Genomic DNA, 72,089 nt, shown 5'->3' with positions numbered 1-72,089 from the left:
TTGTATTGAGCAGTGGTGCCCTGGAGAAGAGGTGCTGGCTATCCACTCTATCTATTCCTCTTATTATCTTGTACACCTCTATCATGTCTCCTCTCATCCTCCTTCTCTTCAAAGAGTAAAGCCCTATCTCCCTTAATCTCTGATCATAATGCATACTCTCTAAACCAGGCAGCATCCTGGTAAATCTCCTCTGTACCCTTTCCAATGCTTCCACCTCCTTCCTGTAGTGAGGAAGGGATAAGGGACAAAGGTGAGTCACTGGTGCCTTAAAACCAGTCGCGTCAGGCAGATGAGGCTCATCAGCCGTGGGTGGCAGCTCATCAAGGAGAAGGAAAATTCCGATCTCAAATTTCCACTGCATTGTGGCTATACTGACTCATGGAGAAGACTTCAGGAGTAAATCTTGAGGAAAAATCTGGAGCTGAAGTCCATAAGGCAGTTCCATGTTGAGTTCAACACTGACTGGCAACTCCTGGTGCCAAGCTGTATCAGTCTCTGCCGTTCCTTTGGATTCATCAGCCGCGCAGAGAGGGGGAGCTTGCTACATGGGCAACAGCTCGCTCCCCGTATTGTACTGCCCTGGCTTGTGTATGACAAAGATAGCTAAGACACACCATCCATGGTTGACCCCGACCAACAGAGGGTATCGAGGCTCAATTTACCAGGGACGCTTCACCAGTCCAACCTGGAGAGAGTCAAGAGTCATAGAACACTACAATACAGAGACAGGCCCTTCAGACCACCAATCTGTGTTGAACTATTAACCTGCCTAATCTCATCCACCTGCATCCAGACCATACCCCTCCCATCCATGTACCTATCCAAATTTCTGTTAAAAACTGAAACCAAACTCACATCCACTGGCAGTTCATTCCACACTCTCACTGTCCTCTCAGTCAAGAAGTTCCCCATTATGTTCCCATTAAACATTTTACTTTTAACCTTTAATCCATGGCCTCTAGTTCTAGCCTTTCCCAACCCAACAACAGGATCCAAGAAGTTCTGCAGATGCTGGAAATCTTGAGTACACACTGAAAATGCTGGGAGAACTCAGCAATCAACTCACCCTGAAATGATGTTGCCTGATTTGCTGAGTTCCTCTAGCACAGGGGTTCTTGGCCTTTTCCATTCCATGAACCCCTTTGTTAATCCAGTGAAGCCTATGGACCCCTTCACAGAATAATGTATTTAAAAATAGACAATAAAATACATAGGATTACAAAATAAACCAGTTATATTGAAATATAGTTATCAAAGTATTAAAAAAACAAATTTCTGATATAGTTATATATGTGGTTCTTTGTTAATACATTAAGTAACAAGATAGAAGCTCCCACTACCGATTAAATGCTCCCAATTGCAGGCATCTCAAATAGCCTCTGACAGCCAAGTCCAGCTCCTGACATTCACATGTGGCTTAACTACTGAGCCTGACAGAGCCGTTTCTACTGACAGGAGGAGAGGCAGAAGTGGGTTACTGGCGCTTTAAATCCAGTCGCTTCCAGTAGACAGGGTTCATCACCCGTGGCTGGCAGCGCACCTTGGAGAAGGAAAGCTGCCATCTCAAACCTCTGCTGCCATGCGGCTATACCCACTCACGGGGAAGGCTTCCGGAGTAAACGTCAAGGGAAGGGTCCAGAGCTAGGACAGTCCTACATTGAGTTCATCAGATGCGTGGAGAGGGGGAGCGTGCTACGCGGACAACAGCTTGCTCTCCATATCGTACTACCCTGGCTTACGTATCTAGACAGCGAGGACACAACATCCATGGTTGACACTGACCGACGGGGGTCTCTCAAATATCAAGATTTTTGGACCCCCCAGTACATGTGACAATAATAATAAACCAATGTCTAATGTTTTCACAATGTTTCTCACAGGCAAGAGATTTATTTATTTAGTGGTACAGCATGGAGTAAGCCTTACCGGCCCTTCAAGCTCTGCCAGCCCAACAACCCCACAATCACGATTAACGCTAACCTAATCACAGCACAATTTACAATCACCAATTAACATTTACTATCGATTTGTAATCCAGGGAGAGGAAAGCGCAGAATCAAAAATCGCTGTGATGGTTGTACGTTCTAGTATCAATTGTTTGGCGACAATAAAGTGTAAAGTATCCTGGATTGTGGGAGGAAACCAGGAAACCCTGGGAAAACCCACGCATTCCACAGGGAGGACGTACAGAGACTCCTTACTCAACAGCGCCAGGACTGAACTCTGAACTCCAGAACGCCACAAGATGTAATAGCGTAACGCTAGCCACCGTGACTTGCACGCGTGATTGTTGTTTATTAAATAACGTCCTTTTTTTGTCATTCAGAATGAAAGCTTACTACTCTGATTTTTCTCTGATGTAGTCTGTATTTTCGAGAGTACTATTCCCCCCACCACCCCCCAACTAGGATTTCCACTACTTAATTTTAACAACTCAAAATTAAGCCTGGGAGGGGCAAAGAAAACAAACAGGTTGTTAACTTTGCAATAAAAAGGGTCTTTGGGCAGCCCTATTTCTATTGACTGCTTCAGAGATTAATGGTTGATGTCAGAATGGCTCTAAACCCCAGCTGAGTTGTGAGAGGTTCCATGTATGGCCCAGTATGTGGGAAATAAAACTATGATGCCAAAAACAAAACGTACAAGTTATAAAGCTGAACTTGGTGTCCGCCATCATTAATCCTTCCACTGCCACTGTCAAAAAGTTCAAAGTTCAAGGTAAATTCATTGTTAAAGTGCATATACAGTACGTCACCATATACAACCCCAGATTCCTTTTTTTTTGCGGCCATACAAGCTCCTGGGACTTGATCTAAACATCAAGAAAACCCAAGTCCTGCACCAACCTGCTCCAGATCAAACTCCTAACCCTCCAACCATCCAAGTTGACTATGTCCCTCTGGAGACCAAAGATCATTTCCCATACCTTGGCAGCTTTCTTTCTTCAAGAGCCAACCTTGACCTTGAAATAAATCACAGCTGTGTGAAAGAGAGTTTTTGAAGATCAGGATATCAAGACTAACACTGAGCTTCTGGTCTATAAAGCTATAGTCCTCCCTTCCTTGCTATATGGAGTGGAGTCATGGACAGCATACAGCAGGCACATAAAATCCCTGGAAACTTACATCGAAGATGCCTCAGAAAGATTCTGAGTTAGCTGGAAGAACAGGCGTACTAACTCCAGCATCCTGGAGGAAGCTAACATTAAAACCATAGCCACAATCATGACTCAACACTGATTGTGATGGGTCAGCCACATTATCGATGTGCCTGACTCCTGCTTCCCTAAACAACTCCTGTTCAGCCAACTCAAGGATGCGAAGCGCACTCCTGGAGGGCAGAGAAAGCGGGTCAAGGAGACAATCAAGACCCAGCTGAGGAAGTGCCACAGCAACCTGAGTGGATGGGAGAAATTAATACAGGGTAGGGGAAGCTGGAGAAGGACTGTGGATGAGGGGACTGCACAGCTCGAAGAATATCTCCACCGTCCCACTGAGACTAAGCACCTTCAACGTAAGGAGAGACTGGGAAAGGCCCAACCAGTTACATCCATCACCACCTCAATGACCTACACCTGCCAACACTGCAATAGAACTTGTGGATCACAGATCGGCCTCTTCAGTCATCTCAAGACCCACGAGTGACCAGATCAACCACCAGGAGAAGAATCATACTCGACCACGAATGATCACTCATGATGATGATGACGACTGGGGGGTGTTGTTGAACAGAGGGAGTGAGGGGTACAGGTACAGGGTGTCCCGGGGGGTGTTGTTGAACAGAGGGAGTGAGGGGTACAGGTACAGGGTGTCCCGGGGGGTGTTGTTGAACAGAGGGAGTGAGGGGTACAGGTACAAGGTGTCCTGGGGAGTGTTGTAGAACAGAGGGAGTGAGGGGTACAGGTACAGGGTGTTGTAGGGGGTGTTGTAGAACAGAGGGAGCGGAGGGTACAGGTACAGGGTGTCCTGGGGGGTGTTTTGTAGAACAGAGGGAGTGAGGGGTACAGGTACAGGGTGTCGTGGGGGGTGTTGTAGAACAGAGGGAGCGGAGGGTACAGGTACAGGGTGTCCTGGGGGGTGTTGTAGAACAGAGGGAGTGAGGGGTACAGGTACAGGGTGTCCCGGGAGGTGTTGTTGAACAGAGGGAGTGAGGGGTACAGGGTGTCATGGGGAGTGTTGTAGAACAGAGTTAGTGAGGGGTACAGGTACAGGGTGTCCCGGGGAGTGTTGTAGAACAGAGGGAGTGAGGGGTACAGGTACAGGGTGTCCCGGGGAGTGTTGTAGAACAGAGGGAGTGAGGGGTACAGGTACAGGGTGTCCCGGGGGGTGTTGTTGAACAGAGGGAGTGAGGGGTACAGGTACAGGGTGTCCTGGGGAGTGTTGTTGAACAGAAGGAGTGGGGGAGTACAGGTACAGGGTGTCCTGGGGGGTGTTGTTGAACAGAGGGAGTGAGGGGTACAGGGTGTCCCGGGGGGTGTTGTTGAACAGAGGGAGTGAGGGGTACAGGTACAGGGTGTCCTGGGGAGGGTTGTTGAACAGAGGGAGTGGGGGGGTACAGGTACATGGTGTCCCGGGGGGTTTTGTTGAACAGAGGGAGTGGGGGAGTACAGGTACAGAGTGTCCTGGGGGGTGTTTTAGAACAGAGGGAGCTAGGTGTGCAAGTTCAAATACCCTGCCCCTGGCACTCCTTCTCTGCCACCTGTCCCACACCCCTCCTGTGGCACTCCACCCTCACCATTCCCAATATCTTTTTCTCCTGCCAGATTTACAAACTCACTCTCTGCTCCGTGTTGACAAATACAGTACCGTGCAAAAGTCTTAGGCACCCTGGCTATTTATACATACCTAAGACTTTTGCACAGTACTGTACATATAGAATAAGTAGCACATTAAAGGCAAGTAAAATATGGTGAGGTTATGTTTATGCTACATTGTCCATTCAGGAATTGATGTCGGATGGGAAGAAACTGTTTCTAAAATGATGAGTGTGTACAGCACCTCACTGATTTACTCTGCCCAAGTGGTAGTGGGCACGTCCTTCCCCACTACTGGTCATATCTACAGGAGGTACTGCCTTAGTCCATCATCTTCCCGCTACTTACTGACACTGAGTGCACCCAACCAGTCAATATTTCTCACTCATGTACACCTCTCCAACTATTCACCCCACATTCCCACCCCCTCCCTCCAAATTTTAGCTCTCATCCACACACTAGGGACATTCAAGAACCTGCTCGACCCTGGGACACACAAATCAAGGAGTCTATTTAGCGGAAAGTGGAGCAAAAAGGGAAATGTTCAGACCGCAATTTTTGTGGTTCTTTTCTACTTACAAGCTTCAAATTCTCCTGGCAAGAGTGCTGAAGGTGTCTTGTAAGCAGCTATCCATTTTTCGCAGGGACAAAGTCACTTCGGCGTAAGAGAGAGTACTGTATCCAGGACAAGGAAAACTGGCTGTTGAGTTAACGGGTGATCCACGTTAATGATTGCAAATGTGAATTACGGCCCAGATGTAAAAGACATCAGGTGCATTTCAGCACTCTGAGCCTGCAATCATTATTTCTTAATTTATGCATATTTTCAGTATTATTTCGGAGATGGCTACAAGGGCAAGTGCGACTATAGGGGCTTGCTGTGCCCCTCGGAGGCATTACTTCAGTCACAGACTCTCTCCAGCATTTGAACCGTACTCCTCTGGCAATAAATTCAGCATGGTAAAAAGTTACTAACAGCCTCCAACACCAGCGTGTTCCGACAGAACGTTTTTTATTGCAAGTAATTTTTACTGAGCTTTTCAGACAGGGTGAGTTGCAGTAAAATTTACTGAACCTGCCTGCAGCTTTGATGTGCCGATTGTTAAATCTGCTTCATTTCTTGCTCACAGTGTATCTGTTACCCCATGGCTGGAGCTTTACTGCTTATGGAGACTTGCCTCATTCTGTAGCGTGCATTAAATGAGAACACTGTTGTAACCGTATGCAGACAGTCACTGCTTCCCAGAAATGCATGTTTCACCAGTGAAGACTTAAATGATATATAGAGAGAAACTACTTCCAGTGTAGGTAACTTGCAAATCACCTCTTCTCTTCTTTTCCTTCATAATCATAGAGCACTACAGTGCAGGAACGGGCTCTTCGGCCTTTCCATGCCAGCCTGCTCCCCTGTCTAAAGACCTAATGAAGAGTCTCGACTCAAACACCACTCTTTATTCATCTCCATAGATGTCTTGGGTAGTGGGTAGTTGCTCCATACGTCACTACTACAGGGCGTGACGACCCTGCCTTACACGAGTCCCAGGCTCAGCTGGCTCCGGCTGACAGTACCCGGTATGGGCCCCTATCCAGGGTTACGGATCCCACTGCCTTGTGGGTATCTTCGGGAGAAGGGAAGGCTAAGGAGTAATCCCTACACAAATCCGGAGTGGAGCCCCTAAAGCGGTTGGATGATGTATCACGTCACCTCCCGGCAGCTCCTGCAGCCAAGCTGATGCCAAATATACTGCTTCGCATTCCTTTGGACCACATCCGCGAAGCCGAGAGGGGATCTTGATGTCTGGGCAGCCCAGGATCTCCATATTTATCGCCCAGGTCTGCACCCTGAGGGGCGCATCCATTATCACTTAGACAGACGGAGCCATGATGATGAGGTGTTGCCTGACCTGCTGATCTTCTCCAGCATTTCTTACGTGTTGCTCCTGTCTGATGGATTCTTTTAAAATTATAACTTTTATTTGTCACATGTAAATGGAGACATACAGTGAAATGTGTCATTTGCATCAACAGCTAACACAGTCTGAGGGTACAGACAAGTGTGAGGTATTGCACTTTGGAAGGACAAACCAAGCTAGAACATACAGGCACTGAGGAGTGCAGTAGAACACAGGGATCTGGGAATACAGATACAAAATTCCCTAAAAGTGGCGTCACAGGTAGACAGGGTCGTAAAGAGAGCTTTTGGTACATTGGCCTTTATTAATCAAAGTATTGAATATAAGAGCTGGAATGTTATGATGAGATTGTATAAGGCATTGGTGAGGCCGAATCTGGAGTATTGTGTTCAGTTTTGGTCACCAAATTACAGGAAGGATATTAATAAGGTTGAAAGAGTGCAGAGAAGGTTTACAAGGATGTTGCCGGGACTTGAGAAACTCAATTACAGAGAAAGGTTGAATAGGTTAGGACTTTATTCCCTGGAGCATAGAAGAATGGGGGGAGATTTGATAGAGGTATATAAAATTATGATGGGTATAGATAGGGTGAATGCAAGCAGGCTTTTTCCACTGAGGCAAGGGGAGAAAAAAACCAGAGGACATGGGTTAAGGGTGAGGGGGGAAAAGTTTAAAGGGAACATTAGGGGGGGCTTCTTCACACAGAGGGTGGTGGGAGTATGGAATGAGCTGCCAGACGAGGTGGTAAATGCGGATTCTTTTTTAACATTTAAGAATAAATTGGACAGATACATGGATGGGAGGTGTATGGAGGGATATGGTCTGTGTGCAGGTCAGTGGGACTAGGCAGAAAATGGTTTGGCACAGCCAAGAAGGGCCAAAAGGCCTGTTTCTGTGCTGTAGTTTTTCTATGGTTTCTGTGTGCTGGAGACAGCCTGCAAATGGCGCCATGCTTCAGGCACTAACAATACACCACTGACGTTCAGGGCAGCAATGAAAGTCCTCCATCTCTGGCAGTGTTCAGGGCTTCCTTCACCATGTCAGTAGCTTCCTCTTGGTTTTCATTACTGTCAGTCATGCAAGCCCCAGGTGGAGACTCAGGAATATTTTTGCAATCAGATGTAGAAGGAACCTTCATTGCCGTCACCATAACAATTTTGTTTAACCAGTAAGGGCTGAACTGCTGAACCTGGAGGACCAGTGGACCACTCTTAGTCTAGACTTTAACCTTTGACCTGTCTGGCATGGTGACACCTCTAGAACTAGAGGTGATAGGTTAAGGGTGAAAGGTGAAATGTTTGAGGAGAACATGAGGGGGACTTCTTTACTCAGAGGGAGGTGAGAGTGTGGAATGAGCCGCCAGCAGAAGCGATGGATGTGGATTTGGTTGCAAAATTTCAGAGAAATTTAGGTAATTACATGAAAGTTCGGAGCATGGAGGACAGTAGTCCATGTGCGGGTAGATGGGGCCAGACAGAAAAAAAACAGTTTAGCGCAGGCCATATGTCTGAAGGGCCTGTTTCCCTGCTGAGGTGTTCTATGACTCGATGACTCAAAGAAGTCCGATTCCTCTCATGTTCCCCTTAAACTCAAAGAAGTCCCATCCCTCTGATGTTCCCCTTAAACTCAAAGAAGTCCCATCCCTCTCGCATTCCCCTTAAACATTACATCTTTCATCTTAAACTTATCAACTCTAGTTCTAGTCTCACCCAACCCCAGTGGAAAAAACCTGCTTTCGTTTATCCTGTCTATGCTACTCCTAATTTTGTATACCTCTATCAAATCTCCCTTCAAGCTCCTGTGCTCCAGGGAATAAAGTCCTAACCTGATCGACCTTTCCCTATAACTTGGGCCCTCAAGTCCTGGTAGCACACTTGTAAAATTTCACTGCATCAAACATTTCATACAAAATTGAGGGGTCTCAGCCTGAAAGATCAACACTTTATTTCCCTCCATCGATGCTGCCTGACCTGCTGAGTTTCTCCAGCATTTGTGTGTGCTCTTCATGGTTAATAAAAGCCTTTGTTCTTTAAGATGCTTCCAGGGAAAACAAAATCTTGTAACAATCAGGCAGCAATTGGTATGATATTTCTATGCAGAGATGGTGACATTTGGTCCTCCTATGCTAGTCCTGACATTGTCAAATGTAACACTGGTATTCACGCAGTACTGCGTAAGAGTCTTAGGTACATATACTGTAGCTTGGGTGCCTAAGACTTTTGCACAGTTCTGTATTTGCCAACATGGATCTGTAAATCTGACAGGAGCAAAGGATCTGACAACGTGAGTCTGTAAATCTGACAGGAGCAAAGGATGGTGGGAATGGTGAGTGTGGAGCACGGCGGGAGGGGAGGGGGACAGTCCACAATAGAGACCCATGTCAGAATCAGGTTAATCATCAGTCACGTAAGTTATGAGATTTTTTTTGGGACAGCAGTTCAGTGCAATACAAAAAATACTACAGTACTGCATAAAAGTCTTAGGTACCCTAGCTATATATGGTAAAGAGCAAAAATAGAATACAGAATATACTGTTTGAACACAAAGGATTCTGCAGATGTTGTAAGTCCAGAGCAACATGTACAAAACGCTGGAGAAGCTCAGCAGGTCAGGCAGCATCTATGGAGGGGAATAAATAGACAGGAGAGTGGACCATGAGAAAAAGGGGAGGAAGAGCACCAAAAAGGGCAGGTGAAGAGAGAGAAGGGGTAAGAAGGGAGCCAGAATAAGGAATGGATAAAAACAGGGACGAGGGGGAAGTGGAAGTTAGAGAAATCACTATTCATGCTGTCGGGTTGAAGACTACCCAGATGGAATATGAGGTGTTGCTCCTCCAACCTGAGAGTGGCCTCATTGTAGCAGTAGAGGAGGCCATAGACTAACATATCGAATTGGGAATGGGAAGTTGAACTGAAATGGTGGCCATCGGGGAATCAGCCCTTTTGTGGCAGGCAAAGCAAAGGTGTTGGACGAAGTACAGAGAAACAAAGCCAAATGAAAAGCAAGGGACATGACAAGGTTCAAAAAATCAAAACGTTCAAATGGTTCAGCTTAATATGAGAATGTATATAATATACAACCTGGAATTCTTACTCTTCACAGACATCCATGAAACAGAAAAAAAACACCAAAGAGTGGACAACAGAAACATCAGAAACACAAAACCCCCTTCACCCCTCCCACACACAAGCAGCAGCAAAGCAGCAGTCTTCCCCTCCTCCCCCATTTGCATCGGCAGAAGCACCAACCCCACCATGCAAGTGGTAACAAACGCCCCCAAAAAGACCAGAGTCCGTTGAAAACTACAGTCCAAAACCCAACACTTCAGCATCTCAGACAGGCTCCCTCTCACTAGCAAGGGAGGGAGGTCGCTTCTCCAACAACGAGAGCGGGAGACCAGCAAATCACTGCTCCAACGTTACAATCTTCCATGTTGCTTCTGACTCAAGGACCATCAAAAGGAAAGAGAGAGGATTGATCGTGCACAGAGCCCTCCTCCGATCGCAGTGCACACCACCTGCTGGCTCGATGCTTCAGCCTCCATTGGCGCTTCAGTTGGCAGCACTGGCGAGGAACCAGGTCGTCCATGGTGCAGCCCCACGAAGGTGCGTGTATTCTAGCCTGAAGCTAGAGTTATCGAAACACCAGGCCATACGGCCAGTCCGAGAACCCATCGCCCAGGGTGAACCGCAGTTTGAGCTGCAGCTATGGATCACGGACTCCAACAGGGTCCCGGCCACCTTGAAAAGAAAGGGAAGACCTAAGAAACGAAGAACAAGCTATTTGGTTTATTGAGAAATAATGATAGATCCACCCAAGAGGCTGATAACAATGGGATAGAAGCTGTCCTGCAATCCGGCGGTTCATATTCTCAGGCTTCTGTGTCATTAGGAGGAGCCCTTGATGATGTTGGCTGTTTTCCCAGGACAGCAGGAAGTGTAGACAGTCAACGCAGGGGAGGCTGGTTCCTGTGATGAACTAGGCTCTGTTCACAACTCTCAGAAGAACAGATGCCATACCAAGGAGTGCTACATCCAGACAGGATGCATTCTATGGCGCATCTGGAGCATCAGGTGAGAGTCTTTATGAGCATGTCATTTTTCTTCAACTTTCAAAGGAAGTATTGCAATTGGAATTGGTTTATTATTGTCCCTTGGACCAAACAACAGTGAAAAGTTCATCTTGCACACGGCTCATACAGATCAGATCATGACACGCAGTGAATCGAGGTAGAACAAGGTAAAGCAATGGCAATGCAGAACAAAGTGTAACAGCCATGGTGGGCCATAATGCAGTGGTTTGACTCAAAATATCAATTGTCCAGATTCAGGTTTATTTATCACATATACAGTACCAGGCAAAAGTCTTCGGCACATACACGTAGCCAGGTACTGTATTGGTCAACATGGAGTGGAGAGCGAGTTTCTAAATCTAGTGGGAGTAGAGACTGTTGGGAGTGGTGAGGATGGAGCACCACGGGAGGAGTGTGAGACAGGACTCTAACCACAGGACAGGCTGCTTCTAGCCTCCAGTGCTTGTTCCCAAACTTTACACACACAGACGGGCCTCTAATCACAGGACAGGCCACCTCTGGTCTCCAGTCCTATTCCCAGGCTTTACACAGGTGAACAGGCCTCTAACCATATGACAGGACACCTCCGGTCTCCAGTCCTATTCCCAGGCTTTACACACAGCCAGGCCTCTAACCATACGACAGGCCACCTCCGGTCTCCAGTCCTATTTCCAGGCTTTACACAGGGAAACAGGCCTCTAACCATGCGACAGGCTGCCTTTGGCCACCAGTCCTCATTCCTGAACTTTCAGACTCATTTATCAACTGTTACCTCTCTGAAATTCCTATCTTCAGAGAATGTCAACCACTAGGGTTTGTTCTAAGCCCCACTTCGTGTGTGGAGCCTGAGAATTTCGCATTCCTGGAAGTGAAGGAACAATGACCCATGATCCCACAGTGGGGATCAGTTGTGCAGTGATTCTCCTTCTGGCTGCTGGGTGTGAGGCCCTTGGCCCTGGCTTCAGTGAGGAGAGCACGGTAGGAATTAGTCTGAGTGTGACCAGTTGAGAATCTAAAGTCAGATGTATCGGTGTTACGGTGCAGTAATTCCAGAGGCATGTAGAGGAGTTGGCCAGAATTGATTGGAAAAGAACACTGGCAGGGATGACATCAGAGCATCAATCGCAGGAATTTCCAGAAGCAATTCAGAATGCACAAGATTATATACATCCCAAAGAGGAAAGATGACACAACTGTGGGTAACAGCAGAAGCCAAAGCCAACAGAAAAGCCAAAGAGAGGGCATATAATAGGGCAAAACTTAGTGGGAAGCCACACGATTGGGAAGCTTTTAAAAACCAACAGAAGGCAACTAAAGAAGTCATTAAGAAGATAAAGAGAGAATACGAAAGTAAGCTCGCCAATAATATTAAAAAAGATGGTAAACATTTCTTCAGATATATAAGGTGTAAAAGAGAGATGAGAGAGGATATCGGACTGCTGGAAAACAATGCTGGAGAGGTAGTAATGGGTGTTAAGGAAATGGTGGATGAACTGAGTAAGTATTTTGCATTAGTCTTCACTGTGGAAGACATTAGCAGTATGGTGGAAGTTCCAGGTGTCTAGTGGTTACCATAACTAAAGAGAAGGTTCTTGGGAAACTGAAAGGTCTGAAGGTAGATAAGTTACCTGGACCAGATGGTCTACACCCCAGAGTTCTGAAAGAGGTGGCTGAAGAGATCGTGGAGGCATCAGTAATGATCTTTCAAGAATCACTAGATTCTAGAATGGTTCCAGAAGACTGGAAAATTGCAAATGTCACTCCACTCTTCAAGAAGGGAGAGATGAGGGAGAAAAGAAATTATATGCCAGTTAGTCAGAGCTCAATGGTTGGAAAAAAATGTTGGAGTTGGTTATTAAGGATGAGGTCTCAGGGTACTTGGTGACACAAGAAATAATAGGACATAATCAGCATGGTGCCCTCAAGGGAAAATCTCGTCTGACAAATCTGTTGGAATTCTTTAAAAAAATAACAAGCAGGATAGACAAAGGAGAATCGGTTGATGTTAATATTTGGATTTTCAGAAGGCCTTTGACAAGGTGTCGCACATGAGACTGCTTAACAAATTACGAATCCATGGTATTGCAGGAAAAATTCTAGCATGCATAAAGCAGTGGCTGATTGGCTGGAGGAAAAGAGTGGGAATAAGGAGATGGTGGTGGACGTAGCCTATACTGCTCCCTGTTACTATTGAAGGTGAGGACATGAATGTGGTGAGGAGTTACAAGTACCTGGGGTTGCATCTAGATGACAGGCTTGAGTGGATCACCAACACAGAGGCTGTGTACAAGAAGGGCCAGAGTCGCCATGACTTCCTGAGGAGACTGAGGTCCTTTGGAGTATGCAGACCTCTCCTTCACATGTTCTACCAGTCTGTTGTTGCCAGTACAGTCTTCTCTGCAGTGGTGTGCTGGGGCAATGGTATCAACACAGGTGATGCCAACAGGCTCAGTAAACTGATTAGAAAGGCTGGCTCTGTTATAGCAGTCAAACTGGACACACTGGAGGCTGTGGTAGAATAAAGGACCGGCTGGAGAATCCTGGCAATTCAGGACAATGTTTCTCACCCTCTGCATACCACCTTAGCTAAACAGGGGAGCACTCTTGGTAATAGACTAAGACAACTGCACTGCTCCAAAGAGCGCTATATGAGGTCATTCTTACCCTCGGCCATTAGGCTCTATAATGAGTCAACCTATAGCCAGGGAAGCGATGACTCCCTCCTGTTAGTCTGTTTGAGGTAACTTATTTTTTCTTCTTTCTTACTTCTCTTTTAATATTTGTATATATGTGCACTTGTAATGCTACTGTGACACTGTAATTTACTTAGGGTTCCATAAAGTATCTATCTATCTAATGAGAGCCTTTTCTGGCTAGCTGCTGGTGACTAGTGGTGTTCCACAGGGGTCTGTGTTGGGACTGACTCTTTTTATGTTATATGTCAATGATTTGGATGATGGAATTGATGGTTTTTTTGCAAAGTTTGCAGATGATATGAAGATAGGTGGAGGATCAGGTAGTTTTGAGGAAATAGAGAGGTACAGAAGGACTTAGACAGATTAGGAGAATGGACCAAGAAATGGCAGGTGGAATACAATGTTGGGAAGTGTATGTTCGTGCACTTGGTTGAAGAAATGAAATGGTTGACTATTTCTAAATAGAGAGAAAATACAAAAAAAACTGAAGTGCAACGGGACTTGGGAATCCTTGTGCATGATTCCCTAAAGGGTAAATTTCAGGTTGAGTCTGTGGTGAGGATGTGCTGAAATCGGAGAGGTTTCAAAGGAGGTTCACAAAAATTATTCCAGGATTTAATAGCTTGTCATATAAAAAATGTTTGATAGCTCTGCGCCTGTATTCACTGGAATTCAGAAGAATGAGGGGTGATCTCATTGAAACCTATTGAATGGTGAAAGGTCTTAATAGATTGGATGTGGAGGGGATGTTTCCCATGTTGGGAGGCTCTAAGGCCAGAGGACACAGCCAGAGAATAGAGGAGTGTCCTTTTAGAACAGAGATGAGGAGGAATTTCTTTAGCCAGGGAGTGGTGAATCTGTGGAGTTCTTTGTCACAGGCAACTGAGGCCAATTCTTTATGTATATCTAAGGCAGAAGTTGATATATTCTTGATTGGTCAGGGCATAAAGTGATATGGAGAGAAGGCAGGAGATTGGGGCTGAGAGGAAAATTGGATCAGTCACAATGGAACGGCAGAGCAGACTCGATGGGCCAAGTGGCCTAATTGTGCTCCTATATCTTTTGTTCTTATTTCCCCGCACAGATGCTGCTCATCCTACTGAGATCCTCCAGCATTTTGTATGTTGTTCCAGTTTCCAGCACCCACATTCTCTTGTTTCTCCTTAAATATTCTGCTCAACACCATAAGACTATAAGACAGAGGAGCAGAATTAGGGCACTGGGCCCATCAAATCTGCTCTGCCATTTTATCATGGCTGATTTATGTCTCTTTAGTTGTGGCTGTCTCTTAACAGCCCTCATTAGGGATGGACATAAAACATCGCTGTCACAGGCAACATCCGCATCTCATGAACAAAAATAAATTTGCTTTGGGATGTGAGCAATGACTCAATAGAAAAGTTACCTTGAGGGAATTAAAGTCAATCTTGTGAAAACTTCTACATCCAATAGTTCATTTTCCAGTAATGTTATATTTCATTAGCAGTTTGAGGAGACCTGGAATGTCACCAAAGAATATCGCAAATTTCTGCTGGTATACCATAGACAGCATTCTTACTGGTTGCATCACTGTCTGGAGGGTCCGCTGCACAGAATTGGAAAAGGCTGCAGAAATTTGTGAATTCAGCCTGCTCCATCGTAGGCACTAGACTCCCCAGCATCGAGGACATCTTCAAATGGTTGTGCCACAAAAAGGCAGCATCCATTATTAAGGACCCCCATCACCAAGGATATGTCCTCTTCTCAATGCTACCATCAGGAAGGAGGTACAGGAGCCTGAAGGTACACACTCAATGTTTTAGGAACAGCTTCTTCCCCTCTACCATCAGAGTTCAGAATGAACATTGTACCTATGGAAACCACCTCACCATTCTTTTTCTTTCTCTCTTTTTGTTCTACTTAGTCAAATATATATATATTTCTTATCGTAATTTGTAGTTTTTTAAAATTTTTATTGTAATGTTTTGCTGCTGTAAAACAACAAGTTTCATGAAACATGCCAGTGACATTAAACCTGATTCTGATGTGACTCCAGTCCCCTCGGTTGTGGCTGGTTCTTAACTGCCCTCATTATAGTTGAATGTAAAATACCACCGTTGTCAATAAGATCCACATCTCGTGAACAAAAATAAATTTGCTTTTGGGTTGCAAGTAAGGAATCGATAAAAAAGCTACCTTGCGGGAATTAAAGTCAATCTTCCGAAAACATCTGGGTCTAATGGTTCATTTTCCAGTTACAGAGGTGTAACTATCTGACATTTCGTGTGTTTATAATCCTGCTGCCTCCCTATTAGTTATTCATTTACCAAATTCAAAATTTATAACCCACCCAGATGGGATTTGAAAGCGTTACTTGCTCAACCACCAGGGATCCGACACTACACAAGGAAGATTTCCAATAGTGCATTATTGATGTCCTTCCTGGGATGCTCAGAAAATAATTAACACATTTCCACGAACATTCCACAAATGTTACTTCAACTCTGGGGACCTGGACATAATCCTGGGAACTCCTACAAATATTGACACAATTGCCTTTAAATAGGGAGGATGACTGGTGAACATCTCTTAAAAGTCCAACTTAGCATGCCCTCAAATTAATAACCCATCTTTGGAATGTGCGAGGATCCATCCTCCTCATATAGGTCACCCCCGCTAATCCAGGTAGCACCCTGGTGAACCGTTTCTGTGCCCTCTCCAAAGCCTCAAGTCCTTCCTATAATGACCAAAAGACCATAAGACATAGGACCGAAATTAGCCACTTGACCCATCAAGTCTGATTTGACCAAGGTTGATTTATTATCCCTCTCAATCCCGTTCTCCCGCCTTCTTTATTTAGTTTATTTATTCACTGGTACATTCTGGAATGCGCCACTGAGCCGCACTGCCACTGCCCAGCAATCCACCGATTTTAACCCTAGTCTAATTATGGATTGGTTCCTAAGGTTGTCATAGCTGGGGGAGTAGTGGCGATAAGCTCCCATTAACTATTAAATGCTCCCAGTGATGTACGTCTCAAATAGCTTCTGACAACCAAGTCCAGCTCTTAGCCCTCATGTGTGGCTTAGCGACTAAGCTATTTCTACTGACAGGAGAAAAGGCAAAGGTAGATTACTGGCACTTTAAAACAAGTCACTTTGTGCAGATATGGCTCGTCAGCTGTGGTTGGCAGCTCATCTAGGAGAAGGAAAACTCTGATCTCAAACCTCCGCTACCTTGCGGTGATACCCACTCACGGGGGAGGTTTTGGGAGTAAACCTTGAGGAAAGTTCTGATTCTAGAGTCCCTAAGGCAGCCCAACATTGAGTTCATCGCTGACTGGAAGCTCGTGAAATGCTACTGGTGCCAAACTGTATCAGTCTCAGCTTTTCCTTGGATCCATCAGTTACATGGAGAGGGGGAGCCTGCTGCTGGGGCTATAGCTTGCTCTCCGTATCGTACTGATGCACCGTTCATAGTTGACTCCAACTAATGGAGGGCCTTAAAAATCATGGGACAATTTACAATGACCAATAAACTGTGGGAGGAAACCGGAGAATCCGGAGGAAACCTGGGGGAGAATGTACAAATTTGCTTGCAGAGGACAGATTTCCGAACTCTGACGCCCTGAGATGTAATAGTGTCGCACTAACTGCTACATCACAGTGGCGCACATATCGATACAATTGCCTTCAAATAGAGAGGATGGCTGATGAACAAAGGCTTATCCAGCAGCTACTGACATAGCTTTGTGGAGCTGGTGGGGAGGAGAGTGACAAGGAAGACATTGGTCACACTTCATCGTCCAGGCTGTTGAAAATCAAAGCACGGCAGAGTCAAGTATCTGCGGTAATGCTCGGAATTTTCAATAGGTAAATGATCAGAAATGGAAAAATACCCAAATTCTCTCCAGCCTGCTGAGTACAGCGGAAGAAGAATGAAGAAAATGGGGATGGATAGGGCACACACTGCGTAAGCCAAGTATCGGCATCAGCAAAGTCAAAGTCAATTTATTATCGAAGTACACATAAATGTCTCCACATACAACCCTGAGGTCCGTTTTCTTGCAGGCATTCACAGTAAATCCAAGAAACACAATAGAATCAGTGAAAGACCGCACCCAAGGATGGACTAACGAACAGACAACAAGCTGCAACTACCAGGCCAGCACTAACGTGGAATCCCCAGGGAAAGTAGAAAAGGGGTCAACCAAAGAAAACCTGGTGAAGCAGCCTTGAAGCTGACGACAAGAAGACTGGCTGCACCCAGGGGACAAATTGAAAGGCTGGCCCAGGAGAGAGCAGCCTATGCCCCAGTAAGGGTGATGAGTCAACTAACCAACTAAATGCTGTTTACATAGAACATAGAACAGTATGGTAGAAGCCCTTCGGCCCATGACCTTTAACTTACCGATTCTCTAACCTACCACAGGATCGATCTAACCCTTCTCTCCCACATAACCCTCATTTTTTCTTTCATCCATGATCCACGTGCCTACTTAAGGGATTCTTAAATGCCCCTAATGTACTTGCATCTACCACTATCGCTGGAAGTGCATTCCATGCAGTCACCACTTTCTTACCTCTGACATCCCCCCCTATGCTTTCCTCCAATAACCTTAAAATTATGCCTTCTTGTATGGGCCATTTCCACCCAGGCACTGGCTGGCCACTCTATTATTGCCTCTTATCATCTTGTACATATCTTTTAAGTCACATCTCATCCTCCTTCTTTCTAAAACGAAAAACCCTTACTCCCACAATCTATCCTCCTAAGACACTCACTCCAATCCAGGCAGCGTCCTGGTAAGTCTCCTCTGCACCCTCTCTAAACCTTCCGCACTCTTCCTTTAATGAAGTGACCAGAAGTGAACACAATACCCCCGGTGTGGTCTAAGCAGCGTTTCATACTGCTGTAGCTATTCGTAGTGTGTGGAGCAAGCTGCCAGTGCAAGGGGTGAATGCAAAATCGATTGGAACATTTAAGAGAGCTTTGGATAGGTTTATGGTTGGGAGGGGTATGTTCCAGCTGTGAGTTGATGGGACGATGTAAAATAACTCTTCAGCACACACTAAGTGTGAAGAAGGGCCTGTTTCTGTGTTTTAGTCCTCCAGGATTCTAATGACTCCAATGAAAATTGAACCGGGGTCACTAGAGCTGTGAGCCAAGCTCTTGACTAGTTATACCATTGTGCTTCATCAACAATATGTGATGTTTATGCACACACAAAATGCTGGAGGAACTCAGCAAGTCAGGTAGCATCAGTGAAGACAAATAAACAGTCCAATTTTTGGGCCAAGCTCCTGACACTGATGAAGGGCCTCGGCCCAAAACATCGACTGTTTATTCCTCTCCACAGATGCTGCCTGACCTGCTAAATTCTTCTAGCGTTTTGTTTTGTGTGTGTGTGTGTGTGTGTGTGTGTGTGTGTATGTGTATGTGTATGTGTGAGTGTGTGTGTGTGTGTGTCTGTGTCTGTGTGGTGTGTGTGTGTGTCTGTGTCTGTGTGTGTACGTGTGTGTGTGTGTGTGTCTGTGTCTGTGTGTGTGTGTGTGTGTGTGTGTGTGTGTGTGTGTCTGTGCCTGTGTGGTGTGTGTTTGTGTCTGTGTCTGTGTGTGTGTTTGTGTGTGTGTGTACATGAGTGTGTGTGTACGCGTGCGTGTGTGTATCTGTGTGTCTGTGTGTGTCTGTGACTGTGTGTGTGCTTGTGTGTGTGTCTGTGTGAGTCTGTGTCTGTGTGTGTGTGTGTACGTGTGTGTGAGTGTCTGTGTGTGTCTGTGTGTCTGTGTGTGTGTGTCTGTGTCTGTGTGTGTTTGTGTGTATGTATGTGTACGCATGTGTGTGTCTGTGTGTGTACATGTGTGTGTCTGTCTGTGTGTGTACGTGTGTGTGTCTGTGTATCTGTGTGTGTATGTACGTGTGTGTGTACGTGTGTGTGTGTGTGTGTGTATGTGTGTGTGTGTGTCTGTGTGTGTGTGTGTACGTGTGTGTACGTGTGTGTGTCTGTGTGTCTGTGTATGTGTGTGTACGTGTGTCTGTGTGTGTGTGTCTGTGCGTGTGTGTGTGTGTGTGTGTGTGTGTGTGTATGCGTGTGTCTCTGTGTGTCTGTGTGGTGTGTGTGTGTGCCTGTATGTGTGTGTCTGTGTGTGTGTGTGTGTGTCTGTGTGTGTACGTGTGTGTGTGTCTGTGTGTGTGTGTGTGTGTGTGTGTGTGTGTGTGTGTGTGTCTGTGAGTGTGTGTGTGTGTGTGTCTGTCTGTGTGTGTATGTGTGTGTGTCTGTGTGTGTGTGTGTATGTGTGTGTTTGTGTGTGTGTGTGTCTGTGAGTGTGAGTGTGTGAGTGTGTGTGTGTGTGTGTGTGTGTGTGTGTGTGTGTGTGTGTGTGTGTGTGTGTGTGTGTGTGTTGCTCCAAATTACCAGCATCTACAGAATCTCTTGTGTTTATGATATTCGTGCAGGTCTCAACGTTCCCTTCTCCACATGAAATTAAACATCCATTTGTGTAGCAGAAGCGATAGATTCCTCACAGATGGCAAAACCACAGAAAGGTGGGGACCATTTTCAGAATTATTTTTCAGAGTTATCACCCGGGGATTATGAGAGAGTGCCATGGTTGAAGTGTGTGTTCAGCACGTGGGCTCGTTTTTGCATGCAGTGTCATTTTTTTTAAATTACAATGCACACAGCTAAGATTTGATGTGAAATCTCACAAGCCATATCCCTCTGGAATGTCCTTAATGTCATGCAGTCTGTATTGTGTAGAGCTTTCTAAAGACATAATTATAAATATGTGAATGAAGAAGCTGAATAATCAACCTCTTGTTCTATTTGGAAGAATTTTGACTGAACGAGATCACATAAAGGAATTTTAAACTGCACTAAGACTCCCGGACGTTTCTTTCAGAAGCCATTTCTTCCACTTCCAAGTTAAAGTACTTGACCATTATCCGATGTGATGCTATCTGTCTGATGGCAGAAGCTTTACAATTCTTGAAACAATGATCCCATTATGTGTCAGATGGATCTCAAGATTTAAGATTCAAGATTGCTTAATGTCATTTCCAGTGCACAAGTGTAAAGAAGGATGAAATAATTATTAGTCTGGATCTGATGCTACACAAAAAAACACAAAAGGTAAAGAAAACAATAATAATAATTTTAAAAAACGCAATTAAAATAAATACATAGGATAGCTTATTTACATAAATTGATTGTATGTTCTGGTCGCCTCACTATAGGAAGGATGTGGAAGCATTGGAAAGGGTACAGAGGAGATTTACCAGAATGCTGCCTGGTCTAGAGAGTATGCATTATGATCAGAGATTAAGGGAGGAAGGGCTTTACTCTTTGGAGAGAAGGAGGATGAGAGGAGACATGATAGAGGTGTACAAGATAATAAGAGGAATAGATGGAGTGGATAGCCAGTGCCTCTTCCCCAGGGCACCACTGCTCAATACAAGAGGACATGGCTTTAAGGTAAGGGGTGGGAAGTTCAAGGGGGATATTAGAGAAAGGTTTTTTACTCAGAGAGTGGTTGGTGCGTGGAATGCACTGCCTGAGTCAGTGGTGGAGGCAGATACACTAGTGAAGTTTAAGAGACTACTAGACAGGTATATGGAGGAATTTAAGGTGGGGGCTTATATGGGAGGCAGGGTTTGAGGGTCGGCACAACATTGTGGGCTGAAGGGCCTGTACTGTGTTGTACTATTCCATGTTCTATGTCCATAAAATGACATCAGACTCAGTAATGCCTGTACGTATGGTGACTGACAGGAAATGATGAAGTAATGGTGGTCAGGGTTGTGGAGGGGTGGGTTAGTGGGTGGAGGTGTTGATCAGCCTTACTGTTTGGGGAAAGTAACTGTTTTTGACTCTGGTGGTCCTGGTGTTGATGCTACATACCCTCCTCCCTAATGGGAGTGGGACAAACAGTCCCCGAGCAGGGTGGGTGGGATCCTCCCTGATGTAACTAGCTCTTTTCCAGCACCTTTCTGTATATGCATCCTTGATGGTGGGTATGCTGGTGCTGGTGATCCGTTGGGCAGTTTTAACTACCTGTTGTCGAGCCTTCCTGTCCGCCGCAGTGCAGTTTCTGTACCATGCAGTGATCCAGCTTGTTAGGATGCTCCCTACTGCGTAATTGTAGAAGCATGTGAATATTAACATGCAAAGTCCAGCTCTCCTCAACCTCCTCAGAAGAGAGGAGTTGGTGAGCTTTCTTGACTGTGTAGGATGTGTTCTAGGACCATGAGATTTCATTTGGGATTTCATATAGCAGACTTCAAAGTTCCCAGGTCTTGTTAGATCATACCATTCCTCTGTTCTTTCCTTCTCTTATTTTGTCCCTCCTGTTGGATCCTGACGCTTCTCACTACTGCCATTGGGTGGGAGATGCAGGAGACTTGGGTCCCTCACCACCAGCTTTAGGAATGCTTGTTGCTGTACAACCACCAGGCTTCTGGACTGGCATGGTAGACTTCACTCACCTCAGCTGAACTGAATGCAAAACCTCTGTAAATTCTCTTTCAGGGACCCTGCCTTTGTTATATGTCGTTTTTCATGGATTCTTTTGTATTTCTTTATCTTCCTGTGAGTGCTCACAAGAAAATTAATCTCAAGGTTGTATTTGGTATACATTCTATGACGATAAATTTATTTTGAACTTTAAACTTTATTGCAATCCAGAGATCCACTAGAAGTCAAGAATGAGGCATAAAATTTCTTGCCATCAATGTTTATAAAGTGTTATACGAATAAAGTCTTTAGAGGCTGGTGAGAGTGTGGAATGAGCTGCCAGCAGACTCGGTGGATGTGGCTTTGATTTCAACGTTTAAGAGAAATTTGGATAGACACATCAATGGAAGGGGAGTGGGTGGCTAGGTGCAGGTCGATGCAACTAGGCAGGTTGATGGTTCAGCACAGAATAAATAGGCCTGTTTCCCAGCTGTGATATTCTGTGACTCAATGGTTCTAAAGAATGAACAAAGAAAGACAATGACATGGAGGAAAGTAGTCCTATTAAAGAGTCTCGGCTCAATATGTCAGCTTTTTATTCCTCTCCATAGATGCTGCCTGGCCTGCTGAGTTCCAATCACAAACAAGAGAAAATATGCAGATGCTGGAAATCCAAACATCACACACAAAATGCTGGAGGATCCCATTGGAGATGGGGGAGCTATGGAGAATTATGTGCTGGACGCAGAGGCTGGTGAGGTGGTAGGTGAGGACAAGAGGAACCTTACCTCTGGTAGGGCAGCAGGAGGATGGGATGAGAGCAGATGTGTGTGAAATGGAAGAGATACGGTTGAGGACAGCGTTGATGGTGGAGGAAGGGAGGCCCCTTTCTTTGAAGAAGAAAGACATCTCCTTCCTAGTGGCCACACATTTTAATTCCACTTCCCATTCCCATTTTGATATGTTTATCCATGGCCTCCTCTGCTGTCATGAGGAACAAAACATCATATTCCATCTGGGTTGCCTCCAACCTGATAGCATGAACATCAATTTTTTGAATTTCCTTTAATGGCTCCCCCTTCACCATTCCCCAGCGTCTTTTCCTCCCTCACCATATCTCCTTGCCTGCCCATCACCTCCCTCTGGTGCTCCTCCCCACTTTTCTTTCTTCCATGGCCTTCTGTCGTCTCTTACTAGATTCCCCCTTCTCCAGCCCTGTATCACCTTCACCAATCAACTTCCCAGCTCTTTACTTCACCCCTTCCCCTCCCGGTTTCACCTGTCACCTTGTGCTTCCACCTCCCGTCCCCCCACCTTTTAACTCTACTCCTCATCTTTTCTTCTCCAGTCCTGCCGAAGGGTCTCGGCCCAAAACATACCTTGTACTATTTTCCATAGATGCTGCCAGGCCTGCTGAGTTCCTCCAGCATTTTGTGTGTGTCGACGGTCAGAGTTTTATTCCAGGGTAAGAAATGGCACATGCTAGAGGGCATATCTTCAAAGAAAGGTAAGGTAAGGAGGGGTGAAGCTTAAAGGAGAGGTGCAGAGTAAGTTTTTTTTAACAGAGAAAATGGTGGGTGCTTTGAATGAGCTGCAAATGGTGGTGGTGGATAGGGTAAATCCAAGCAAGATTTTCCCACAGAGGTTGAAGGGTGACTTTATAAAAGTTTATAAAGTCATGGGACCTCAAGACCATAAAACCATTACACATAGGAGCAGAATGAGGCCATTCGACCCTTTGAGTCTGCTCCACATTCCATCATGGTTGAATTGTTATCCTTTGCAACCCCACTTTATAAGACCATAAGACATGGGAGCAGAATGAGGGACATGGTTACAGTGGATGGTCATAGTCAGGATTTAGAAGAACAGGGGGAAACCGTATTGAAACCTGTTGAATATTAAAAGGCCAAGATAGAGTGGATGGAAGAGAATGTTTCCTGTAGCGGGGGAGTCTTGGACCAGAGGGCACAGATTCAGAATAGAAAGAACAGAGATGCGGAGAAATTTCTTTAGCCAGCAGACGATGAATCTGTGGAATTCTTTGCTACAGATGACCAAGTTATTGGGTATCGTTAAAGCAGAGGTTGGTGGGTTATTGATTGGTCAGGGCATCACAGATTATGAGAAGAAGGAAGGAGAATGAGGTTGAGAGGGGTAATACATCAGCCATGATGGAATGGCGGACTAGAATCAATAGGCTGAATGGCCTAATTCTGCTCCTATGGTGTATGGTCAATTGAGCTTAAAGCGGATCTGACAGGTGAGTTCCTTACACAGACAGAGGTAGCTCAGTGGTATGAGCTGCTAGAGAAGGTGGTACGGGCCGAATAAATTGCAGTTTTTAACAGGCACTTACTTGGTTAGGGGAATGTATGGAGCGTCCAGGGAGAACTTATCTGGTGAAGGGGCTTGTCTTGACCATTCTGGGACAGCTCACTAGCTTTGGTCCCTGCCGGACACTCAGCTGTCTGTGAGGATTGGTGATAACATATCCTCCTCACTGATGATCAACAATGGTGCACCTCAGGGGTGTGTGCTTAGCCCACTGCTCTACTCTCTCTATACCCATGATTGTGTGGCTAGGCATAGCTCAAACACCATCTACAAATCTGCTGACGATACAACCATTGTTGGCAGAATCTCAGGTGGGGACGAGACGGCGTACAGGAGTGAGATATGCCAACTAGTGGAATGGTGCCGCAGCAACAACCTGGCACTCAGTGTCAGTAAGACAAAAAAGCTGATTGTGGACTTCAGGAAGGGTAAGATGAAGGAACATATACCAATCCTCATAGAGGGATCAGAAGTGGAGAGAATGAGTAGGTTCAAGTTCCAGGGCGTCGAGATCTCTGGGGATCTAACCTGGTCCCAACATACCGATGTAGTCATAAAGAAGGCAAGACAGCAGCTGTACTTTTTAAGGATTTGAAGAGATTTGGCATGTCAACAAATACACTCAAAAACTTCTATAGTTGTACCATGGAGAGCATTCTGACAGGCTGCATCACTGTCTGGTATGGAGGGGCTACTGCACAGGACCGAAAGAAGCTGCAGAAGGTTGTAAATCTAGTCAGCTCCATCTTGGGCACTAGCCTACAAAGTACCCAGGACATCTTTAGGGAGTGGTGTCTCAGAAAGGCAGCGCCCATTATTAAGGGCCCTCCAGCACCCAGGGCATGCCCTTTTCTCACTGTTACCAGCAGGTAGGAGATACAGAAGCCTGAAGGCACACACTCAGCGATTCAGGAACAGCTTCTTCCCCTCTGCCATCCGATTCCTGAAAGGACTTTGAAGCTTTGGACTCTACCTCACTTTTTTAATATACAGAATTTCTGTTTTTGCATATTTTTAATAATCTATTCAATATACACAATTGATTTACTTGTTTATTTATTATTATGTTTTATTTTATTTATTATCAATATTATTTTTCTCTCTCTGCTAGATTATGTATTGCATTGAACTGCTGCTTCTAAGTTAATAAATTTCACGTCACGTGCCGATGATAATAAACCTGATTCCACAGTAACCAAGGAAGACCCCAATTTGGAACACTTGTCCAGACCACTAGATCCGGACTGCTGAGGTTGAGAGAGTGGATCTACCCCAGTGCAACAGCTTTTCCACTTTAAAAACCCTCCCGCACAGGTTTCCTGTCATCGTGGGACACAATGGACAACCACCACTCGGTGAGGAACGGTAAAGAGGGATATAGACCCAATACAGGCAAATATGATTAGCATAGGCAGCACAGGCACGATGGGCCAAAGTGGCCAGTTATGTGCATGTATGTCTCCATCATTGAGCATATTTACTAGGAGGGCTGTCACAGGGAAGTATCACCCGTTATCAAGGATTCCTACCATCCAGGATATGCTCTCTTCAAAGTTCAAATTAAATTATAAACAAAATATATCACCATATACAACCCTAAGATTTGTTACCTTGCAGGCATTCACAGTAAATTCTAGACCCATAATAGAATCAATTAACGACCACACCAACAAGACCGAAAAACAACCAGTGAACAAAACACAACAAACTGTGCAAATACAAAATGAAAGATATAATAACAATATATAAATAAATAAGCAATAAATATTGAGAACATGAGATGAACAGTCCTTGAACGTGAGTCTGTAGGTTGTGGGAAGAGTTCAGTGATGGGACAAGTGAAGTTGAGTGAAGTTAACCCCTTTGGTTCAAGAGCCTGATGGTTGAGGGTAGGAACTGTTTCTGAACCTGGAGGTATGAATCCTGAAGCTCCTGTATCTCAGCAGCAAGAAGAGAGCATGGCCTAGATGGTGGGGATCCTTGATGATGGATGCTGCTTTCCTGTGAAAGTGCTCCGTGTAGATGGGCTCAGTGGTGGGGAGGTCTTTGATCTTGATGGACTGTACTGTATCAACTACTTTGTGTAGGATTTTCAGTTCAATGCCATTGGTGTTTCAATACCAGGCTATGATACAACCAGTCAATACACTCTCCACTACACTTCTATAGAAGTTTGTCTGAGCTTAAGATATCATGCCCAATCTTCACAAACTTCTCAGTAGAGGCACTACCATGCGTTATGTACATGCTAAACCCAGGACAGATGCTCTGAAATAATAACACCGATTTAAAGTTGCTGACCCTCTCGACTTCTGATCCCCTGATGAAGACATCGACTCTGGTATCCTCCTCCTGTAGTCAATAATCAACTCCTTGGTCTTGCTGATGCTGAGCGAGAAAGTGTTGTTGTGGCACCTCTCAGCCAGATTTTCAATCTCCCTCCTTTATGTTGATTTATCACCAGCTTTGATTTTGTCAATGTCAGCAAACTTAAATATGACGTTGGAGCTTAGCTTAGCCTCAGAGTCGTATGTGAGAAGAGCAGGAAATAAGCACACTGACTTGTGGTGCTCCTGTGCTGATGAAGATCTCGCTGATGCCATCAGGAAGAAGGTACAGGAGCCTCAGGACTCACACCACCCGGTTCAGGAAGAGTCATTACTCCTCAACCATCAGGCTCTTGAAGCAGAGGGGATAACTTCACTCACCGCAAAACTGAATTGATTCCACAAGCTATGAACTCACTTATAAGGACTCTGCACTCGTGTTCTCAATATTTATTGTTTTTTTTTTCTTTTTTTTCTTTTTCTATTTGCGTAATTTGTTGTCCCTTGCACACTGGCTGTTCATTGATTCTACTGTGTTTATCTCTATTTACTGTGAATGCCTGCATTAAAATGAATTTCTATCTATCTATCTATCTCAATGCAAGACAGACGTTGGTAGGTTCATCAAAGGAAAGATTATAAGGAGAGACTGGGTAGGTTGAGACTGTTTTCCCTGGATCATTAGAGACTGAGAGGTGACCAAACAGAAGTTTATAAAATCAGAGAAGCATGGACAGGATGAATGGTGGTACTTTCCCCTGGGTAGGAAAGTCTAAAACTAGAGGCAAACAGCATCCATAGAGAGAAATAGACAGTCAGTATTTCAAGATGCGGTCCAGATGAAGAGCCTCGACCTGAACATCAACTGTCCATTTCCTTCCATCGATGCTGTCTGGTCCGCTAAGTTCCTCAGCAACACGCACAAAATGCTGGAGGAACTCAGCAGGTCAGGCAGCACCTTTTGATAGGTGAAGGGTCTCGACCCAAAACGCTGACTGCCCATTTCCCTCCACAGCTGCTGCCTGACCTGCTGAGTTCTTCAAGCGTCTCATAAACACAAGAAATTCTGAAGGTGCTGGAAATCTTGAGCACCACACACAAAGTACTGGAGCACCTATTGACTGATGAAGGAACTCAGCCCGAACATAGCTGCTGCCTGACCTGGTGAATTCCTCCAGTATTTTGTATGTGTTGGCCAAGGTTCCCAGCAGCTACAGAATCTCTTGTGTCTCAGCTGAGTTCCTTCAGCTTTTTGTGTATGTTGCCCAAGATTCCATCATTTGTAGCCTTGTTTGTGTCTCCAATGAATTCTCCAACTTTGCTCGTTTGCTTCAGCATCTGCAGTCTCTTGTGTCTCCATTGATAGATTCATAGATACTCAACTTGTGCAGGAAATGAACAATAAGATGAATAATCGACCGAATGGTGGAGCATAGTCAAATGGCTAAAGGATTCCTGCTCAGTTCTGATTCTTACGTTCCTGTCAATATAGTAATCACAGTCCGTGCTAGAGATCCGGCCAAACCTGAGAAGCCAACACAGGTAGATATTTATTTCTATCAGTGTCAGCAGGGCAGAACAGAGACAGCATTGTGTGCTGGATGGAACCGAAGATCCTCACACATCTCTCAACCTGCTTTCCCCCCCACCAGGACCATACAGAGTTACCTTCATGTGTTACTTTGGAGCAAAGTGTGATTAACTTTTTATGAGAAGAGACTTCTTCAGTTGCTGCTGCAAAGATGCGCTCAGATAGCTTGAGCAACATTTCTTCCTGACTACAGAACAAAATGAAGTAAAGATTTCTTCAGAGACCTCAGCTATTCAGGAAGTTCCTAAATACATCAGGAAGGCATTATTAGTAATTGATTCCTCTGGTTGCTGCAACAGAAAAAGCTGGTCTGAATATGACTTTTTTTTTAACCAAAGGCGTCATATTGGAATTTTATTTCTTTGCAGAAGAATACATCAATAATTTATGTAATGACAAAGGAAAACATATCCAAATGTTCTGTTAAAGGGATGGTATTTCCTATCTTGTCTGTATAGTGGGTGACAGAAGGTCTCAGGTGATGGTGCTGATGTCACACAGGTCTACCAACCTGGACTCAGTCCTTACCTCCGGTGTTGTCCGTCTGAATGTATAACCCCTCCTTGATTGTCAGAGAGGAGCAGATGCTACTTCTGAGCAGTGCGGATCACGACAATCAACACCCATGCACCTCAATGGTGTGAGTTTAGCACACGGCTCTACTCTCTTTATACTCGTGACTGTGTGGCTAGGCCCAACGCAAATGCCATCTATAAGATTGCCAATAACAACTGTTGTCAGCAGGATCTCCGCTGACGGCAAGAAGGAGTACAGGAATGAGATAGAACACCCTTGCACACACCATCAGCAAGACCAAGGAACTGAGTGTGGACTTCAGGAAGGTGAACTCGAAGTAACACAAACCAGTCCTCATCAGCAGTGCAAAGGGTGAGCTGTTTCAAGTTCCTGGGTGTCAACACCTCTGAGGCTCCATCCTGGGCCCAACATATTGATGCAATTAAAAAGAAGGCACGAAGGCCACTATACTTCATTTGAGGCGATTTGGTATGTCACCAAATTCCTTAGTAAATTTCTACAGATGTACCACAGACAGCATTCTGACTGGATGCGTCACTGTCTGGCATGGAGGGGCCACTGCACTGAATGGGAAAAAGCTGGAGGTGATTGTAAACTCAGACAGCTCCATTACTCAGAGGCCACTTTATTAGATACACGTGTACATCTGCTCGTTAATGCAAATATCTAATCAGCCAATCATGTGGCAGCATCTCAATACATGAAAGCATGCAGGCATGATCAAAAGGTTCAGCTGTTGTTCAGACCAAACATCAGAATGGGGAATAAACGTGATCTAAGTGACTCTGAGTTTGGAATGATTTTTGGGTGCCAGATGGGATGGATCGAGTATCTCAGAAACTGCTGATCTCCTGGGATGTTCAAGCAGAAAATGGTGCAATAAACAAACAGAAACAAAATCCAGTGGTCAGAAATTCCTTGTTAATGAGAGAGGTCAGAGGAGAATCGCCAGACTGGTTCAAGCTGACAGGAAGGCGACAGTAATTCAAATAACCACACATTGCAACAGTGGTGTGCAGAAGAGCATTTTTGAACACACAATGTGTCAAACTCTGAAGCGAATGGGGTACAGCAGCAGAAGAGCACAAACATACACTCTGTGTCCAACTTATCGGGTACGGGACGTATCTAACAAAGTGCCCACTGAGTATACGCACAGTGATGGAATTATTTCCCATCCGGCAACTGAATGAATTGAGTTTGTTACTTACATCCTTCACATACATGAGGAGTAAAGATCTTTACGTTACATCTCCGTTTAAATGTGCAATGTACAATTTATAATAAATGGTATGTATGTAAGTGGGTTTCATCTCTTATGTTACTGCGTAGGCTAATTAAAATGGCTTCTTTGTTATGTTATACTTGGGAAAGCTTCTTTGTTATGTTAAGTGCTGAGAAAGTCCTCCCGCTAGCAGTTTGTTGAATCACATTACTGATAAGAAGATGTTATGAACCAATTGGGATAGTTGTTATATTTCTGGTGTATCTGTAAGATACTGTATGTGCGGTGTTTTGGGGGAGAAGGCGGGAGAGAGAGACAGAGAATGGACCAGGTGCTGTGAGTCCGCTAATGGGGTCGGACCCCGAGGAGGGCGTTCGGCGAGGAGAGGAGACGGAGACGGACTCATGTGAAGCGTCTGGTCGACCACCGTTGTTGGTCCCAGGCGGCCGGTCAAGGTGGTCCGAGGGGTCGCAGGATGAAGAAGAAGGGTCCTGAGCTCCAACTGTTTGTGCACAAAGAGATTGAACTTTGATAACTGTGGCGTCTTTGATTTTCCTTTTATATTTTATTCTCTATTAATTATATAGTTCCAGTAATATCTATAAACTGTAAATCATTTAATTGTATCTGGTGCATTGTCTGTTATTTGGGCGGGGTGGGGTACATCACACAGCATCCACACAAACTAATTACCCAGTTTGCCAGGGCTGAGGGCTGTTTCCCTAGAGGACAGCGAGCCGAGCGACCCTGAGGTTGGCCAGGGGAGCTACATGTACTACAGGACAGTCAATATAACAGGAACACAGTTGTGCCAGCATGTTAAGCAGTCTGATAGCCTGGTAGAAGAGGCTGAATGGGCTGAATGGCTTCTTTCAGTTTCACTAGGAAGAAGGATTGACCCAGACAGAGGGGCATTCCTCCACCTGCAGTAAGCGAGAGGCAGTCATTCACAGTCTCCTTCCTCCAGCAGTGTTCAGCGAGCGGCTGGCAGACAGCACTGAACCCTCGCTCACCTTCCACGCTCGCCTCTATGTCTCAACCTTCCTCGACGCTTTAGTTGGCAAGATCAGCGTAAAAATGGGGTCACACATCCTCTCAGCTTCCAGACCTGGTGGCTGCTCGGCTTTGGTGAAGTGCGTCATTGGCATCAAGTCAAGTCAGTGAGGATGTTCAGGGGTGGGAATTATCACTAAGTTTACGGTGCCACCAGGTCAAACACTACCACGCTCGGGAAAAGTTATTACCCTACCTGGACCAACATGGATAATTTCACTCACCAGAACTCTGAACTGATTCCACAACCTGTGTGTTGTGCTTTGTAACTTCAAAACATTAAACTAATTCAGAGGAAGACACGGGAGCCTGAAATGTGAGTCCTGCTTCGTGTTTCACTTTAAGCGAGGCACGCACGTATCACATGGTGGCGTGATGACGTATGCAGTTCACATAACCCGTAATGAATTAAATGAACGAGGATGCTTAATCAAACAATATACATACAAGATTACTCAAATATTATTGAAATATTAAATACACAACACTATGAACTCACATTGAAGGATTCTACATCTCACATACTCAATATTATTTATTACTTATTTATTTATTATTATTTTTTCTTTTTGAATTTGCCCAATATGTCACCTTTTGCACAGTGGTTGTCTGTCAGTCTGTGAATAGTTTTTTCATTGATTCTATTGTAGTTTTTTGTAACTACTGTGAATCCCGGCAAGAAAGTGGACCCCAGGTTGTATACGGTGACAAATACACACTTCGACAATAAGTTTACTTCGAACATTTGAACTTTGAGCACAGCATGCCCACATCTTACGGGGAGGAAATCCATGTGGCCATAGGGAAAATTCCTTATAGGAAGTGTCGGGAATCGTACCCCAACCATTAGCTCTGTAAAGTGATTGCGCTAACCACCACATCACAGTGCAGCCCCAGGTGTGATGGAAGTTTCATACGGAGGCTCTGAAGTGACGTGAGTTCAGGGTAGAAATATCTAAATTTTAAGACAAGAGGGAGAAACCTTAAGGATTATGTTGTGGGGTAAGTTCTATTTTATATAGACAGTTGTGAGTGCCTGGAAGGAGCTGCTAGGGGTGGTGACGGAGGCAGGAATGTAAGTGGTATTTCAGAGTCACCTAGGCAGGCACGGGAACAGGAGACAGCCCGCAAGCGTCATCGTATATTCTGACACTGACACTGCATGCCCACAATGTTCAGCAGAACAACACAAGCAACATCAGTAACAAACAAACCTCTCTCTCACTCACACACTCAGAAAGGCCTCTAACCCCAGAACAGGCCATCTTCGATCCTTGATCCTGGACTTGCAGACATGCAGACATCAGGCCTCTAAGCTCCAGTCCCTGGCTAGACTCACAGTTATCAGTCCTTTAACCTTGAGTCCCTGGCTTGGACTCATAGTCAAAGACTTAGAGAGATCAGGCCTCCATATTCCAGACATGCCAATCCAGGGACTTTGACTTTCAGGCCTCAACCTCAACCCCGCTTACAAAGATCTCCAACCCCAGGGCACGGCGATGCCAGAAGCTTCGAAGTTTGGGCCTCCAGGTTTGCCCACTTTGGTCTTAGAACTTCAGGCTTCAACCTCCAGTAAAAACCTTGGCCCACATGGGCCTCTAATCCCAGGACTCGCCAGCCAGGGAGGGGTCACAAGGCCTTGTCCTCAGAGCCCAGCAACCACTGAGGAAGGACAGTATAGAACATAATTCAACACAGATTGTGCCACAGCCTAGCTGCAGACAGGCGTTGTTGGAAGGTGGGGGCTGGAAAAATATCTCTCACACCCATAGTAATCCCCTATCTAGGAAATCTCGCCTCATTAAAATTGAAACTGAGGGATTCAATGGGTTCCGTGTTTGATATGTGCATTCATTAGAAAGGAAAGTTTGGTCGTAAAATTGGAGAGACAATGGCAGTCTTGAGAACTAGCTTCATCTGAAGGCGATTTAACATCAATCAGGAAAACTGATGCAGATATGGTTTTTTGTTCGACAGTAGGTTTGAGATTTATTTTACATAAGGCAGAGGTCACAAATGAATGATTAATTTGTTGAGCGTTCATAAATTGGGCTCCGAGCAAACGATGCATTATTCATTGGCAAGATGCCTCCTACCTCAGGTCCATGTGTTAATTCTTTGTATAATGCTGCATCTGCCTTGTCAGTCAGCCACTTCCACTGAGAGTAAATTAGTAGATGATTCTCCGAGAACGCCAATAGCATTTTTCTGTGCTGAGTTGAAAACAGGTAAAGTTTTAGACAGACCTTTAAGTCTTGGGGGCTGGAGGAGGAGAAAGCAGCAGAATGATGGAACGTCTGGAGAAACAGACAGGCCCAAGAGACAGGGTTTAGAAATTTACCAGCAATGATTATTCTTTTAATTGACATATCTATGCCATATGTTAAAACATGCTCCTCTCATCCCTCAGAACTTCCCTCTGCATGGTCTCCATTCCTCGTTAACGTTCTCAGCCAAATCAGTATATCAGAAGTAGTCTTCAGGAAAGGTAGAAAGAGAGAGATGAACTCAGCAGCAGCTCAGGACACACCTGCGAAAGAGAAGCTGGATTAATGTCTCACTCCACTGGTGTGAGCTGGCGTCTGATGAGAGAGAGAGAGAGAGAGAGAGACAGAGAGAGAGAGAGAGAGAGAGAATGTGAGAAGGGAAAGAAAGGGGGAGGGAGAGAGAGAGGGGAGGGTGGAGAGAGATAGATAGAGAGAAAGTGAGGGGAGGGAAAGAGAGACAGACAGAGAGAGGGATAGAGGGGGACAAGGGAGAGAGAGGGGGAGGGAGAGAGTGAGAAATTGAGAGAGAGGTGGGGTGGAGAGAGAGGAAGAAAGAGAGAGAGGGAGAGGGGGAGAGAGGGGGAGAGAGGGGGGAGTGAGAGGGCAGAGAGAGATGGGGTGGAGACAGAGGAAGAGAAAGAGGGAGAGGGAGAGAGAGCGAGGGGAGAGTGCAAAAAAGATGCACATGCACACATAGTCCGTGAGCCAGTAGGGTTGGTCAGTACCATCTGAGAGGAATAATGCTCATGGTGATTTTTGGCAAGGTATACATCTCCAGAGTTAGAAAATATGTGATAGCATTGCACCAGTGGCAGCTTTATTACTTCAAATAAGTCATCACTTTTTGTATATATTCCATATTAACATCAGTACAGCAGAAAATGTTACCCCACCCCCAAAAGGTAAAAAACCTCATTTGGAGAGATTTCTGGAGTTTTATTAAGTCATGATATTTTCCATATTGTTGTATCAAATCAAAACAAGCTTAAGTTTTTGTCATAGCATATAGAGTTACAGTACAATAACTCAAATGTGGGGTTCCACACGGCCATAACTTGGGACCCACTTGGTTGTAAAATGAATATATTTAATCAAAACTAGATGCACAGGAGATTCTGCAGATTCTGGAAACCTGGATCAACTCACACAAAACGTTGGAGGAACTCACGGGTCAGGCAGCATCTTTAGAGGGAAAGTAACCTCTTCTCATGCCATAAGCCCTCCTCGTCCTCTTGGGCACACACCCTGGCATTCTGCCCCCCCTGGATGTCTACATAGGCAGAAAAGGGAAGCTCAGGTCAACGATGACTGCTGAAAGGTGGAGCTGGTTTGAAAGGTCATATAAACTTATCATTTTCATGTATTCAGAGGTAAATGGAGAGCATGTTTAACACAGATTCAGATTCATTGATTTATCATTTGTTCATAAAAACAACCAGTGGCTGCTTTATTAGTGCCCTCTGTACCTCCTGCTGTAGCCTGTCCACTTCAAGGTTCAACGTGTTGTGCATTCAGAGATGTTCTTCTGCACACCACTGTTGTAACAAATAGCTATTTTAATTACTGTTGCTTTCCTGTCAGCTTGAACCAGTCTGGCCATTCTCTTCTGACCTCTCTCATCAACAAGGTGTTTTGCCCACAGAACTGCCACTGACTTGATTTTTTTTTTGTTTTTCACACCATTCTCTGTAAACTCTAGAGACTGCTATACATGAAAATCCCAGGAGATCAGCAGTTTCTGAGATACTCAAACCACCCTCCCTGGCACCAATAATCATTCCACGGTCAAGGTCACTTCAATCACATTTCTTCCCCATTTTGATATTCGGTCTGAATGGCAACTGAACCTCTTGACCATGTCTGCATGCTTTTATGCATTGAGTTGCTGCCACGTGATAGGCTGATTGGATATTTGCATAAATGTCCAGGTTTAAGTAATAAAGTGGCAACAGGGTGTACATAGAGATGTGTGGTGGGTCAGGGCTTGTTTCATTGTTGTTGTTTTGTTGCTTGTTGTGTTCAGTGTTGTTCTGCCAAGCATTGTGGGTATGTTATGTTCACACCAGAATGTGTGGCGATACTTGTGGGCTGCCTCCAGCACATCCTTGGGTGTGTTGGTTGTTAACACAAATAACACATTTCATTCTGTGTTTTGACATACATGCGATAAATAAATATAAATTTTTAAAAATTCGCAACCAGGAATGTGCTGGGAGTAGTCCACAAGTGCCTTCACACGTTCCAGCACTAAAGTAGCATGGCCACCATCGTAAAAATAACAAAGGAAGTGGCTAGGTGAGTCTTTAGTGCAGCCGCTTGATGGGACAGCCACAAACAATTTTGAAATTGTATTCTATAATAATTGTTGAGGAAAAAAATCCCTCAGTCATTGCGTAGACCAGGTCCTCACACCACAGTGTCCCAGGAGACAAGAAGCCGAGGCCTTCGTGGGCCTGTTGGAATTTGTATCTACTCCCTTTGGTGCTGCTCTCCAGTGTTTGCTCAGTGGAAGATCAGCTGGACCAGGACAACATCCAATGCACTGTGGCGACCCACTTTCTGGCACACACGAACCGGCTCACAACAGCGCGCGCAGGCAGAGGGCTGGCCCCAAAAAGGGCGCCAGGCCATCTTCACCAGCAGGGGGATAATCCCGCGTGCCGAAAGGGTCTGGGAATAGGCATTCCCCACAGCAGTCCCGCCCAGGGAGGGCGGGAACGGGAAGGCTTTAAAGCAGGCAGCGAAGTTTGAATAAATCTCTTTCATCGCAACTCTAACTCACCGACTCCGTGTGGTTATTCTAGCGCTGTGTGTAGCACACCGCTACAGTACCATCTATCTAAAAGCCATGCCACTCTGGGACTTGAGCTAATTTTCTTGTGACTGTATCATAACTAAATGTGCTATGTGCTGTGTGCTGTTGGTATTGTGTTTTGCATCTTGGTTTTGGAGAAATGCTGTTTCATTTGGCTATGTTTATGTATGATTGAATATACAATTAAATAACTTTAACTTGAACTAGAAGACAAGAGAATGAGGGGAGGTTGGAGAGAAAAGCAGCAGAAATTGGATGGGCTGAATGAGGTGCTGTAACGTGCCATGATATGAGGGAAAGTCAAAGACAAAATCGCTTTTATTGTCATCTGCAAAACTACATATGTGCACAGGTGCAGTAAAAAACATTGCAGCAGCATCACAGACACATGGCATCATAGAGAGAGGGAGGCTCTCTTCTTGCTGCTGACATCAGGAAGGAGATACAGGAGCCTCTGGACCCACACCACTGGGTTTAGGAACAGTTATTGCCCCTCAGCCATCAGGCTCTTGAACCAGAAGGGGGAACTTCTTTCCTGTAGCTATCCAGACTCTCAGCAAAACTCACTCAGGAGTAAAACCCGAACTGCCCCTGCACAGCATCCGGTAAATGGTCTTTCCTGCTCTCTTTGTCCTGTTGATAATTATCGAGTCTGTTTATATGTTCACATTTATTTAAGTTTGATTATTGATGTTTGCATATGTGGCTGTTCTGCTAATTGGTGATTTTTGATCACACTTTGCATTACTGTAAATTGTTAGTTGCTATTTTGTTGTCTGTTACGGTATTGTCCTGTGTTTTTATGCTTGGCACTAAACCACAAACAATTCTGGTTTGTTTCTCAGACTGGCAAAAAAGTGAATCCAATTCTGTTTCTGATTCAGTCAGCCCAGCGCAGAACTGATCCCACAATCTACAGACTCTTCATCTCAGCTTCCCCATATTTATTGCTCATTTATTTTTAATTATTATTTTTATTTTTCTCAGCTCAAACTGGTAAAACCTGAGGAATGGGATTAGCCAAACACACTCATTGACTATTTCAGTGTGTTTAGTATTGTGGCTTTCTGAAGATTTACATATATATAGCTGTGTAGCTCTAATTGTTCAATGCTATTGTGTAGTGACTTTGGGATGACACCAGTCGTAGATATTCCTACTGGGACAGTGTATACCCTGTTCATGTTCCAAAGTCTTTCAATTTCCTCTTTGAATTCAGCATATTTCTGGTGTTTTTCACTTACTGATTTCTACATGTTGTATGTGTTTGGAATGGCTAAATCTATTAAGTAAGTTGTTTTTTCCTGTTTATCCTGTAATATTACACCTTGATGGTTATTATGGATTGTCCTATCTGTAATAACGGATCAATCACAATATAATTTGTGGGACTCAGACTCTAAATCTGGATCAGGCTTGTGTTTATATTAAGGTATGTTTTCTTTATTATTTGCTCAATTTGTTATGTTCTGCACAATGGTTGTTTGTCAGTCTTTGTTGTGTGCAGTATTTTATTGATTCTATGGTGTTTCTGTGTATCTATCCCAAATGCCTGCAGGGAAATGAATCTCAGGGTTCAATATGGTGGCACATACAATATGTATTTTCATAATAAATTTACTTTGAACTTTGATAAGCAGTATTCATCACAAAAACATTAAGTAAAGAAATTGCACAACTTTTACAGAAAAAAACTCAATTAGAAAATACATAACTAAGTCCATTTTAGTGCAGTGATGGGAATGATCATTGTGTTTGCTAGTTGGTTCAAGAGCCAAATGGTTGAAGGGAAGAAACTGTTCCTGAACCTGGTGGTGTGGCACTTCAGGCTTCTGTACCTCCTGCCTAATGGTAGCTATGAGAAGATGGCATGGCCTGGATGGTAGGAGTCTTTGATGGAGGACGTTGTCTTCTTAAGGCAGAACCTCCTGCAGATACTGCCAATGGTGGGAAGGGATGCGTAAAGATGTATTGGGCAGAGTCTACTGCTCTCTGCAGGTGCTTGAATAAGAGTATTAAACTGTTGAGTTAGTCTTTGAAAAAGCAACACTCATGTCATGTTGGATATCCGGCCACAAGGCTGCCTGATAGTTGGCCAGCTCCATCACACAAGCATCTGCAGACAGGAAGACTGCGATCACGTTCGATCTAGCTACAGGTCTAATAACTACTGTAATTTCAAAGTCGCGATGAGCATGCTGTAAACAATATTTTGAGATATCTAACAACTGTAATATGATATGAAAATCTTTGTGATTTCTATTGGTGACAAAGCCACAGGTACTGCTAATACTACTGTTGGTAGTTGCCAACATTCATCATTGAAGGAAATGCTAAATTTCAGTTAGAGGTGTAAATTTTTTCACTTCCAAGTTCCTGGACCACCTGGGATCTAGCTATGGATCCCAGAGCAGTCCGTGGACCCCAAGTTAAGAACACCTAGGCAATATTCCCTCTAATTTGTAATGACCATTGTGCTCAAAAATCTTGTGCTGTGCAACTTATTGCCCGGTGATCTTAACATGTGCGCATTGAATAATTTCTTCAAAAAAAAAACAGTATAAATAAGCCAGTTTGAAAACCTGAAGACAAATCATCACAAACTCCATGTTGTCAACACTGACTGCGTCAGAAACCGGAAAAGTACAAACGTAAATGTGATTGCGTACCATCGTAAAATGTATTTAACATACCAGTGAGGTAGAGGGTGACAAACCCTTGTGCGCTAGTAGCAAAAGATGTGTGCACGCACATATGCGGATACCTTAGAGGGCATTTGCCCCTGGGTAAGGATTAAATGGGGCTATTTGGGATTGCTGGAGCATTGTGGCTCGAAGGGCCGGCAGGGCTTATGTCCCACTATATTGTGAAATAAATAAATCAATATAAATATAAATTAGTCATTAATGTATGTATACAGGAAAAAGAAAGACTGCAAAAGCAAGACCCTGGTTTAAAAACAAAGACATGATGAAAGACATCCAAAACTTTTTGTTAGTCTCTGGACCATTTCAGAAGTACAGTCACTGTATTGTAGAAAAGCATATGAACTAGTTTAGAAAGATTAGCAAGACTAGCCTTATTTGTTACATGTACCGTACATTGAAATGCAGAGTGAAATGCTTTAAATCAAATCAGATCAAAGCAGCCTGCAAGTGTGGCCTTACTTCTTACGCTAACATTGTCACATGAGGGTTGGCTTATTTGATGGTCAAAGGCCGCTTCTGACATGTCAGTCATTGCATGGCCCATTTATAGGATGCAGCTGATCTTTCCCATCAGTTGGCATGCACGTTGCGGCACCAGTTTCCGGTTCCAGGCATCTCGAGAGTATAAGAATAGCATGTGCAAAAGATTCGGTCTCCCTCCTTTGTCTCCAGGGCCCGCTTCAGGCTGAAGCCGCGAGCTGCACTGAAGGACCATTGAGAATGAGTGTTGCAGACACAGATGGGCCCCCCACGTTTGTTAGGTATTTGTTTGTAGCGTGCTTCGTTTCTCAGTTTTATAATTTGGGGAGAATTAGCCGAGTACCCATTAAGTTAAAGAGTGACTGATGTTCAGTATTGTAGTTTTGTGTAGTTTAGGTTTGTTTGGATGGGCACTTGTTTAGTGAGAAGCCCCGTTTTGTGTTTCTCACTAAATAACTAGTTAATGTGCCCATCCGCAATCTGTGTCTTCTGTTCCATTTGTTGGATCCTCGAACGTGCCTCCACATCACAATCACAGCATACCCACAGCTCACTAATCCTAAGCATACGTCTTTAGAATGTGGGAGGAAAACCAGAGCACCCGGAGGAAACCTACACGGTCACAGGAAGAACGTACAACCTCCTTACAGACAGCAGCAGAAAATGAACCATGATCTTACAGCTAACAACTACACTACTCTGCCGCCCCACAGCAGGCTCCTAGGAAAACACAAGGGATTCTGCAGATGCTGGAAATCCAGAGCATCGTCTACTACATAATGTACTGGGTGGGCACAGGAGTACATTCAGCCAGAGACTCATTCCACCGAGATGCAACACAGAGCGTCATAGGAAGTCATTCCTGCCTGTGGCCATCAAACTTTACAACTCCTCCTTTGGAGGGTCAGACACCCTGAGCCAATAGGCTGGTCCTGGACTTATTTCCTGGCATAGTTAACATATTACTATTTAACTATTTATGGTTTTATTACTATTTATTATTTATGGTGCAACTGTAACGAAAACCAATTTCCCCCGGGATCAATAAAGTATGACTATGACTATCACACACAAAAAGCTCAGCCTGCTAGGCAGCAGTTATGGAGGGGAATAAACAATTGATGCTTTGGGCCAAAACCAGTTGGAAAATTGTCAAATTCCAAGGTCAGGAATACAATGGAACATTCTCCAGTTGTCTGGGTGAGTGTGGCTCTAAAAATTCCAAAGGTGCCTGACGCCATCAAGTATGTGAACACCCCCCCCTACAGATTCTGATTCAGATTCATTGCACAGAAAACTTTCTCCACAAGTAACACACACAAAATGCCAGAGGAACTCAGTTTCAGATTCAGACTAAGACTTACTTAACACGTTAAAACATACATGAAACCCCCTGGTTTTCTTGGCTGCGTAAGTCTGGGGAAGACACAGTCCCACCAAACCCGTGAGACTGGGACGGCTCTCCCACCCCACAGCCCAGTTTGTGTGGACGCTGTGTAATTTGCTACCCTGTTACAAATCAGTGCCACGAAATAACTGACAGTGGACTGCATCTGATTAAAGGAATTATATTTATGAATCTTAACTAAACAGTTAGTAAAGAGAAACAAAAAGAAAAGGGCCCATTTTAATTAAAGAGTCAAACGTGCACAAGTTGGAGCTCATCGTTTCACCAGATTCACCAATCCTCAATCGATCATCACCCCTGACTTCATCAAATCACGGTCCCGCACCGGGTCAAATCCTACGACCTGTTCTCTCCAGCGTCTTCTCTCTTCACCTCCCCCTGAACAAAACCTCAAGCCCAACCTTAGTGTCCCTCACTAAAAAACCCTCCCCCCAGTTCCACCATCCTAAATGGATGGCACACATTCCTCATCATCCCTTATCTTCAACAGTAAACCAAGCAGGCTAAAAGCAGGACAGACTGCTTTTACAGGACTGCTAAATGAAATACCTGCAGCATAACAGTAAAAATGTGAACCAGGGCATTGCATACAGGTACTGTAAATGTGTTAACATCCAACACAGCCTAGGGGTGTGCTGGGGGCAGGGGTGATCGCAAATGTTGCCACACATTCCTGCACCCACAGTGCTTGACGAATAATATAGAACACATTAAAACAGAATACAACAAGTAGCAAATTAACAAAAGCAAAAGAAGTCATTTTCTTCCCACCCACTCACTCACACACATAGAATGTCCCCTAAGACCAATGCCCTTGAACGGAAAATCCGACAAAAGGTAGTGGACACGGCCCAGTCCATCACTGGTAAACCTTCCCCACCGTTGAGCACATGTACACAAAACGCTATCGTAGGAATACAGCATCCACCATCAGAGACCCCCACCACCCAGGCCAGGCTCTCTCCTCACTACTGCCATCAGGAAAGAGGTACAGGAGCCTCAAGACTCACACCACCAGGTTCAGGAACAGTTATTACCTCTCAACCATCAGGCTCCTGAACCAGAGGGGATAATTTCACTCAATTTCACTTACCCCATCATTGAACTGTTTCCACAAGCAATGGACTCACTTTCAAGGACTGTTCATCTCATGTTCTCAGCATTTATTTGTTTTTATTAATTATTATTATTATTCCTTTCTTTTTGTACTTGCACTGTTTGGTTTATAGTGCACGCTGGTTAAACGTTCAACTTGGTATGGTCTTTCATTGATTCAGTTATGGTTATTATTCTATGGATTTATTGAGTGTGCTCACAAAACAATGTATGTCAGAGTGGTATATGATTACATATATGTACTTTGATAATAAATTTCCTTTGAACATTGAACCGCAAGACAGGCTGCCTCCAAGCTTCCAGATTCCAGTGGACTCACGGACTCACGTCCGTCAAATTACAGCCAACCGGGCATGGTAACGTAGCACCACGTTCCTTCATCACCATTGGGTCTGAAGCCTGGATGCTCTTCCGCATTGTGGGAGCAGCTTCACCGGAAGGGCTGTGGCAGCTTGAGAAGGTGACTCGGGGCCGTCTCAGGGTTAATCAGAGACAGGAAACGAATGCTGGTCTTGCCAGGTGACACCTGGATCCTAAAAGTGACTGAAATAAACTATCATCCCTTGTGAACTGAGCAAACTAAGAAAGTGTGTGGAGATTTATGAGGACATTGCCACCTCTTGAGGGCCTGAGTTATGGAGAGAGGATGAGAAGGCTGGACTTTATTCATTAGAGCATAGGACAATGAGGGTTGAAATTATAGATTTATTTTTGAGATACAGTGCTGAACAGACCCTTGCAACCCTTCAGGTCATGCCACACAGCAACCACCTCATTTAACCCTCACCTAGTCACAGGACAATTTACAATGACCAACTAACCTACCGACCGGTATGTCTTTGGACTGTGGGAGGAAACCAGAGCACCCGGAGGAAACCCATGTGTCCACAGGGACTGCGTGCCAACTCCATACAGAAGACCCATCAATTCATGGTGGACAATTCATCCACTAACCTGCACGTCTTTGAGATGTGGGAGGAATCTGCAGCACCAGGTTATGGGAAGGATGAACAAAATTCTTACAGGCAGCAGCGGGAATTGAACCTGAGCCACTAGTGCCGGAATAGGGTTATGCTAATCGTTACGCTACCATGTCACCCTGTGTTGATACCATGTTACTAAGGCATACCTGCAGTATTTTGCAAGAGGACATGAACAGAGCTCTTGCTCGACTTTCAAACTTTGTTCAGCTACAATCCCTGGTTATCGCGTAGCGCTTTACAGTGCCTGTGATTGGAAGATCGGAGTTCAATCCTTGCCACTTGGTCACACGGCTGTAATTGGGCATTGGGACAGAAGGGCCGGTTACTGTGCTGTATCCCTAAAATTAAAAAAATGAAAACATGAATGCAACCCAGAGGCTTTATCAGCTGTTAGTCTCATGACATTTGGAGTATTGCAAATAGTTTTGAGCCCCATGTGTAACAAAGGATGGTGAGAGTCCAGATGAGACTCACGAAAAATCATGCTGGGAATGAAAGGGTTAATGTATAAAGATTGCTTGATGGCTGTGGGTCTGAAATCACTGGAGTTAGGGTTAGAATTAGCGAGCTGTGAATTGCCCACATTGGCACCAGCTTTCATTGATTCTGTTGTGGATTTATTAAGTATGCCTGCCAGAAAATGAAACGCAGGGTTGTATATGGTGACATATATGTACTCTGGTAGTAAATTTACTATGAACTTTGAGCTTTTGAACTTTGAGTTGTGAATATGTTACCTTGGTGCTGGAAGCACAGCAACCCTTGTGGGAAGCCCCCAGCGTATCCTAGGACTGTGTTGGTTGTTGACGCAAACACCGCATTTCACTGGCTGTTTCAATGTTTTGATGTCGGTACATGTGACAAATAAAGCTAATCTTATCTTTATTCATTTGCTCCAGTACATATCTTCCAGTCGCCTTGATTTCCAATCACGAGCACAGAGCAATGATTGCAGGTAATCTGAGCCTTTTTAATGAATCATTTCTTTTATGAGAATTAAATGTCAGTTAAAGTTTTAAATTAAGGGCAAATTCAGAATCAATCCTAATATCTACTTTCGAAAATTACGCAATAAGAGCCACCCCATTAATTTTAGTGTGATGTGGCGTACTTTACATTGAAAGCCAGAAGCCAGGTGCTCAGTTCAGCAATTGTGCATTGCATGCTAAATAACATTGTAATGATGGGATATCATATGACATTTCTCGAGGTAATCTCTCATTTCAAACTCAAAGCCGATTTGCAAGAAACAATAACTAATTAGAAAGGTATTTACTGCAGTTTTACACCTTAATCCCTTCTAGTGACACCTTTCCCAATGACATTTCAAAGGCAGTGAACCAAGCTTTCCTGTTGTGGTTAACACTTTCATCAGGTTCGAGACCAATCTGCTTCAGGTTGCATCCATCACTCCCGAAGTAGGTACTCCAGATGCTGGAAATCTTGAGCAACACACACACAAAATGCTGGAAGAACTCAGCAGGTCAGGCAGCAGCGGTGGAGAGGAATAAACCGTTGACATTACAGCCTGAGACCTTGTGGGTAGTCAGAGGCCTGACGTCTGCGAGTCCAGGCCAGGGACGGCTCTCCAGGTCAGCGAGTCCTGGGGTCACATGTCCATATGAGTCTGGAGTTCAAAGTCCTGTGATCAGCAAGTTTTGAGGTCAAACCGAAGGTTGAATTCAGCAAGTCTGGAGGTTGAGGCCTAATGGTCGAGGCTCCGGGTCAGCGTGTCTGAGCAGAGGGCACAGCCTCAGAATAAAATTTCAAAGTTCAAAGTAAATTTACTATCAAAGTACGCATATGTCATCATATACACCCTGAGATTCATTTTCTTGCGGGCATACTCAATAAACCGTAGAAACGCAATGGAATCAATGGAAAAACTGCATCGTCACAGGACAAACAACAACCTGTGCAAAAGACAGCAAACTGTGCAAATACGAAAAAAATAATAAACAGCAATAAATAGAACAGAGATGAGGCAGAGTTTCTTTAGCCAGTGTGAGGTGAATCTGTGGAATTCCTTGCCACAGTCATTGGGTATATTTGAAGTGGAGGTTGATGTGTGACAGACTCAATACACAGAAGTCATGATGGATCAGGGCACTAGATGTGGGTGGCTCCACAGCCCAGACCTTGCTCTGTCTATCAGTGCAAGAAGTAACACTTAGTTCCGAGATTCGAGGGAGAAATGCTCCAGTCGAATTATTCCTTCAGCCCCTTCACTGTGTGTATATGCAAGGCAGCTTCTATCCTTTGGTGACTCATTCACTCTGCCCGTACAATGCAAATTAAACTTGGAGCAGGAGAGACAGATTAATTTGAACCAGTTTTCAGTGTTAAGAATAATTCTTCAGGCATTTTGATGATCTGCAGCTAAACCCTGGCATTGAAAGAATTTCACTTTCAAGTGAGTATTTTATCAGTACATTATACCATTAGCCTAATGCTCTCAGCACCACTAAAATATGGATTGATCTAAGTTTATCTCAGAGAAAAATCACTAATCCCTTTTCATGAATATTCTGCTGTGTGCTATATCTGTGAAAGACCCACCTGAATATGGCTTTGACTTACCCCTTGTAATGCGTACAAATGACTCATTAAATACTAAAATCTCACGGCTTTCTATATATATATTAAATGTCAGTGATTATCCTGAGGGCCACACTCTGCAGAATATCCCCAGAAATCTCATGCATAAATCATGAAGGTCGATCTCAAGCGACATACCTTCGGCACGTTGAGCGGTTGAGGAAAATGGACAGCGATGATTAGATGAGGCACCAAGAAGTTCAGAATCAGATTCAAATTTTTTCTCATGCACACTTCGAAACATGCAGCGAAATGTGCCGTTTGTTTCAACAACCCACACAACCTGAGGGCATGCTCTGGACAGCCCACGTCTCCATAACATTCTGGCACTAACATAGCGAGCCCATAATGAACACACAGAACACAACGAAACAAGCTCTGTTCTTCACCCACACACATAGAACCATAGAACATTACAGCACTGAAACAGGCCTTTTGGCCCTTCCTGGCTGTGCCAAACCATTTTTCTGCCTAGTCCCACTGACCAGCACCTGGACCATATCCCTCCATACACCTCTCATCCATATACCTGTCCAAGTTTTTAAATGTTAAAAGTGAGCCCGCATTTACCACTTCATCTGGCAGCTCATTCCACACTCCCACCACTCTCTGTGTGAAGAAGCCCCCACTAATGTTCCCTTTAAACATTCCCCCCTTCACCCTTAACCCATGTCCTCTGGTTTTTTTCTCCCCTTGCCTCAGTGGAAAAAGCCTGCTTGCATTCGCTCTATCTATACCCATCATAATTTTATATACCTCTATCAAATCTCCCCTCATTCTTCTACGCTCCAGGGAATAAAGTCCTAACCTATTCAACCTTTCTCTGTAACTCAGTTTCTCAAGTCCTGGCAACATCCTTGTAAACCTTCTCTGCACTCTTTCAACCTTATTAATATCCTTCCTGTAATTTGGTGACCAAAACTGAACACAATACTCCAAATACGAGAATATCAATATTAGTACGAGAATTCGAGGTTAAAGACCCTAGCCTTCCTAGTTCTTCAGGATAGAAGGTTATACTAGCACCTCCATCATCCCACAAGCAGAGGAACCATTCGGTCAGTGATTCCCCAGACCTTCATTTAAAACGAGCAGTCATCTCAGATAGCTCCTTATCATTATACTCCTGGTACTCGAGAGTCTGTACTCCTGGCTGCCCATGGACGTTCTTCTGAGAAGTCACCACAGCAGGCCGAGCCGGCAATGGTTCTGGGGCAAAAGCACTTTCTCCCTCACCAAAGGACCCATTATCACTATCATCATACACACATACACGGTCCCCTAACACCATGACAGGCTGACTTCCCCAGGGGACTCACAAACATTCGCAGTCTCAGAATTTTGACTTCCCCAGGGGACTCACAAAGATTCTCAGACTGCAGACTCCGACTTTCCTGGTTAACTCAGAGATCTGCAGACTAGGGGCCTCAACTTTCCCAGTTAACTCAGAGATTTGCTGACACAGGGCCCCAACTTTTCCAGTTAACTGAGAGATTTGCAGATACAGGCCCTGACTTTCCCAGTTAACTGAGAGGTTTGAAGACTTGGGGTCCCAATTTTTCCGGTTAATTCAGAGGTTTGCAAACACAGGGCCCCAACTTTCCCAGTGGACTTGGAGAGATTCACAAACTTGGGGTCATTGGGCCTTGACTGGTCTTTCGATCAATCATCGGGCTTCGACCCAGACCTCTGATCAACCTTCAAGTTTCAATGTGTGGGGGTGGGGGTTGAATGTTTTTAATATATTTAAAAAACACATACAAATGTGAAGAAGGAATTAGTAAATGGGTGGGTTTTAAAGGCTTGGAGCAAGAAAGACTTGGGGTCATAGCACGGACTCATTCCCTTTGGCCCATCCAGTCCATGCTGTCCATAGTGCCCAACCAGCTAGTCACAATTTCCGGCATTCAACCCACATCCTCGGAAGCCCTGCCCCTATATGTACCTACTATTGGATCTGATGGCTTAATTCTGAAATCAGACTGGTTACTTATACTTTCTTTGCAGCTTAACAATTAATTATCCACTTGAATTTAAGTAGTTCTTATATGCATATAACAGTTTAGTATGCCTCCCGTGTCTATACAAAGTATAATTCTGGAAAGCTCTGGAAGTTTCTTTGTTGTACATTACTTGAATAAGTGCTTTTTCATCGGTTAATTTTATGTCTTTGCTCTGTACTATGGTCACAAAATCACAAGCTTTTTGTCGTGTAAGAAAGTGAAACAAACTGAGTCTGATCCTGGTTTTGATTCTATTTCAGGTACTTATTAAAGAGATAAAGAGATTAGTTGTAATTGTCACATGTACATTGAAATGCACCACTTGCATCAATGACCAACGCAGTCCATAGATGTGCTGGGGGCAGGCCGTAAGTGTTACCACTCTTCTGGTGACAACATTAGCATGCACTCTACTTACTAATCCCAACCCACGTGCCTTTCATGTACAATGTGCACAACCTCTATGCACGGTTTGAGGCTTGTAACACAATGCCTGCCCCAAGAGTTAACCGCCCTTTCCAAGTGAGCATATGCTTTTTGTAACACCAGCAGATGTGAGGAGGACTCTGGAGAGAGCCAACTCCCATAAGGCTGCTGGTCCAGACAGCATCCCAGGCTGAGCCCGAAACATCCCAGCTATTAATTCTCCAGAGATGCTGCCTGGACTGCAGAATTCCTGGAGCATTTTGTGTGCGTTACTCACTATATGTGTCACTTTATGTACATACAAATGCTTGTACAATCAGTCTGTGTATATAGGTTATGCTGCAACTGTACAGGGTAGTTCTGCTCTCCCTACTTGAGGAAGGATATACTGGCTTTGGAGGCGATGCAGAGGAGGTTCACCAGGTTGATTCCAGAGATGACAGGGTTAGACTATGAGGAGAGATTGAGTTTCCTGGGACAGTACTCGTTGGAATTCAGAAGAATGAGAGGAGATGTCATAGAAACAGATAAAATTATGAAAGGGATAGATAAGATAGAGGCAGGAAAGTTGTTTCCACTTGTAGGTGAGACTAGACCTAGGGAACATAGCCTCAAGATTCGGGACAGTATATTTAGGATGGAGATGAAGAGGGACTGCTTTTCCCAGAGAGTGGTGTGTCATGGTCCGGTCCGTGAAATCCGTATTCCGGTTCATGGTCCGGCCCATGTTCCTTATTCCAGGTTTTCCTGTTTTCCCCAGTTTCTGTTGAGGCAATTGATTCTTGCTTGGGCTGGCTTCATAAATACCTTCAGGATTCAGCCTTTGGCTGCTGGATTGTTCCTGTCCAAACTCCCTGTCTGAATCACTTGTCTGCCCCTTCCTCCTGAAATCTTGCCATGCCCCTGCAACCTGTGTCTGAAGCCTTGCCTTGCCTTGCCTTGCCTTGCCTCACCTCACCTCGCCTCGCCTCGCCTGTAACCCTTGCCTGCACTGCTGTCTAGTTCCATTGCTGGAGTAGATAAGGAACTGTCTATCGTTGTTTTGAACTGTGTCTGTGTCCTCGCCTTTGCTGGGTAGGTCTGGCTGTTTGCCGCTATCCAGTGTTGGGAACCATCTGTATCTATGCTTTCGCTAGGTAGGTCTGGCCGTTTGCCGCTACCTAGTGTTGCGAACTGTCTTGTCGTATTCTGCATTCTGTGTAATGAGTCCTGGCCCTACATCCTGTTTCCAAGGAGGGTTCCTGGCTCTGTGTTCCATGTTCCTGTCTCTCCCTCGACAAAGGCTCTGCGTTCCTGACTCTCCCTCAACCAAGTCAAGGCTTCGGGGTCTTATCCAGTCCTAGCCACGTCTTGTCCTTGCCTAGTTCTGGAGTTCAAACCCAAGTCAAGACCCAGGTACTGGGTCCTTGTCCAGTCTCTGGCTCGGAGTCCGAACCCAAGCCTCATCATGTCCTCACCTCGAGGATCCCAAGCCTCGTCATGTCCTTGCCTCGAGGAACCCAAGCTTCATCATGTCCTCGCCTCGATCTGGGGTCCGAGCCTGAGTCAAGACCCAGGTTTTGGGTCCTTGTCCAGTCTCTGGCTCGGAGTCCTTGTCCAGGTTCCCAGTCCCTAGTTCCTTGTCCTGGTCCCACTTGCCTAGCCAATGTCCTAGCCCAAGTCTGTGTTCTTGTCCCAGCTCCTAGTCTGCATCCAGCCACGTCCCTATCCTAGTCAAGTCCTAGCCCAGGCCCTGTATCCTTGACTCGTCCAGGGCCTGTGTCATGTCCATTGTCCTTTCTTCCCCACTTCCCCTGCTTTCTTGACTAACTTAGTCCTATTCCTTGTACTTCAGTGTCTGTTCCTTGCATTTGGGTCAGCCAAGAATGCCCCCCTTGTGACATGGTGAACCTGTGGAATTCTCTGCCCAAAGATGCAGTGGGGGCTACCTCCGTAAATATATTTCAGACAATGTTGGATGGGTTTTTGCACAGTAGGAGAATTAAAGGTTATCAGGAAAAGGCAGGTAGGTTATTGAATGGTGGAGCAGACTCAAATGGCCAGATGGCCAGCTCCTGCTCCTATTTCTTATGTTCTTATGCTTTGATAAGCTGATATGGCCACTCGTATATGTGTGTGTGTATATATATATATATATATATATATCGTCTCTATATTTATGGTTACTGTTTTTTATGCTTATTGCATTTCTTCTTCGGATCCAGAGTAGCAGTCATTTTGTTCTCCTTTTCACTAGTGTACTGAAGGAATGAATGTTTGGGATGTGGGAGGAAACGAAAGAACCCAAAGGAAACCCACACTGTTACAGAGAGAGCATGCAGCAGGAATTGAGCTCTGCCCTGCAAAGTCTTGTGATAACAGCCTTGCTCCTGCAGTTTTCTGCGATCTGGTGCTACTCCCTGTACCACCAGAAGGTACAAATTAAACACATGAAGCTCATTAAAGCTGCAGGAATGATGGGAGTACAGGTTCAACACCTCAGAATTGAAGGAACGAGAGGCAGATATAAGGCCAATGAAGCATGGCAGAAAGGTCAAGTAAAAACACAACTGGTACACTTTGTAATCAACTTCAACCCAGATCTGAAGATTCACCCACCGGCCCAGTTCGGTCCACTTAGTCACACTGGCCCAGTTCAATTCAGACCACTGATACTGTCCATGTCTGGAGGAAAAGACCCACACCCCAACGTTCATCAACCACTTCTTACCCACTGTCATCAGGTTCTCAAACCTGCCTCAAAATCCCCCAATTATATTCCTCTCAGAATCAGAATTAGGTTTATTATCACAAACATAAGACCATCACAAACATAAGCACCAGAGAGACATTAGACCATCTGTAATGATCAATAAAGCAATTGTTTGGAATCAAGTGACCTTGCCTGGTGTCTCAGGGACAGGTGTGTCCGTACCTGCATCACACCTGCCCCTGACACTCCTTCTCTGCCACTTGTCCCACCCCCTCCTGTGGTTCTCCAACTCCGCATTCCCAACATCCTGTGTTCCCTCCTGATTCACAAACTCACTCTCCAATCCATGTTGTCCGTACAGTACTGTACAAAAGTCTTTGTGCACAGTACTGTAGGAGCAGAATTTGGCCATTTGGCCAATCAAGTTTTTCCCAACCATTCTATCATTGCTGGTTGGTTATTCCATTCTCTCAATAACCTTTCAAAAGTTCAAAGGTTCATTTGTTATCAAAGTATACAACTCTGAAGTTCTTCTTCTTCAGGTAGACATGAAATCAAGAAAGAAAAGAAAGGCAGCACGATCATTAACCTCCAAATACTTCCTCCTCACACAAAAAAAATTAACAGAAACGTAACAGGCATGTCAACCCCCAAATCCCTCCTCCCTGCACAAAAAAAAAGAACAAAACAGAACAGGCACATCGACACACAAATCCCGTTCCTCCACACAAAAAAACTTGAAAGATAGGGGAAAAAACACGGAATGTGAAAAACTACAAGACTGAAAAAAAAGTCTATAGTCAAAGTTCATATCCAAAACACAGAAAACCAGATTAATACTCTCCGTGAGCAACGACAGGCTCTCCCCTCTCCAGTAGCAGAGCGATCAAAAGGCAGGTAGCCAGTGCTCACCTTCAGACTCCCTCGTCACTTTAACTGGCACACTGACACAGCTTTAGTCAGTGAAGTGGAGTCAAACATCGGCTTTGACGGCCTTTCTGATCAAGAACCAATCATCTTTAAGTATACCCAATGACTTGGCCTCTGTACCTATCGGTGGCAATGAATTCCACAGATCCACCAGCCTCTGGCTGAAGAAGTTTCTCTTTGTATATCGTGAGATTTATTATGCTGTGGCAGCAGTAGAGTGCAAAGACATTAAAAAAAGCTATCAGTTACAACATTTAGAAATAAGTAAGTAAATAGTGAGAAAGAAGAATAACGAGGTGTGCAGCGGACAGAATCTCACTGGCTGTCACTCGGCCTTGGACCACCAGGACAACAGCAATACTTACATCCAGCCGAATCATTCTCCCTCCTCTCTCAATCGTGCACACATTTAATATTCTATTCTGCTGTTTATTTTGCACAGATGTAAGTTATGTATAATTTATGTTAAGTTAAGTTTATGTTGGCTTATATTTGTCCTTGTCTTGAAAGCAGCCAATTTTCATGGCACTTATACTCTGTGTCTGCATGCACATGTCAATAAACTTGAATTTGAACAGGGTGCTTCAGTCGCTGCACTGGTCACTCTCCTCAGGTTCCTTCACTTACCTGGGGTAACAGAGGCTGAATCTATTTACACAGAGAGTGTGTATCATCATCACTGTGTGCCGTGCCGTGTCGTATGACGTGGGTGATCATGGTCCATGAATTTGATTGTTCTTGGCTAATTTTTCCACAGAAGTGGTTTGCCATCGCCTTCTTCTGGGCAGTGTCTTTACAAAATGGGTGACCGCTGCCATTATCAATACTCCTCAGAGATTGTCAGTGGCCGCATAACCAGGACTTGTGACGTGCACCAGCCGCTCAGACGACCATCCATTACCAGCTCCCATGGCTTCACATGACCCTGATCAAGGGCTAAGCAGGTGCTACGCCTTGCCCAAGGGTGACCTGCAGGCTAGCGGAGGGAAGGAGCTCCTTACACTCCTTTTGTTGCATCCTAGCTCAATCCCGACACCCATATTAGGTACAGGAAGTATTTAATAAAGCAGCCACTGAGAAGACAACTTGTGTGAGCAGGTCCAATAGAAATCATAAAATATTCCCATTTTAGATTGCTGCAACCGAAATCCACAGCTACTGCCATGGATAACATAGTCAGTGACATTGTTTTAAGGCGATTAAAAAAATTATCACTACTCAAAGTCAACAATCCTCGGACGGCGGTCTCTGATTGTTGCTGCAGTTCCCCTTTAAGACAACAGAAGCGAGGGTGCTGGTCTAGTTTAAAAGTTTGTTTAAGGAGACCAGGGTTCTGCCTTCTTTACCACCTATTCTGCCGGCAAACGTACTTCCATGGGAGAGGATGTGCGGAGAGTCTTTGTAGAATGGTACCGAATGGAACTCCCAACTTCAGAGTGACCCAAGCTGTAATAGTGGCATGCCAACATCAAACCCCCAGTCCCTTTTGTTTTACAGGCTCTGGTAACTAAAACCGATGATCCAAGAGCAAGATTGCTGCACCAGAGGGACATAAGAACTAATTGAGTTTCTGTTTCATGGGACACCATTAAGAAAGCGACTCTTTTTTTAACTCTTATTTTGCCATTGGTGTAATTTGGTTTTTTTCCACATTGGGAGTTTGATGTTTTTCTTTGCACGGCTTCCATGGTTTTCTTTTTTTTCATTGCTGTCTGTGGGAAGCTGAATCGCAGGGTTGTATACTGCATACATCTCTGCATACTTTGAAGCTTGAATCTAGATTCTGCATTCTGTTATTCTTTTGCTTTTGTACTGCCTTAATGTAATTTTGTTTTGAAATTATCTGCATGGATGGTATGCAAAACAAAATTTCTCACTCTTACTCAGTACACGTGAGACTAACGAATTCTTCAGTAGCACAGCAGCTAACACGATGCTATCTCTGCACAGGGCATCCCAGAGTTGGGAGTTCAACTCCAGTGCCATTCTCATAAGGAGTCTCTGTACGTCCTCCCGGCCAATGTGTGGGTATTCTCCAGGTCCTCCGGTTTCCACCCACAGTCCAAAGACGTACCAGGTAGGTTAATTAGTCATTGCAAATTTTCCTGGGAATAGGATAGGGTTAATAGGTTTGTCAGGGGTTGCTGGGGCAGTGCACCTTGAAAGGCCAGCAGGGTCTACTCCACATTCTAAAGTAAATACACAAGCTACCAAGTACCGAGAGAGAGGATCGTGCAGGGTGAAGGGATGAAATGAGCAAGAAAAGAAGCAAGCAATGGATCGTTACCTTTCGTAGTTACTTGTAAGTATTGTAAAAGTCACATCAATTGAGTTATTCTTTGATAGAGAGTGAATGGACCCCCTGTTGTAGTCCTAATCCATGCTTACAATTCAATGCACAACGCTTGGCTTTCAAAATGATGAATAAGCCATTAAATTGGTCACCTTTTACATCTGTAGGCCCCCTGGCCAGCCTCAGAGTCGCTTGGCTCGCTGTCGTCTAGGAAAACAGCCTCGGCCCCGCCAAACTGGGTAATTAGTTTGTGTGGATGCTGTGTGATGTCCCCCACCCCGCCCAAATAACAGACAAATCACCTGATACGATTAGATGATTTACAGTTTATAGATATTACTGGAACTATATAATTAATAGAGAATAAAATATAAAAGGAAAATCAAAGGCGCCACACTTATCAAAGTTCAATCTCTTCGGCAGGAATTGAACCTGGGTTGCCTCTACTGTAAAGCATTGGGCAAACCACTATGCTATCGTGCTGCTTCTTCTTAAGCCCATCACCCCTACTGCAACTCCATTGCCAGTCATTCAGTGGTGTATTCCATTTTCGAAGACCCTTCCTCTCCCAGGGATGAGGTCCTTTAGAGCTTCTGCTGGGGTTTCTGTGGCTCTGGGTTTTTATGGGACGGGCTTGCTGGCCCCATGTCCAACCCTCCTCCTTTTGCAGCTGGGATTGGGACGGTCCGTGGCAGAGTTAAGTCCGCGAAACCCCACACCGCCACACACAACACAAAGACAGTCATACATCCAATGTACAAAAAAGACACGTCTATGTCAAGCACCTTAGCTCCATCCACCAAAAGCCAAACATTTTAACTGCAATTCCCATTCCCATTTCAACACGTCAGTCCATGGCCTCCTCCATTGCCAAGATGAGGCCACACTCGGGCTGGAGGAACAACGCTTTATAGTCTGTCTGGATAGCATTGAACCCAATGGAATGACTTTCAATTTCTCCTTCAGGTAAAAAAAATTCCTGCCCTTCCCTTCTTCGTCTATTCCCCTCTCAAGCCTCTTCCCTATTCTCGTTTGCCTATTACATCCTTCTGGTGCCTCCCTCTTTCCTTTCTTCTATGGTCCACTTTCCTTTCTTATCATATTCTTTCCTCTCCAGCCCTTTACCTTTCCTACCGCTTGGCTTCACCAATCACCTTCTAGCCATCCTCCTCCCCCTCCTGCCATCATTTTCTTCTTGCATCTTCCCCCTTCCTTCTCAATGCTGAATAAGGGCCTCAGCCCAAAATATCGACTGTTTATTCCTCTCCAGAGACGTTGCCTGACCTGCTGAGTTCCTCATGCATTTTGTGCATTGCTCTGGATCTCCAGCGTCTGCAGACTTTCTCATGTTAACGCCAACATTTTGGACAATGTTGAATGAAGGGCTCCTGTCTAGTACAACGATCTCCCTCACCGAATGCATTTTCCCTCAGGCTCTGTTTTGTTTTTCCATTGATTGTGTTTTTTTTTAATACACTGAGTTGCTGAGTCTGTTCTGCTCCTGGACTATTTATTTTTTCTTTTTCACAGTAATGAGCCACGTCCTTCTCTGGCTGTTGACGACGTGAGACACTGTGCAGAGGAAGCACTGGCTCAGGTCAAAACCCCTCCGAGGTCAGAGCCCGCTCGAGAAGGCAGCATCCATCACAAAGGACCCTGAGCACCTAGGACGTGCCCTTTTCTCATTACTACCAGCAGAATCAAAATCAGGTTTAATATCACCGGCGTATGTCATGAAATTTGTTGTTATGTGGCAGCATTACATAATTATACAAAAAAACTGTAAATTATAGTAAATATATCTACATATGTATACTAAAACGTTAAATTGAGTAAATAGTGCAAAAAGAGAATTTAAGAGTAGTGGGGTAGTGTCCATGGGTTCAATGTCCATTTAGAAGTTGGACATCAGAGGGGAAGCTGCCGTTCCTGAATCATTGTGTGTGTGTCTTCAGGCTCCTGTACCTCCTCCCTGATGGTAGCAATGAGAAGAGGGCCTGTCCTGGGTGGGGAATGCCGTTAATGATGGATGCCGCCTTTCTGAGGCTTCGCTCCTTGAAGATGCCTTGGATACTACGGAGGCTAGTTAACTAAATTCACAACTTTCTGCAGATTTCTAGTGGCAGTACAGGAGCCTGAAGGCACACAGTCAGCGCTTTAGGAACAGCTTCTTCCCCTCTGCCATCAGATTTCTGAACAGCCAATGAGCCCATGAACCCATGAACCTGGCCTCACTACTTTGCTGACTTTGTGCACTTTTTAAAAATCTATTCTTACTGTCATTTTTACAGCACTGTACTGCTGCTGCAAAACAACACATTCAACAAATCTTATGACACTCCCTGCCACCTCCCAGGTCTCATCACGAATGAAGCACCAATGGGGTCATACTGTTCACTTTTTAACTTGTATAGTATGTGCACCTTATTATTTGTTAACCTGTTTGTGGTAGTATTACTTTGTGTGTTGTGTGTGTCAGTAACATGTACTGTGTTGTTCATCTTGGTCTGGAAGACGTTGAGTGGTATACATGTATATGCTTGAATAAAACAAAACCGCACTTGATCTTGAACTTGTACTGTATGTCAGCAAAAAAGACCTCATTTTGATTCTGATTCCGTGCAGTGTACCACAACAGTCCTGACCTCTCCCTGTCAAAAGGAGGACATGGAACATTAGAGCACAATACAGTCCCTTTGGCCCACAATGTTGTGCTGACCCTTTTAACCTACTCCACCCTTCCCACCTACATAGCCCGCCTTTTTTCTATCATCCTTGTGTCTATCTAAAAGTGTCTTAAATGTCCCTAATGTATACGCCTCTGTGTTGGTGCGTGGCCAAGTGGTTAAGGCATTCGTCTGGTGATCTGAAAGTTGCTAGTTCGAGCCTTGGCTGAGGCAGCGTGTTGTGTCCTTAAGCAAGGCACTTAACCACACATTGCTCTGTGACGACACTGGTGCCAGGCTGTATGAGTCCTAATGCCCTTCCCTTGGACAACATCGGTGGCGTGGAGAGGGGAGACTTGCAGCATGGGCAATTGCCGGTCTTCCACAGAACCTTGCCCAGGCCAGCACCCTGGAAACCCTCCAAGGTGCAAATCCATGGTCTCACGAGACTACCAGATGCTTATAAAAATTATGCCTGTACCACCACCCCTAGCGGGTGTTCCATGCACCCACCACTTCGTGTAAAAAAACCTGCCTCTGACATCTCCCATAAAGACTCATCTCTAACATCCCCACCCTCGATGCATAAGGTTGGATGGCTCAGTGTTCAGGAACAGCTCTTTCAACACCACCAGTGCAACCCTGTTGCCTTGCCTCTTGAGTAATTGTCCCAAGTCCATGTGGTCCTCAGACTGTTGTCCTTCCTGGAATCTGCAAGTGTTAATCTCCAGAACATCGCTGCGGGCAAATCAGAAATAGTACAACATTAAAAATAACTGCAAAAAGTAATGATGCATTGCTTGTGTCTGCTTGCTCATTATCTCCTTCTATCCTGCACAATCATCTCTTTTGTCTTTTTGTCTCTTTGTGATTAGAGGAAAGTACTGGGGGGGCAGTAGGGTGATGTCAGAGGGGACCACGCAGTATCTCTCAATAAAAATGGAATAAAGAGTTGTGGGATTCATAGGATCTTGCACACTTGGACCAAGGGGCATTTGATGTTTATTCCTACGGTAGCATTGCGGTTAGCGCGGCACTATTACAGCTCGGGTCATCGGAGCTCAGAGTTCAATTCCACTGTCATCTTAAGGGGCCTGTACGTCCTCCATGTGGAATGCGTGGGTTTCCTCTGGTGTGATGCTACTGGGTTTGTTTTCCCTCAGAGTTCGAAACTCCAGCAAAGACTTCAAGCCTTATCAAATATAAATAGCCACAAACAGCTTCCCTAAAGGGAGTTTATACTGTAACTAGCCAATCTTCAAAGTCTAATTTAATTATTTTAATTTGTTTAATGAGATACAATGCAGAATAGGCCCTTCAAGCCTTAACCACTTGGCCACGCACCAACACAGAGGCGTATACATTAGGGACATTTAAGACACTTTTAGATAGACACAAGCATGATAGAAAAAAGGCAGGCTATGTAGGTGGGAAGGGTGGAGTAGGTTAAAAGGGTCAGCACAACATTGTGGGCCAAAGGGACTGTATTGTGCTCTAATGTTCCATGTCCTCCTTGTGACAGGGAGAGGTCAGGACTGTTGTGGTACACTGCACAGAATCAGAATCAAAATTAGGTCTTTTTTTGCTCACATACAGTACAAGTTCAAGATCAAGTGCAGTTTTGTGTTATTCAAGCATATACATATATACCACTCAATGTTCTTCCAGACCAAGGTGAACAACACAGTACATGTAACTGACACACACAACACACAAAGTAATACTACCACAAACAGGTTAACAAATAATAAGGTGCACATACTATACAAGTTAAAAAGTGAACAGTATGACCCCATTGGTGCTTCATTCGTGATGAGACCTGGGAGGTGGCAGGGAGTGTCATAAAATTTGTTGAATGTGTTGTTTTGCAGCAGCAGTACAGTGCTGTAAAAATGACAGTAAGAGTAGATTTTTAAAAAATGCACAAAGTCAGCAAAGTAGTGAGGCCAGGTTCATGGGTTCATGGGCTGTTCAGAAATCTGATGGCAGAGGGGAAGAAGCTGCTCCTAAAATGCTGAGTGTGTGCCTGTACTGCCACTAGAACTCTGCAGAAAGTTGTGAATTTAGTCAACTAGCCTCCATAGTATCCAAGGCATCTTCAAGGAGCGAAGCCTCAGAAAGGCGGCATCCATCATTAACGGCATTCCCCACCCAGGACAGGCCCTCTTCCGTGTTCCTTGACCAGTCCAGTTTATTGTCAATTCGTATCCCCGGGTACTTGTAATCCTCCACCATATCCACACTGACCCCCTGGATGGAAACAGGGGTCACCGGTACCTTAGCTCTCCTCAGGTCTACCACCAGCTCCTTAGTCTTTTTCACATTAAGCTGCAGATAATTCTGCTCACACCATGTGACAAAGTTTCCTACCGTAGCCCTGTACTCAGCCTCATCTCCCTTGCTGATGCATCCAACTATGGCAGAGTCATCAGAAAACTTCTGAAGATGGCAAGACTCTGTGCAGTAGTTGATAGATATTGATAGGTAGATAGGTAGTTTTGCACAGTACATTTCTAATTTTTTGTTTTACACTGTACTGCTACCGTAAAAAAAACACATTTCATGACATATGTGAGTGATGATAAACCTGATTCTGATATGGGTCTCTATTGTGGACTGAGAGTGGGAAGGGGGCAGGGAGAGGGGAGTCATGGTTACGAAAAGGGGAAGGGAGAGGGGAGGGAGTGGGAAGCACCAGAGAGATATTCTGTAATGATCAATAAACCAATTGTTTGGGATCAAATGTTCTTGCTTGGTGACTCAGGACTGGGTGCACCCGCACTCGCCCTCCCCCCCGCCACCCCTGGCACTCCTTCTCTGCCACTTGTCCCACACCTCAGTAAATCTGAAAGGGAGTAATGTCACTCACAGTGTGAAAGCTTTAGTCTCTAAGCATGGGTTTAGACCGCAGTTAATATACTTAGCCATGCCCTATAATTTCACAGGATAATCTCTCAGCCTGTTAGTCTTCCCACCAGAAAGTTGGGATGTTATGTTAACGTAGCAGCTATTACAGCTCAGGATGTTGGAGTTCATTTTCGACGCAATCTGTAAGAGGTCTGTATGTTCTTCCCCGTAAGTTTCCTCCGGGTGCTCTGGTTTCCTCCCACAGTCCAAAGATGTACCGGTTAGTAGGTTAATTGGTCATTGTAAATTGTCCTGTGATTAGGCTTGGGTTAAATAGGGGGGTTGCCATGAGGGCCTATTTCATACTGTTTCTCGAAATAAAATTAATAAATAAAATCTCAACAGAAAACATCTCAGTGGAATGTGCTGAATTTCAGTCAGACTTTATGTGGAGGCCTGCTCTGCATCCAACTCGCACTCAAACCCTCTCAGCTGGTCTCGATCTAAGACGTCAATTCTCTATTCCTCTCCGTAGATGTTGCCTGACCTTTTGAGCTCCTCCAGCATTTTGTGTGTGTTGCTCTGGATTTCCAGCATCTGCAGAATCCCCGGTGTTTATGGATCAGTTGAAGGGTGTTTTTACTGGCCGATGCTCCCAAGTGGAACTATCTCTGGCCAACTGAAACTCTTGGCTGCAATACAGTCTGCGGAGACATCCATAGCTCAGAATTAATTGCCACTGAGATAGCAATCTCTTGGCAAGAGGGGGCTCGAAAGATAGTGCGCACTACAGCGCGGAGCCTGTCACATTGATGGAGTAGGATTCATCCCTGTGAGCTCCTCTGCATTTCTAGGCACCTCCACAGACCATCTAGAGGGATCTCCGAACCATGATCCAACCTCGTGGCCCCTGGGAGTGATTGATGGAGCTGTGAGTTTACTGAGTGAGAAACAGAATTCTGTTGGCCAGAATTGACATCTCTCTTTGATCACCGTCACCAGGTTCACTGCAAGTATATAAAAAAAAGAGAAATGCAGCTTTTCAATCAAGAGCAGCCACTGCCTGTACAATCTGTCTTTGGTAGTTTCTACATCAATCACTCTAAATATGGACAGGCAAATTGGCCTCTCGGTCTGTTAAACAAACCTCCACCCATACCACCCACTGCATTAAAAGTGTCAGCATTCTGACAGTGGAATCTTTTTTCTTCTTTTTAAATTTACTATCAAAGTACATTACTGTGCAAAAGTCTAGACTCATATAGAGTGCCTTAGACTTTTGCACAGTACTGTAGTGATTTTCTGCATTGCACTCTACTGGGCAAAAAAAAAAATCAGACATGTGAGTGACGATAAACCTGATTCTGATATGGGTCTCTATTGTGGACTGAGAGTGGGAAGGGGGCAGGGAGAGGAGAGTCATGGTTGGGAAAAAGGGAAGGGAGAGGGGAGGGAGCAGGAAGCACCAGAGAGACATTCTGTAATGATCAATAAACCAATTGCTTGGAATCAAATGACGTTTGCCTGGGGTCTCAGGGCTGGGTGCGTCTGCACTCATGCCACTCCTACCCCTGACACTCCTTCTCTGCCACCTGTCCCACACCCCTCCCGCAGTGGTCTACCCTCACCATTCCCAACATCCTTTACTCCCCACAGATTTACAAATTTTCTCTCCACTCCATGTTGACAACTACAGTGCTGTACAAAAGTCATAGGCACTCTAGCTACAGTGCCTATAAAAAGCATTCAGCCCCCTTGGAAGTTTTCATGTTTTATTGTTTTACAACATTGAATCACAGTGGATTTAATTTGGCAGTTTTTGACACTGATCAACAGAAAAAGACTCTTTCATGTCAAAGTGAAAACAGATCCCTCCAAAGTAATCTAAATTAATTACAAATATAAAACACAAAATAATTGATTGCATAAGTATTCACTCGTTTACTATGACATACAAAATCATCACTGGTGCAGCCAATTGGTTTGAGAAATAACATAATTAGTTAAATGGAGATCACCTGTGTGCAGTCAAGGAGTTTGACTAATTGTAGTAAAAATACATCAGTATCTGGAAAGTTCGTTTGTTTTATCGACTACACAAAAGCATTTGATGAAGTGAAGCACAATAAGCTATTTGAAATATTACAGAAAACTCTAGATCTAGATTCGAAAGACCTCCGCCTAATCAGAAATCTGTACCAGGAACAAACTGCCGCTATAAGAATAGATGGAGAAGTGAGTCAGTTTACGAAAATCAAGAGAGGCATTAGACAAGGGTGTGTTTTCTCCCCTGATTTATTTAATAAATACAGTGAAACAATATTACAAATAATAAGAGACACCTTGGGAATCAAAGCTGGCTGTGAAAACATCAATAATTTTCAGATATGCAGATGACACTGTGTTAATTGCAAGTACGGAGGAAGAACTACAAAACTTAATTGATATAATTGTTGAAGAAAGTACAAAAATGGGTCTATCTATCAATTACAAAAAGACAGAATGTATGGTGATATCCAAAAAGAAGGAGATTCCTATCTGCAGGCTGAGAATAAACGGGGAAGACATAAAACAAGTACAGAACTTTTGCTGCCTAGGAAGCTGGGTGACATCAGATGGCAGGTGCGACTTGGACACAAAAGAAGAATAGGGATGCCAAAAGACACCTTTACGAGAATGAAGAATATACTGACCAATACTAAACTAGGCATGACAACCCACCTCAGAGTACCGAAATGTTACGTTTATCCAGTTATGTTATATGGATCAGTATGTTGGACACATGCAGCCAAGTGGTTAAGGCATTGGACTAGCGACCTGAAGGTCGTGAGTTCGAGCCCCAACTGAGGCAACGTGTTGTGTCCTTGAGCAAGGCACTTAATCACACATTGCTCTGCTACGACACTGATGCCAAGCTGTATGGGTCCTAATGCCCTTCCCTTGGACAACATTGGTGTCGTGGAGAGGGGAGTCTTGCAGCATGGGCAACTGCAGGTCTTCCATACAACCTTACCCAGGCCTGCGCCCTGGAGAGTGAAGACTTCCCAGGCGCAGATCCATGGTCTCGCAAGACTAACGGATGCTTTTATTTATTTATTTTATTTATGTTGGACAATATCCAGTAACATGAGGAAGCGAATTGTAGCAGCAGAGATGTGGTTTTTGAGGAGGATGCAAAGAATATCATGGATGAAACGAATATCTAACGAGGATGTCATGAACAGAGCAAACACAAAAAGAGAAATAATGTGTGAGATCATGAAAAGGCAACGTAACTTCATTGGACATGTGATTAGGAAAGAGGAGTTAGAATGCACAGAAATTATGGGAAAGACTGAAGGAAAGAAAGCAAGAGGAAGACAAAGACAAATGATGATGGAGACAGCAGCCAGAGAACTGGAAATGAATACCAATGAATTGATCCACTTGACCCAAAACAGGAGTGTGTGGGCCATGGCAGACAAAGCTCAAACTGGGCATGGCACCTGATGATGATAATGATGATCTGGAAAGTCTATCTGCTGGTTAGTCGGTATCCTGGCAAAAACTACACCATGAAGACAAAAGAACACTCCAAACAACTCTGTGAAAAGGTTATTGAAAAGCACAAGTCAGGAGATGGACACAAAGAAATTTCCAAGTCGCTGAATATCCCTTGGGGTACAGTTAATTCAATCATCAAGAAATGGAAAGAATATGGCACAGCTGTAAACCTGCCTAGAGGCCATCCTCAAAAACTGAGTTACTGTGCAAGAAGGGGACAAGTGAGGGGGGCCACCAAGAGACCTATGACAACTCTAGAGGAGTTACAAGCTTCAGTGACTAAGATGGGAGGAGACTGCAGTTACAATAATTGTTTCCCGGGTACCTCACCAGTCACAGCTTTACGGGAGTGTGGCAAAGAGAAACCCATTGTTGAAAAAACTCACGTGGAATCTTGGCTAGAATTTGCCTGAAGGCGTGTTGGAGATTGAAGTCAGCTGGAAGAAGATTCTATGGTCTGATGAAACCAAAATTGAACTTTTTGACCATCAGACTAGATGCTGTTTGGTGTAAGTCAACCACCGCACATCTTCAAAAACACACCATCCCTACTGTGAAGCATGGTGGTGGCTGCACCATGCTGTGGGGATGCTTCACTGCAGCAGGCCCTGGAGGGCTTGTGAAGGGTAGAGGGTAAAATAAATGCAGCAAAATACAGGGAAAACCTGATGAGGTCTGCAAGAGTACTGCGACTTGGGAGAAAATTTGTGGCTGGACTTGGAAAGGACTGTTCACTCACGATTCCCGTGCAATCTCCCAATCTGAGCAGTTATGTAAAGAAGAATAAGGAAAAAGTGCAGTGTTCAGATGTGCAAAACTGACAGAGACCTACCTACACAGATCCAAAGGCACATCTACTAAATACTGACTTGAAGGGGTGGGTAATGATGCAATCAATTATTGTGTTTAATAATTGTAATAAAATTAGACCAATTTGTAGAAATTTGTTTTCACTTTGACACGAAGGAGTCTTTCCTGTCGATCAGAATCAGGTTTACTATCACCGGCATGTGAGGTGAAATTTGTTAACTTAGTAGCAGCAGTTCAATGAAATACATAATCTAGCAGAGAAAAAAAAAATAAATAAAATAAAAATAATAATAATGAATAAACAAGTAAATCAATTACATATACTGAATAGATTTTTTAAAAAGTGAGATAGTGTCCAAAGATTCAATGTCCATTTAGGAATCGGATGGCAGAGGAGAAGAAGCTGCTCCTGAATCGCTGAGTGCGTGCCTTCAGGCTTCTGTACCTTCTTCCTGATGGTAGCAGTGAGAAAAGGGCATGCCTTGGGTGCTGGAGGTCCTTAATAATGGACGCTGCCTTTCTGAGACACTGCTCCCTAAAGATGTCCTGTAGGATGGTGCTGACTAGATTTACAACCTTCTGCAGCTTCTTCCGGTCCTATGCAGTAGCCTCTCCATACCAGACAGTGATGCAGCCTGTCAGAACGTTCTCTACGGTACAACTATAGAAGTTTTTGAGTGTATTTGTTGACATGCCAAATCTCTTCAAACTCTTAATAAAGTATAACTGTTGCCTTGCCTTCATTATAACTATATCAATATGTTGGGACCAGGTTTGATCCTCAGAGATCTTGACACCCAGGAACTTGAAGCTGCTCCACTTCTATCCCTCAATGAGGATTGGTATGTGTTCCTTCATCTTACCCTTCCTGAAGTCCACAATCAGCTCTTTCGTCTTACTGACGTTGTGTGCCAGTTTGTTGCTGCAGCACCATTCCACTAGTTGGCATATCTCACTCCTGTACGCCCTCTCGTCCCCACTTGAGATTCTGCCAACAATGGTTATATTGTCAGCAAATTTATAGATGGTACTTGAGCTCTGCCTAGCCACACAGTCATGTGTATATAGAGAGTAGAGCAGTGGGCTAAGCACACACCCCTGAGGTGCACTAGTGTTGATCATCAGTGAGGAAGATATATTATCACCAATTTGCACAGATTGTAGTCTTCTGGCTAGGAAGTCAAGGATCTAATTGCAGAGGGAGGTACAGAGGCCCAGGTTCTGCAACTTCTCAATCAGGATTGTGGGAATGATGGTATTAAATGCTGAGCTATAGTCGATGAACAGCATCCTGACATAGATGTTTGTGTTGTGTAGGTGGTCTAAAGCTGTGTGGAGAGCCATTGAGATTGTACCTGCCATTGACCTATTGTAGCAATAGGCAAATTGCAATGGGTCCAGGTCCTTGCCGAGGCAAGAGTTCAGTCCTGCCTCAGGACTTCAAAAAAGCCAAGCTAAATCCAGTGTATTCAACGTTGTAAAACAACAAGACATGAAAACTTCTAAGGAGAGGGGTGTGAATACTTTTTGTTAGGCCTTGTGTGTCTATTGTATATATGTATGTAGTCCTGTTTGTGGACTACAGGAGGAATGGAGACAGGCTAACCCCTATTGACATCAATGGATCTGGGGTTGAGAGGGTGAACAGCTTTAAGTTCCTCAGCATAAACATCACAGAGGATCTCACGTGGTCTGTACATACCGGCTGCGTGGTGAAAAAGGCACAACAGCGCCTCTTTCACCTTAGACGGTTGAAGAAGTTTGGTATGCCCCCCCCCCCCTGCAAATCCTAAGAACTTTCTATAGTGGCACAATTCAGAGCATCCTGCCTGGCTGCATCACTGCCTAATATGGGAACTGTACTTCCCTCAAATGTAGGACTCTGCAGAGAGTGGTGCGGGCAGCCTAGCGCATCTGTAGATGTGAACCTCCCACTATTCAAGACATTGATAAAGACAGGCGTGTAAAAAGGACCCAAAGGATCATTGGGAACCCAAGTCACGACAATCACAAACTGTTCCGGATGCTACAATCCAGGAACCAGTACTGCTTAATTCACGCTGACACAATTATATATCTATCTTATATTGACTGTCCTGTCATATATACTATTTATTATAAATTACTAAAAGCTTTTTTAAGTATATAAGGGTAAAGGAGAGTTAATGGTAGATATATGACCAATAGAGAATGACGCTGGAGATATTCTAATGAGAAATGCAGAGATGGCAGAGGAACTGAATACGTATTTTGCATCAATCTTCACGGTGGAAGTCATCTGCAGTATACCGAATATTCAAGAGTGTCAGGGAAGTCAAGTGCGTGCAGTGAAAATTATGACAGAGAAGATGCTCAAGAAGCTTAATGCTTTGAGGGTAGATAAATTTCCTGGACCTGATGGAATGCACCCTTGGGTTCTGAAGGAAGTAGTTGGAGAGATTGCGGAGGCATTAACAATGATCTTTCAAGAATTGATAGATTCTGGCATTGTACTGGATGACTGGAAAATTGCAAATGTAACTCTGCTACTTAAGAAGGGTGGGAGGCAGCAGAAAGGAAACTATAGACCTGTTAGCCTGACATCAGTGGTTTGGAAGTTGTTGGAATCGATTGTTAGGGATGAGATTATGGAATACCTAGAGGCAGATGACAATATAGGCCAAAGCCAGCATGGTTTCCTGAAAGGAAAATCCTGCCTAACTGATTAACTGCATTTTTTGTGGAAATTATAAGCAGGGTAGACAAAGGAGATGTAGTAGATGTGGTGTACTTAGATTTTCAGAAGGCCTTTGACAAGGTGTCGCATATGAGGCTGATTAGCAAGATAAGAGCCCATGGAATTACAGGAAAGTTACTAGCATGGGTGGAGCATTGACTGATCGGCAGAAAACAGAGAGTGGGAATAAACAGATCCTGTTCTAGGTGGCTGCCAGTTACCAATGGAGTTCCACAGGAGTCGGTGTTGGGACCGCTGCTTTTTATGATGTATGTCAATGATTTGGACTATGGGATTAATGGATTTGTGGCTAAATTTGTCAATGATACAAAGATAGGTGGAGGAGCAGGTAGTGTTGAGGAAACAGAGCCTGCAGAGAGACTTTGATAGTTTAGGGGAATGGGCAAAGAAGTGGCAAATGAAATACAATGTTGGAAAGTGTATGGTCACGCACTTTGGCGGAGGAAATAAATGAGTAGACTATTACTTAGATGGGGAGAAAATTCAAAATGCAGAGATGCAAAGGGACTTGGGAGTCCTCATGCAGGATACCCTAAAGGTTAACCTCCAGGTTGAGTCGGTGGTGAAGAAGGCGAATGCAATGTTGGCATTCATTTCTAGAGGCATAGAACATAAGAGCAGGGATGTGATGTTGAGGCTGTATAAGGTACTTGTGAGACCACACTTGGAGTATTGTCTGCAGTTTTGGGCTCCTTGTTTTAGAAAGGATATATTGACATTGGAGAGAGTTCAGAGAAGATTCACGAGAATGATTCCAGGAATGAAAGGGTTACTATATGAGAAACGTCTGGCAGCTGTTGGGTTGTATTCCCTGGAGTTCAAGAGAATGAGGGGAGATCTCATAGAAACATTCCGAATGTTAAAAGGCCTGAACAGATTAGATAGGGCAAAGTTATTTCCCATGGTAGGGGATTCTAGGACTAGAGGGCACAACTTCAGTATTGAAGGATGTCCATTTAGAACAGAGATGCAGAGAAATTACTTTATGACAATAGACAATAGGTGCAGGAGTAGGCCATTCGGCCCTTCGAGCCAGCACCACTATTCACTGTGAGCATGGCTGATCATCCACAATAAGTATCCAGTTCCTGCCTTATCCCCATAACCTTTGATTCCGCTATCTTTAAGAGCTATTTCGCTATCTTTTAGTCAGAGGGTGGTAAATCTGTGGAACTTGTTGCCACGAGTGGCTGTGGAGGCCAAGTCATTGGGTGTATTTAAGGCAGAGATAGATCGGTTCTTGATTAGCCAGGGCATCAAAGGGTACGGGGAGAAGGCAGGGGAGTGGGGATGACTGGAAGAATTGGATCAGCCCATAATTGAATGGTGGAGCAGAGCTGATGGGCCAAATGGCCTACTTCTGCTCCTATATCTTATGGTCTCACTATAATTGCATATTACACATTTACTCATGTATATGAAGAATGCAAGTGATAAAGTCAATTCAATATATTATACCCAAGCGTTTTGCACAACACTATACATATGTCACCATATACTACCTTGATTTATTTTTTGTGAGCATTCATAGTAGAACAGAGAAGTACAACTGAATCAATTTTTTTAAAAACCAGTAGGCTGACAAGCCTGTGCAAATACTAAAACAAATTACAACAATAATAAATAAGTAGGCAATACTGAACACATAAGTTGTAGAGTCTTTGAAAGTGAGTAGAATCACTTCTGTCTGGAGAATCAGTTCAGTTATTCACACTGGTTCAGGACACTGATGGTTGAGGGGTAATAACTGTTCCTGAACCTGCTGGTGCAGGACCTGAGGCTCCTGCACCTACTGCTCAATGTTAGCAGTGAGAAGAGAGCATGACCTGGATGGCTGGGCAGTGGAAAGGGTCAGTGATGATAGATGGACCAGTAGAATTGGTTGGCATCCACTGCATCAAACACTGAGAAGAAATCCTGAGTCAGCCTGGTTTCTACTACCCTCTCATAAAATAATGTGGTCTTGTAATAGACTGCTGATAACAGAAATTCCATTCATAACAGTTAACCAATATAACAGACAGATTCAAGTAATGTGACTTCTTCTATGGCTTGTATTTTATGGCTATTGAAAGAAGACAAATCTCAGAGTTGTATTCTGCATGCATACTTTGAGAGTAAAAAATCTGTGAACTTTTGAACCCACCACTGAAACCAGAAAAATACAGAGGCAATGGTAACCACTGAAAAACTTACTGTATATAGCATAGATGATTACATAAAAGCAAAGCAAGCATACAGTAGGTGTCAGAAAATGTAGAGGAGGCTTAACCCAAAAGCAGAACAGCAGAGATGATTTAACAGTAAATGAAACTTTACTAACAAGCAACAAGTCACAAGGGGCCACAGAACAAGATACTTAACATGACAAGGCATTATAGTAATTGAAGGCTAGGAGCAACTGGTTGAGGCTGGCTGGTTCAATTAGTGGACAAGGATCAGGATGAGAGTTGGGTTTAAATAGGCTGCAGGTGGTGATTTAGGAATGAGCAGCAGGTGAATCTTATTGGCTGAGTGCAGACAGGGTGGTGCCTGCCTGTATTCAACTTCAAGAAGAGAAACAAGTCTACATCCCAATACAACACCCATGATTTTTAGTTTTTGTCTCATCAATCCTCAGAGGAAAAAAAAACCTGTTTGTATTTACCCTGTCTATACCCCTCATAATTTTGTCTGTTTGCACAGATCAATTGAGACAGGCCATGGTAAAAATATAACGAATTACAGAACAAAGCATTAAAGGGAGAGGGCAGTGCAGGCGGACACCAAGGTACAAGGTCACAGTAGCGTAGCAGTCATTACAGCCTGGGGTGTCGGAGTTTAGGCTTAAATTGTGACACAATCTCTAAAGAGTTTGTACGTCCTCACAGTGAGTGTGTTGGTTTCCTCCGGGTGCTCCGGTTTCCTCCTGCATTCCAAAGACATACAGGTTAGTAGGCTAATTGGTCAGTGTAAATTGTGCTGTGATTAGGCTAGAGTTAAATCAGTGGGTTGCTGGCTGATGTAGCTCGATAAGCTAGAGGTGTCTGTTCCACACTGTACCTCCTAAATAAATAAATAAGGTTGATCGTGAGGTCTACAGGCTCTCCAGTGGTCTTACAAAAAGCTGTCCTGGAGCCTGGTGATACCTGCTTTCAGGCTTTTGTATCTTCTGTCCAGTGGGAGGGGGGAGAAGGGAGAACGCCTGGGGTGGGTGGGATATTTGATTACATTGGCTGCCTTACCAAGGCAGTGAAAAGTGTAGACAAGGTCCACATGGGAATCCTGGTTTCTTTGATGTGCTGAGCTGTGTTCACAACTTTTTGTAGTTCTTGTGGTCACGTGCAGAGCAGTTGCCGTACCAGATTGGATACTTTCTGTGCACAACGAGGTGCAGAATAGGTTCACCAGTATGCTGCCTGAGTTAGAGAGCGTCTTATGAGGATAGGTTGAGCAAGCTCTTTGGAGGTGACCTGAAGGAGTGCACAAAATAAGAGATATAGATCGAGTGGATAGCCAGAGACATTTTCCCCAGGGAGAAAATTACTCATATCAGAGGGCATAATTTCAAGGTGATTGGTGGAAAGTATAGGGGGGATGCTTTTTACACAGAGTGGTGAGTGTGTGGAATGCCCTGCTGGGGGTGGTGATAGAGGCAGATACATTAGCCACATTTTAGACACTCTTGGATAGACCATGGATAGTAGAAAAATGGAGGGATATGTGAAAGGGAAGGGTTAGATTGATCTTAGAGTAGGTTAAAAGGTCAGTACAACATCATGGGCCAGAGGACCTGTACTGTGCTATAGTGTTCTATGTTCTGCAGTGTATTTTTAAAAATTTAGTGAGGGTGACTCTCAGCCTCCTGTTAGATGCATACATTCCCTACATATCTGTATGCCTATCTAAAGTTCAGAGTTCAAACTATAAAAGTACATATATGTATCCATATCCTACCCTGAGGTTCATTTTCTTGCAGGCATTCACAGTGAATACAAGGAAATACAATAGGATCACTGAAAACCTGTACAAGACGGACAAACAACTGATGTGCAAAAGACAACAAACTCTGTAAATACAAAAATAAAAAACAAACAATATAATAATAATAAATATACAAGCATTAAATATTGGGGATGTGAGATGAAGAGTCATTCAAAGTGAGTCTATAGGTTGTGGGAACAACTCAGTATTGGGGTGAGTGAAGTTGAGGAATGTTATCCCCTCTGGTTCAAGAGCCTGAGGGTTGAGGGGTAATAATTGTTCCTGAACCTGGTGGTGTGGGTCCTGAGGCTCCTGTAACTCCTTCCTGAGGGTTGAGGGGTAAAAACTGTTCCTGAACCTGGTGGTGTGGGTCCTGAGGCTCCTGTACCTCCTTCCTGATGGTTGAGGGGTAATAATTGTTCCTGAACCTGGTGGTGTGGGACCTGAGGCTCCTGTAACTCCTTCTTGAGGGTTGAGGGGTAATAACTGTTCCTGAACCTGGTGGCGTGGGACCTGAGGTTCCTGTAACTCCTTCCTGAGGGTTGAGGGGTAAAAACTGTTCCTGAACCTGGTGGCGTGGGTCCTGAGGCTCCTGTACCTCCTTCCTGATGGTTGAGGGGTAATAATTGTTCCTGAACCTGGTGGTGTGGGACCTGAGGCTCCTGTAACTCCTTCTTGAGGGTTGAGGGGTAATAACTGTTCCTGAACCTGGTGGTGTGGGACCTGAGGCTCCTGTAACTCCTTCTTGAGGGTTGAGGGGTAATAACTGTTCCTGAACCTGGTGGTGTGGGACCTGAGGCTCCTGTAACTCCTTCCTGAGGGTTGAGGGGTAATAACTGTTCCTGAACCTGGTGGTGTGGGTCCTGAGGCTTCTGTACCTCCTTCCTGATGGTTGAGGGGTAATAATTGTTCCTGAACCTGGTGGTGTGGGTCCTGAGGCTCCTGTACCTCCTTCCTGATGGTTGAGGGGTAATAATTGTTCCTGAACCTGGTGGTGTGGGACCTGAGGCTCCTGTAACTCCTTCTTGAGGGTTGAGGGGTAATAACTGTTCCTGAACCTGGTGGCGTGGGACCTGAGGTTCCTGTAACTCCTTCCTGAGGGTTGAGGGGTAAAAACTGTTCCTGAACCTGATGGCGTTGGTCCTGAGGCTCCTGTACCTCCTTCCTGATGGTTGAGGGGTAATAATTGTTCCTGAACCTGGTGGTGTGGGACCTGAGGCTCCTGTAACTCCTTCTTGAGGGTTGAGGGGTAATAACTGTTCCTGAACCTGGTGGTGTGGGACCTGAGGCTCCTGTAACTCCTTCTTGAGGGTTGAGGGGTAATAACTGTTCCTGAACCTGGTGGTGTGGGACCTGAGGCTCCTGTAACTCCTTCCTGAGGGTTGAGGGGTAATAACTGTTCCTGAACCTGGTGGTGTGGGTCCTGAGGCTTCTGTACCTCCTTCCTGATGGTTGAGGGGTAATAACTGTTCCTGAACCTGGTGGTGTGGGTCCTGAGGCTCCTGTACCTCCTTCCTGATGGTTGAGGGGTAATAATTGTTCCTGAACCTGGTGGTGTGGGACCTGAGGCTCCTGTAACTCCTTCTTGAGGGTTGAGGGGTAATAACTGTTCCTGAACCTGGTGGCGTGGGACCTGAGGTTCCTGTAACTCCTTCCTGAGGGTTGAGGGGTAAAAACTGTTCCTGAACCTGGTGGCGTGGGACCTGAGGTTCCTGTAACTCCTTCCTGAGGGTTGAGGGGTAAAAACTGTTCCTGAACCTGGTGGTGTGGGACCTGAGGTTCCTGTAACTCCTTCCTGAGGGTTGAGGGGTAAAAACTGTTCCTGAACCTGGTGGTGTGGGTCCTGAGGCTCCTGTAACTCCTTCCTGA

Source organism: Mobula birostris, chromosome 12 (genome assembly GCF_030028105.1).
Source record: "Mobula birostris isolate sMobBir1 chromosome 12, sMobBir1.hap1, whole genome shotgun sequence".
NCBI lineage: Eukaryota > Metazoa > Chordata > Chondrichthyes > Myliobatiformes > Myliobatidae > Mobula > Mobula birostris.
This window is presented reverse-complemented; position numbering follows the sequence as displayed.